The following is a 72,089-nucleotide window of genomic DNA, read 5'->3' as shown; positions in this document are numbered from 1 at the left end:
ATCATTAGCTCCACCTTCTATTTTGGAAAATGCTACTGTCTTGTTTACGGAAGCCAGTTCAATTTTTCCTTTGGCTCAAGAAACAGCTGGTTTGCTAAAATTGTTCTTTCTGTGTGCGTAGTGCCAACTTGGAATTTTGCTGAATAAATGAGTAAATAAGATGCAGGGTGGGTAGGAGAGAGGCTGAAAGAAATCTTTGGCATGAACTCACTTTCTCCAAGTAGTTAGTCAAGCAAATTAATAAATATTAATAAATCTATGGTAGAATGAAATATAAGTTTATGTATAGTTTATACAGTAAAATTGCTCATTTTTTCGATGGGCAAACTATTTATAAATCAGTGGCATAATACAGCCTTTTCTGTTTCGTTTTATACAGTTGTACATCATTAGTTTTCTTTCACTTTCTCACTACAAGTAAGATGATACCGGATCATATAATTCCTCTGTTCTGGAACAGAAAACTCACCTGACTTCAATGATTTTGTTTAAAAACTGATGGCATGATAAAGTCAGTCTATTTAACATCCAATATTATAAGATAAGAATATTAAGAGCAGCTTTATTGTACAAAATGAAAGCAGATAAATTATCTCTGCTTTATCAAAGCTTTACACATTCTAGAAACAGATGCCTTTTCAAACCAAACTAAAATTCCTAGATATTAACTTTTCAAACAATAACAGCTGTCAGAAATCAATCCCTTTTGATCAACTGCTCTTGGAATAGGCCAGATTTGTTTTAAAATTAAACACTATCACAGAATGAGTTTCTAAAATCAGTGTATCGTTTTCATGCTTAGTCCAAGGAAATTCAAGTTAATTCAGAATTCATTATATATTTCATCCCATATTTCATAATATGGGAAATCTTTTGTACCCTAAGTTACAATGTTACTTTTGTCTTTGCTCAAGGTTTAATGAACATGTAATGCAGCTTTTCTATTTCTTTTTTTCTGGTTGTTTTAATCTAGTCACAAGAGTGACAAATGACTTGGAGCTGATATGGATTCAGTCCGTTGTGTTGCTTGCCGGGATAAATTGTTTTGGCACCTTCTTGGAGAGATGAGTCAGTTTGGGAGTTCGACCTAGTCTCTTTTTAATTGCAAACAGATAAACATGTAAATTAAATATTTGGAGATAAATTTGTAGGAGAGTGCCTGATGTCATAGAGCTGGATTCCTGCTAGATCCCCTGCCACATGCCTGTGTACACATGCAATTCCCTGCCCAACTGCACCTGTTCAAGCTTTTTGCTATTCTGAGAATACATTTGTGTGTGCAGCAACTAGACTGCTTTTTAAATGGAGATACATTTCTAGTGCCTTCTGGGCAACAGTAACCAGTGTATTCAGAGACTCAGATAGCATGGAGCTTTTCCAGTCATGATTAAATTAAAAAAAAAAAAACAAACAAACCAAAACAAACCAAAACCAAACAACCCTTGCATCCCCCCCCGCAACAGCCAAAACCAAAAACAAACAAAAAAAACCCAGTCAATCATTCTTTCTTTTGCTGCTATTACTGCAATTTTAGACTAAAAGGCTTTGGGAATTCAAATCTTCTAATCTATAAATTGATGATACAGTTTAGTGAGAAGCACTAGAGATAAGGAGCAAATGATTTCTCATTCATAACCCTCATTTTAGACATTAATTTTTATTAACCAAAAGCAGCTTTCTATATTTTAGGTGATTAAAAGCAAGATGCAGGTTTACTTGAAAAAAGTGTGATCTGTGATTTATTGTCCATCTTTGGAAGGATCGCAGTTCTAACTTTCAACTTTCTAACACTCAACTCAGAAGCAGCAATAACTGCATGATTGCTAATTGTCACAGCCAAAGATACTATCATTTGCAGGAATGTAAATCTTTGCTGATTAACTTTATCACAATGCTTTTTCTTTACTTTGACACTGAAGACAAGTACAATCAATATTTTATTTAACACCTAATGCTGTTTTCAAGCATGAGACACTAATATAGATATAGAAGTACAAGTTATCTTTGCTCAAATGTTGATGTCTGTATTAAAAAATTAATTACATATGAACTTAAGTGGCAGACCCTCAAAATAATATGAATAAATTTGTAGTGTTCAACTCGGATGCATCCTAAGGGTGCATATTTTTAATAAACACTTCCTCTGATGGTGATCATCTAAAAGCACTCAGATTGCTCTATTAGGGGCAATAATTAATTAATGAAGGATTAGGAATTATAAGCTATCTTCTGGTATTCAAGCAGACAGGGACAAAAAAAAAAAGCAGGCTTTCTATTTCTGTGAAAGACAAAATGATATATAAGACCAAATTTTCCAGACTTATATAAACACTTTCAGGAAAGAAACAGTTTTAGGTAGTTTTAGGTATTTACACTGACAAAGAAAAATAGACCTCACAAAGATCTGAGTTCCACCTACAGCACCAGTTCTTTTCTGCTTCCATCTTTGAAAATCAGGGAACGTATTAAAGTGCTACCAGGTCCTCATCACCTGGTAGTTGTTCATTCAAAATTACCGTAATAATTAGAACCAGAATCTTAGCTCCTTCCTCTTTCTAAGCCTCAAATAGCATCAGAGAATAGAAAGGCCTTGGAGTGTTTCATCATTTATTGAAAAAATGGAAGAAAGCTGAATTCCTAAAGCCTCTTGGAAGTTGCTCTTTCAATTAAAAGTATCTTGAAATCTGAATGGCAGTAATGGAGAACAGAATTTCTGTACCTGTTTTTTGGGGTGGTTTTTTTTGCATACATGCATGCATATTTGAATGACCAAGATACCAATAACCATTTTTCAAGACTCATGTATAAAAAAGTTTGCCACCATGTGAAAAATGCATCAGCCTTTTTTTGCTGATACTGTTCCTGCTGTTAGTCACAGGGTTACATGCAGTATTTAACCAGAAAGAGAGAAAGAAACAATATACGTATTTTCTACTCCTCTTATTTTTCTATCACGCCAAAAATAGGCAAAATACTTTATATAGATTGTTTGGTGGCCAATAAAAAAAAGAGAGCAAATTTATTTTCATTGTGGACTGAGTCCACTTCTGTGCCCTAAAATCTGCTGCTCTAGCAACTCGCTAGCTGAAAATAAAGAGAGATTTTTCTCTTTCAGCATGCAAATACTGCTCAGAAATGTTCTGGAAGCATTCATCCACCATGTAATCTCTCTGACAGTGCATATACTACTAGTGGAATTTCCTAGATATGCGTGCAACAGTCATTTGCCTCATCTCATAAAAGGCAGGGTGGGGGGAATGGGACCCATCAAAATTGTATCATACTTTTTTGACTAGGTAATTATAAATAAAGCCTCACTTTCAGTTGTTAATAATTCTTCATTTCTTACTTTCATTTGCGGGTATTTCATGGCATGCTACAATAACTAATGACAGTCTAGATATTTTGGTTTTTAAATCAAAATAATCAAAAACATTTTTTAAGAGTTAAATGCTTTCATTTAAGCTGGAAAAAACCCAGCAGAGTAAAAGCTTATATAGTACAATTTGTGCATGATACTAGAGCAGGCTCAGAGTTCATTTTAAGTTTCTGCATGCTAAGCGTCTACTGAAATCAATGGCAGCTGCACATGAAGAGATATTGCAGAACCCATTCACAGCTTCATGATTAGTAAATAGTAAATATGAGATAATCTGACTCTACTTCATTTTAACTGAGAAAATTTGGATTCAGAGTTTGGGATAAAATTGTACCTAGACTTCCATATTAGTTTAGAAGGTGTCAATTTACTTCTGAATATGTCCTGTATAACCTGATTAGGTACTTATCTTGAGCAGTTTGTTCATGTGGCTTTTCCTCTACACACCTTCAATTTATAAGTCTATTTCTAAATCAGCTCTTTGTAGATACGAGATATTTTCAACAAATTCCTCTGGATATTTAATGTAGCAAATGTGATATTGTTTCCAGCTGTTTCTACCCAGAACTGATATTAAATACTGGAAGATAACACAACCAGATCACTTTCTCTATCAGACTTTGACACTAGGTCATGGGAATTAATAATGTTCAAAATGTATCTCAGATTGAAGCTGGAAAAGCCAAGTCAGAGATCTCAACCAGCAGCAGATGTTAAAGCCAAACTCTGATCCAATTATTACCTTGCACTGCAAAAGAGGAAAAATATTCTGGAGGCCAGTCATGATGTTTGGTCTTTCTGGGTGGCCTGCTTGTCTTCTCTTCAACTGATCTATTCTGAATACTACTCAAGACGCTTTCAGGTCATTCAGCTAGCAACACAACATTTCATTCCTTCCCACCGCACATTAAGATATTGGTGAGATAAGATGTGGGTAAGATATCGAGAAAGACAGTATCTGAGCTAATTCAAACAGATTGTTTTAAGTTCTTATTGTTACTGCCATATTTTGTTAGGGCATAATATAGCTGTTTGGCAAGTTTCCATGCTATTTCCTAATTGTGTATGGGAGATAACACTAAAGGTGATATAAAAGTAATAATATTGAAAGCACATGAACTCCCAATTGCTTGTTCACCAGAAGCAGCTGATTCAAAGTACTGGATGCTAACTACAAACTTTATATGCACTTCTAGTTATTTCTGATATTTCTGGTGTGATGAAAGGATCAACAGCCACTAATATGTGGCTAGACATTAATTAATGAGGTAAGGGGTATACATTGCTCATGTGATTATAATTTGCTCATATGCAGCTTATAATTTGCAGTGGTCTCTGAAGACTTTAGACTTACAGATCCTGTTCCTGAAACCACTCTCCACTTGGGAGCAGTGCAGTAGCTGTGCCGCTATGATGTGGCGTATCTACAATAACCTAGTGTGAAAAATTTCCCATGCTTGCTGGGAGGCAGAATTTTTTTCAAGGATCAAGGTGATCACTTAACTCCAAGTGTTTTTTATGAATTCATTGTCTTGTAAAACTTGGCTTCTAAGAAACAAAGTAATCAAGGGGTAAAAAAAAAAGGAAAAAGGGAATAAATGCTTCCACTGATAGCAACAATATTGGTTCTGTAGAAGCAGAAGTCTGGGCAGCAGTGCTAGCAGCAAGAAGATATATTGTGGTAGTTGGCTTGCACCAGAACATTCTAATGTTATTTGGTTACTACTTGATTGATCCTACCTGCATGCCAGGTGACACATTGATCATGTCTGTACACCTTGGGCAACAGACTAGTTTGTCACTCCATTAAGTGGCCTTTGTTTTCAGGATGATGCATTTCTGTATAATTTATTCTCTAGTTTTCCTAGACAGAACTGTGAATGTCCAATGTTTGGTTGAAAGAACGTCTGCACAGAGCTAACAACCCCAATAAAGGAATAGTTCTGCTAGGAACAGGTCTAGGTGAATCCTGAAAAATGGTTGTGGATCAGAGCTGCTCTGCTATTCTGATCCAGTTTATTTGCTCTTTCTGCCTCTTTTCCTCCCAGTAGGGCTACTAAGAAGAGTAGAATTTAAATTGCTATATACTGACAGTGCCTCAGAGTGAATCACTACTGAGAAAAGCTGTTTACTTTAATCTCTAAGCTATTTGTTTTGCTTAAGGACTGAGTTAAGTGAGGTGTGATTGCTTTATTTAAGGACTGAGATAAGTGAGATGCACTTTAATAATTGTGCATCTTGGTATCTTGGTCTGCAGACAAGCTCATTTTTACAGTGATTTATAAAAAGGTAGGGAGAACAGCTGCTCTTCATCTGACTAAATAGTGTTGTAAAATCATCTCTCAGAACAATATAGTCTAGCATTAAAATATTTGACAAAACTGCTATTAAAAGGTTTGGTTATACTATAAGAACTTGAAAATGTTGAATCCAGAAAATAGAAATTCTTACCCAGCAGTTTGGGCATATTAAATTAGCAGAATCAGGAGAAGGAACCTGAGTTTCTTCTGCCAGAGGACATTTTGGGAGAAGAGCTTTCTGTCTGCAAGATGTCTTAATATACAAAAGCCTTCAGCTGTCTGTTGCAAGTTTTTATATGCTACGAGAAGTTCTCTGATTATTTCCTAATTTTAAAGCAAATGAGACTAGCAGAATATTGGATTAAACTAAAATAAAATAGAAATGGCTCTTCATACAATATTGTTAAGCACCAAAGGACACTGTAGATACTAAATTTTTAAAAGTTTCAAAGGTTACTGAACTAGTTAGAAAAAACTCGTACAGAGCTATTAAATAGAGTGACTACCTCTGGTTCCCAAGCCACAAAATGCTTGTGGCCAAGAGAGATTTCTGTGGAAATATCACTATGTGCTTGCCACGTTCTTAGTCTTCCTTAGGCATCTGATGTTGGTAAGAGCTGGAAATTGGATACTGCGCTCTATGTACCTTTGGTCTGACCAAGTACAGCTATTCTTGTATTCTTCTGTTATAACAAGAAACAATCCAGATATGTCTGGTTTTTTTCTACGGAGAAAAGTCAGATTTTCAAGTATAGTAAAGCAGATGCAGCATTTAGCTCTCTGGGGACTTTTAGTCATATAAGCTCTCAATATGTTCATTTTGATTTTTAAACTTTTGTCATCCCACCGGATGAGTAGAAAACCTAATCTATAGATTCTATATTTAAATGAGAAGGAACCGACAGCAAATCTTCTTGATTTTTAAATTATCTAATTCCACTCCTACTGCATACCTTAGCTCCACAGGCTTGCTTAGAAAGCCGCCATCTTCTCATTATTTTCCTCAAGATTTTGAGAAGACTCAGAGGATTTAAGTGGTATCTGATCCCTGCTCACAATGGAACAACAGTAATAACAAAGAGTCAGTAAATAAGATTACAATGCCTGTTCTCCATCTGTACAGTAATTTTATTTTAGATTATTGTCGAAGTTGTTCTTTTGCATTGGTGTTAGAATAATGTGTTGGTCACAGTTTGGAATATCCTTCTATCATTGACCTCTTCTTGAACATACAATTTTGAATGTCCAGCCTCTGTCTGACATCCTGTTTTGTGGTTTACTTATTCTGCACTTAGTCCCTTCAGTACTGAATGTCTTTCCCTTTAATCTTCCTTGGATCACCAATACTTACTTCTTTTAACAAATCCATTTTTCTCCAAGGCTCATAGGACTAGTAATGTAGATACTTTCAAATTGGAGAAGCAGGTGACGTGATGTTTGCACCGTGTCTAATTTTGAGTCCCTTACACAGCGAGGAAAGAGGATAAGCTGCTCATCTCTTTTTGATGACAAAATAAAAGCTTGTGGATCTTAATGTGGTAAAACAGATTCTCCTCCATAGAAACCTTACCTCATGTCTCTGGACCAGGATGGCAAAGATCTCCTGTAAAGATCTCCTTTTTCTTTCTTTTTAAATTGGGGACATATTTTGAAAAGCATTTTCATAATTCTTGTATATCTGGAAAACTTAAAAAGTTAGAAGTTACAGCAGTTCATACAGCAATGCTGTTCTCTGTTCAGATAATCAGAGGCAGTGTTTCTCATTTTAATGACAGAGGTTGGTCTAGTTTTTCCCATGTTGCCATGGCTGTAAAGAACTCACACAGATTTGAGACACTAAATCAGATTTCTTCTAGTGGTTACCAGCATAATTATTTTTAATTATATATTTTTAACTTTTAGTTGTAGTTACATGATACTAGCCCACTAATGCTACTGTTTTCAAAATATTTATTTTTATATTTGGAAAGCAAGGAGTAAAAAAAGGTACATCTCCAAGCCTAGACTGAAGTAGACTGTGGCCAGTCATGATGCAGAAAAACAGATTACAACTGAGTTTGCAAACCTGTCCTGCAAAATAAACCAGTTGCTTTTGAACACCAGAAGGATGCAGATACTTCATATAACAAGAATAGTTTAAAATCTCCAAAGCTACTTTTAAAGATTTCTTTGAGAAATGGTCTTGTGAGAAGTAGTGGCTGGTCTCTTTGCTTATCTTGAGTCTATAGGGTAACGGGCTAGGTGTATTTGGTATCTGTTTGAGGCAGATTGTTGCAGCACACTTTAAAGCTGACCTGCTGTAATTTTTTGCTTTCTTTTCAGAATGGCTTTTGTCATCCTAAAGAGAATTTAATAATGTATTTCACTAAGCAAACCAACTTTTCCTTCTCCTTTCACTCCACTTCTTTCTCCTTGTTAGGAACTGAGTCCTGTTGAAGAGAAGGCACTAATTCCTTAGCAGTAAGAGAGAAATCAGATAAAATGAAAGCCTATGAGGCTCTTCTCTGTAGGATGACATGTTGTAAAAATACAACTGTATTCTGAAAAGTGACTGTAGAGATGGCATCTTGGGACTGAGTGGGGGAAGGTTATGTTTATTATCTGTTAATGACTTCCAGATCAAGTTTGCTCAGTTTGCAAGTAAAAAAACCAACCCTTTTTTAACTGCCTTCTCTGCAGACTCAATTTGGGATTTAAAAATCATGCTGTGCTAATTTTAATCCAAGTATTACTGTCAGCAATAAAAAGGTTCTTCAGGGTATATTGTGCCTTTAGTTAAACTGTCCATCGGTGGACTGTAAATGAATGTTAATTCTGTTGATGAGAAGCTTGTCAAAATCGGCATTTGTCTAGTCCTGGTTATTCTTGATTAAGACTTCCTTAATTAAGTCTTATTAACTGTTTTTAAACACTTATGTCTGTTTAAATGGTTTCTGGACTTACCTACTGTGGAGGAATGTAAAAGGAAGAGGAATAAACCTCAGAGCTATTATTTTTGCATTGCTCATAAGGATTGATGGGTGAGGTCATAGGACTTATAAAAGAAGCCCTGTTGACATACTGACCATCTTGTTAAGTTTAAATTTCTCAAGGATTTGAGTATCTAGTGTTCATGTGTAACACAAATGAGAAAAGTTTGTGGGAAGAAACAGTACTTTAATTAAACCGAATGATGTAATTTGGAAAATGTCAGCTTTCAGACATGCAGGTCCTTCTTTAGATCCAGTTGTAATCATAATGTTATCAGAGACAGAGCCAGCAATTCAGGAAATGTTGAGATGCATTTAAGTGTGGCCTCTGAAGGTTCTTTTATGGCAGTGCCACTGAGCTTGGTGGTTACAGTAAAGGGAAAAGGGGTATCGGTGGTAATCCTGCACTCCTTCCTCTTCCTGACAGATACTCAGTGATTCAAATTGTACTCAAATCTTGTCAACAAAGACCTCGTTACTGACTTGTCAGGCTGCAGGACTGAGCCGTGTTCTGAGATGTGGCTCTTCCATTGCTGTTCTCACTAGGCTGGCAAACTGGGCTGGATAATGCCTCTCCTTGTCTCGCTTAGCCTGGGACATTGGGATCCTTTGGGGATCAAGGTAGGAGGAGGAAATGTTCGTGTTCTTTGGCATCCTTTTCTCCTTTTTTTCCTCTCTGATCATTTGACACCGTCTTTGATGACAGTAGCTTTTCTTTAGCCTCATCTTCTTGGTTACCAATCCTGTTCCACTCTGTCCACTTTCTTCTTTCCAGGGAGAACACTACTGCACAGCAGGAGAGCACCGCAAGGATTTGAGATCACTCCTGGTTTTAATAAGCAATATAAATTCTGCTCTCAGTACCTATCAGAGGAGCTCTCCATCTTCTCTATTCCTGGTGTGAGGGTGTTTCCTCCTCAGAGGTACCCTGCACCAGTGACATCTAAATTTGTTACTTCTATGGATCAGCCTTTCAGGTCCTTGTCCGCCTGCTTGCTGCTGCACTTTCCATGGAAGTATTTTTTTTGTGCCTGTCACTTCCGCATGCAGTGGGAGATTTTCCTGCAGCACACAGATGTTATTCCCAGATAGCATGTGTCTGAACACCACATTGTGAACCAGGTTAGTCAGGACATTACTTCATCCATTTTCTTTCCTAAATTCACATCTTATGGCTAAAGTGTTTCTGCGCTTGTTGGTTTCAGAAAGTCCTGAGCTATGTCAGAAAAACGAGCCTTTTCAATGATGTCTTCATTTGGCTTTATTGCTGAGACACGTCACTACACAAATCTCTGCAGAGGGAATGACCTCTTAAGTGATGGGCCATGGAAAGAATTGCTATGAGGCAATCAAAATTATTTTCTTCATTGGTGATTAGACCTGCTCCAGGAAGAGTTACAGCAACAAGGATGTGGCCAAAGAATTGTTCCACCTCACATCTCTGCAGTGCAGCTACCTGGAGCTGCATTCATGCTTTTTTTGAAGTTCTGTGCTTGAATACAATGCCTCATTTGCACTCCTTGAGTCATTGCTTTGCTAAGAGAATTCTCGGACACACTTTGAATTTATTATTGAGCTTCTGGAGGGGAGTTCTGTCTCCTCAGTTATAGTGTAAAAAATAGACAAGTAAAAAAAGGGAAGAGTACTTTCCAATAATTACAGATTTTATATTTGTTGCCCAAATATATGTTCACTGTCACAGATCTTTCTCTTTTAAATGCTTCTGAAACTGAAGAACTGAGTATCCCTATGACTGTGCACATAGCAGGGCTTGAAAAAGGTGGATGACTCCACGTAATCTGTGTGTACTGCTAAGGCAAAAAGAAAAGTCATGAGATGCAGGCTCCTGGAGTAAATGCCCATGAAGCAGCATATCTTAGTATGAAGTAACCTTTCTTCCCATTTGTATTCTAACATCTTTCTAAGAATTCAGATTAACTAACCTGGAAGGGCTTGGTACCTCCTTCCCTCTTTTGCTAATTTTCAGTAGTCTGGAACATTATTCTCACACGTATTCTTCTTGTGAGTGTATAAATTGTTTTGAAGCCCTATGGGATAATTGTCATTGCTGGAAAACTTTTTTTGAATGGTGTTTGTCTGCCAGCATCAGAACTTGAGGAGGTTATTTCATCCTGGCTTTCATTTCAGTTCTATTTTAGCAGTTCTTTGTCTTCAACTCCATCATCTTCTCTGTGCAGTGAGCTGCTGTGTTCAAAGACATTTTTTTGAAATAAAATTCTTCACTTTGTGGTTCTTATTCGATGAGGTTATTTCTCATTTTAGGAGCTTTTGTGTTTCTTTAAGGCAAATGAGGCATGTTAGTGGTTATTTGTAATTCTTTTTTGTTCAGTGGATTTCCTGTTATGCAAAAATGTAAAGCTTTTCTCGCTGTTCTTCCAAACTTTTTTTTCCTGTCTTGATAGTTTTGTACATCTGTGTCTGCTTTATAACCTGTGGCTAAGATGTACTTGCCCAGTTAAGATCTGGCTTTGCCTTCATGGATGCCTGACAACTCACTGTAAAACTGCAAGTTAGAACTCTCTTGCTTGTTTGTTCCAAGACCTTCAAGAAGTGAACAACTTTAACGGCTTTTCTGAATGGACATGAGGGTACCGAAGATCTAAAAAATTCAGCATGTCATGCTTACGTACTCCATTTGTCCAGTGATCATTTTACTCATTTGTTACTGTAACAAAAAATTACAGGGGGAGCTTTGTAGAACATAAGGCTTGCACTTGGACAACATGTGCGCATATGTGTGCACTGCGTGAAGTGTAATGTTTCTGTATGGCGCACGGGCAAAATCCCATCCGCCTGCTTCCTGTTCAAACTGCATGAAGTTGAATACTCACATGCCTGTGTTTTACAGCTTATTTTTCACTTCAGTAGGCAGGCGGAGTGGGGACGGGCAGGCAGAAGGATGTCAGTCTTGTGAAGACGATACTTACTCTCTACTTTCTATCTACCACCTGGGAATCTAGGATTATTAACAGTAGTCTTCTAAAAACATCTGAGATAGGCAGAGCTAAGGATCTGTGTTTTATTGTTAGTATTAGTGAGATGTTGTCTAGTTTCCAATGAATTGACAGATCAGTACGTTCCCAATAATGTAGTTAAATCCTTTAAGGTACAAAAAGTGGATTAAATAATCTTCCTAGCACCAATTTTCATTAACTGACTCATTATCTGTAGTGAAATCTCTTTGCATGGCATTTTGTTTGGAAAAAATTGTAGGAAATGTACTAAGGGGATTTGGTTTATCAACATTTCACTGAAAGTGTGATGTGTATCCTACAGTACCAAGAAAATGCTGCATGATGAAAAGGGATATCAGAAAAATAGGAAGACAGCATTTTCAGAATATAGAGCATTATGGAGAAAAAACAACAATACATGCAATTGGAGAAAATAAACTGAAAAACAAGGGCAATTTTCTCTACTGATTTGCAGTTGCAGTAGTTTTAGGTGTGATTTGTTGTAACAAAAAAAGTAGACAAAAAAGTCAGACATAGATGTAATCTTTAAGTTTGTTGTGTAAGTTATACTATAAGTGGTTTTGAATAGTGCTGCATTATGCTGGACTTTTCCTTTTATAGCCTGTATTTGTGCTGGGTTGTTTTTCAGTGTTTTATATGATTTTTTTTCAACTCTCCTTTCTACCGTATTTTAATGCTTTCAATGTTCACGAAAGGAAAACGCTTTAGCCTCAGATAAGAATGAATTAGTCAGATTAAGGTAAGAGCGTGACTGTAGTAAACTGCAGTTTAAAATGCGATTCACTATGTTCTGCGCATAAAATACTGCATTGATTTTAAAATAACTCAAGCTTACTTGCAGGTGTTTATATTCCATGCCAAGGACTTGATCTTATGCTTATTGTAGTCTGTAGTTTTCCTGGTCTAAATAGAGAACGGTCTCCCATAACATTAGATCATTGCCATCACTCTGTGTCAGAAATTCTGATCCCTTCTTATACTGGTATCACCATTATGTAGTACAGTACTTTGTTTTGGTGAAAAAAATCTTAGTTAAAAAAAAATTCTCAGCATAAATATTTTTTTTTTATGTATGTAGAAGTTCCTAGTCTGTTCTGTTATTATTTTCAGACAGTTAGTTTGATAATATCCGTTACTGACATTTCTCCCATTTTTACATTCCTCTTTTATCGGTTCAGATCCAGAATGCAAGCGTGTCCTCTTCAGGCTTTGGTGGCCAAAGCCCTTTGGTCTCCTACTGCTTTAAGACACGTGAAATAGATAATGCTGTGTCATATTCCTTGACTTGCAGGACTAATTGTACTGAAGTTTACAAACAACCATGTCCTTTTTGACTCCCAACCTGCATTGTGTTTAAAAACCTTTCTTCAAAGTTTTTTGCCAAGATGGTTTAAACCAGCTGGGGCAGGGAGGAGAAGAATGCATTACTAAAGTCTCACCCATTTATTTTGTTTCCTTTTTCTGCTATGATCCACAATAGCTGGGACAGTTTTCTCTTTTCTAGACTGAGACAGACCACAGTAATGCAGACAATCTCAGCAAGTGGTTTGCCTAAAAAAGAGAAACTTAGAAATACAGAAAAAAGATTTGATTGGTCCTTCATCTTGTTATCCTTTAACCTAACATATGATTTAAAATGTCTTAAGTGAGACTGCACTTCAGCTTGGTTTCTTTATTTTATTTCTGTTAGATTTTTGGGCAATAAGGCTGAATGAGAAACGTAAATCAAACCTCACAAAATGTAATGAAACTCCTATCATATCTGGATTCTAGCTTTATATATTGACTTGGTTCTATTATGGCCCTGAACTATACTCTTTGGATCCAAATATCTATAAATCTTGAGGAATTTTAGAGTATTTTCTGAATTTGGACCTATTTCTGTCTGGCATGTATGTTTCTGAATGTAGAGAGGATTTGTCTGTTGTGTAGTACAGATATTCAGAGCCTTTTGTGTTTGTATCTTAAATGAAGGAGTTTCAGAAGCAAAGATTTCCTAATTAATTCTGTTCTTTTCCTGAGGTATATAAAATTGTTCTAGCTAGACTGTTTTTGGAGGATTTAATGAAGACTTACTTGAGTTCCCCTGAAACATTTTCTTATGGGAATTATTAGAATCTTTATCTTCTGTATATTGAAATGTTTGCACACAACACATTAAAGAAAAACTAGTTTGCCACTGCTTTTCAATGTATTCAGCATAGGGAAGTCACAGCTTGCTTACAAAGAATACTGTCAATCTCAGCAGCTTTTGTTACAACAGGAAAACTCTTATTCAGCGTATTTAGGTGTCAGCTTCTGTGTTATAGTAGTTTAAATTAACTTCACTGGCTTCAACAAATTTCGCAACATCATATAGAAGAGAGGAGAAAACTCCCTTTTTTTTTCAGCTTTCAATGTGGTATTTTTATATTTGTCATATTGTTTTTATGAACTTTACAAGGAAAAATTGTAAAACTTGTTATTAGGCTGACTAATGGGATAAAAAGAAAATTTTAGACTTCTTGTGAAACCGATTTATGTTTTTCTCAGCAGATTTTAGGTGACTGTTCACATTATGAGCAGAATTCTGTCTAAAAATAAGTTGTGTCCACTTCTTTATGGGTTTATTGAGAACAGAAATTTCCACACCATTCTCCCTTTAATGTGACCACAATGGGCAGTCGTAATTTGTCCATTTATATAAAAAGAATAAATTAGCAAATTAGCCACCATAAACTGTTAGTATATCCACTTTTGCTGACATGTTTATTGTAATTTGCAATATGCATGATGTTGATTTTCAAAAATGTTCCATTTTCTTTTTTGAGAGTATGAATTATAAATTCATGAATCACAGAAAGCAAGACTGTAATAAAACTTAAAAGTTGGAAACACTACATAGCACTCATCCATGTCATCCTCAAAAAAACCGATGTTGAAATTTTTCATAGTTTGATTAAAAGCCTAAAACCTTCTATTCATTTTACAGCTAAAACAGCAAGACGGATGGTCTTTCATATGCATTTATGTAATGAGCAAAAGGCAGCTAATGAACACATCAGGAAACGTCTAGACAAAACCTAAAAATGGACAAATATGTAAATTTCAGTGTACCACTTGGAACATTACACAGCATAGAATCTCATAAATAAACACCTAACTTTGTCTAAAGACTTAAAGTATTTTTAATGTTTTGTTTTAATAGTATGTATTTCAAAGGAAAGGAACTTATCTCCAAAAAACACATCTAGGAATTAAAGATGGTCCCTAATGAACAGACAAAGGGAGTAAAAAAGGAGAAGCCTTTGCAGCCATAAAAGTAGAGTTCAAAATATCATCCCTCTTACAACATATTTCCTGAAAATAGGCTTGTGGAGCACAAAAGTCAATTCTGGAAACTCTAGAACTATGAAAGCAAGTCCAGTAGTCGGCACTTTCAAAAATAAATAAAACCATCAGGCAACAACTGTATGCTAATTGCATTTAAGAAATAAGAGACCACCTACATAGAAATAAAATAAATCTCATTAGTGGAGCTAAAGCAGATAGTTGAGATTCAGACTCTGTTAACCCAACCCCTCAGGCTCGCTTGAAAGAGCTTACAGAGTCACTGCCATTTTCTGAGTGATGGAACAGAAGTATAAAACGTGCACCAACACCTCAGTGCCCCTAACTCAAGTGTGCTCTAGTAGTCGATGTGCATTTCTTGGCAGAGTTTCTTGTGCCCTCGCTTTCAGAGGATCCGACCAGATTTTTCTTGCTGAATGAGCACAGCTAAGACAGGGAGAAAGAAGGTCACCAAGAGCAGTCTGTGTGCAAGAGGCTGCTAGTTTAGTATAGTACTAAGAAATCCCACAAATCATTACATTTTCTTCTGTCAATATGATTTTATTCATTTAACCATTAAATTTGTTGTACCAAAAATCAGCTTTGTGAAGGCAAAACCCTGAAATCTCTTAATCAAGAAAGTTAAATATTTTATGAATTTCAGACAAGACAATAAATTTTTGACTTTTTCAACAACAATAGCAAGAGTCCTGTAAGTCCGTCTCTTGAAGCAGCTTACACTAGCCATCTTATTCCCTCTAGAGGAAGTATTGAAAATCATTTGCAACAGTGCCCCCGTCTCTCCCCATTGGCCATCATCAGGTTATAGATCTTCAGAAACAAAAGCTGCCCAGGCCTCCTCTCATTCTCTCAAATGGTCTTCTGAAAAGAAAAAAAAAAAAACTCAAGGCTTTTGAAAGCTCATCATCTGCTCTGCTGCTGATTGGCTTTCTACAGCAGTTGGATTTGCTGTAGAAAAAATTGCACAGTAATTTAGCTGGATGTATTCTTAGGATCAAGGCCTGACAATAACTAACTTTAAAAACAGCACAATAGGTATTTTTTTCATTGATCTTTAACCCTTTGTCCTCAAATCTTTCCGTTCATAGTTAGTATTTGGCTCCGATTAAGTTTATGATTCAACTGTGGAGCTTTAACTTAATCTGACAGAAGTTCTGTAAATCCTTGCTAGACTCTTTTGGTTCTGATTTTAGCTCCTGTTTTGTGTTAGAGTTTTTAATTCAGCTATGAAAGTTAGAGCTTTATGTTTCTAACATAAAATTAGGTTCAGACCTTCATAAAAAAATCATTATTCATGCAGCTGCTATTGCTGCTTAAAAGTGGCTCACTGAATCCTTCCTCAAGGATAGGGTCGTCTTGTCTTAATTCTTCTCTAGACAGAAACCTGGACAGGAAGGAGACAGTAACAAGAAAGCATGTTGACTGCGAGAAAGCCAGTAGAACACTCTCCGGCATTTAATCAGAACAATTTCATTCTGTTGATAATTGATCAATAGAAACACAACCAAGAAATCCCGCTTGAAGTCAGAACAGCTTAGCCAACAAAAATAAATATATATATTTGTCACATGAGGGACTGATAAGAAACCAGAAAATGGAGAACAACATGAATAAAACCCCCGATTATATGAAATTTGGCAAAAAATAATGCCTTTAATAATAATCCTGAGGAACTGCTGTAAGAGTTTCATACAAACCTGCTTTAGTGTCCCTTGAAAAACTAATTTGGATTAAAAAAAAAAAAACAAAACCCACACATCTGGCTTGATCATTGGCTAATAGAATGTATTTTTATTCCCACCCCAAATCACATACAGCTTGGCTAGAAAGACGACAGCTGCTTGGGCAGTAGTGTGTTTCAGTTTGAAGTACATCTAATCTTTATTGAGTTATTTGAGCCTCGTGTGCCAAGTGCAGAAAAGCATGCTTTTGTGGGGAGAGGATTTTTTTTTTTTTTCCTTTTAATATTAATGTGTAATTTTGGCCAACAAAGTAGTGCTTAGGAGACAATAGCAATTCTCAAAATGCATTAGACTTAAAATCCAATAAATATACCAAATGCTTTTGTATAAATCCTCATCCAGTTTGTTGCTTCTGCAGGAACCACTGCTATTGGAAATCAATCATCTCAAACATTTTATTGGTCAATTAATTCTGAAAGCTCCTTAGTGTCTTCTCATCTGATTAGCTTCAACAATTTGTACTCCTCTGCAGATTTTCCACTTACAAGTCTTACGCATATAATGAATTTGGCATGAGTGCCTTAATTACATGTGAGATTTTGGGCATGTCAGTTTTATGTGCAAACTCTCACTACATGTTGTCCTACTGAGTGAAATGTTTGCTAGGGAATATAAACTGGGGTAAATCCATGTTCTGCTGAACTCAGTGACCAAATCTGCAGAGACTTCAGGGGCTTCAGAAAATGTTCATCTACAGGCTTTACTGGTAAAACAATGACCTGAGGAAAAAAAATCTGCCCAGAAAACAGCAGTTCCCAATGTATCAATTACAGCTTGGTCCTACTACCTGAGTTAGACTGGGTACTGAGTCCCACTGAAGTGTGAGAGATTGCAGAGGAGGTTGAGGACTATCTACCATCATCAGTGGCAGACTCTGCCTCCTAGTAAACACGGTGGTGTTATCGGAGGCTGTGATATGGTATCCTGCAGAATCTCGTAGTTACTTACTTTCGATGAAAGTCCAAAAGCAGAGGGCAGAGTATGAGAGATAAGATCAAGAACAGAATTAATCTTTTGTCTCTATTTTATGAGATACTGAATCTCAGAAGAGTGTTCAATGAAAAAACAGCTGAGGTAGGACAGATGTGACAGCAATATTGCTTGGCAGCGCTTTCTCTGCCAATCCTGTGTACGCTGGGAAGATCTGTCAAGGGTGCCTATATCACAGGGAGCAATTTTCAGTTAGTTTTACGTTCCCCATTGTACTCCTTTCTGCACTGTGAACCAGTCTCTTATCAATACCTAGCCTTCCATCTCAAAATTAGCATTTAAAATATAATTTAACATGCTGCATGATTCACAGGTTTTCTTGACATTAAGCCTTGCCAGTCTGGTTTTCATGCTATTGTTATTTTGCAGTATAAGTCCTTTTATAGACTTCATTTTTCTTGATGAAGCATATAATGACAAGAATCAGAAAGCACTACTTCAATCCTGCCCCTAACAGCTATGATGTGCAAAGTATCTTTTTTTAGAACAAGATCGCTCTTGTGAATGTTGTTCTGGGTTTATCTATATCTGATTTATCTATCTTTGTTTATCTATATCTGATTGGTATTTAGCACACAAATAAACTTCATAGTTAGCTGAAAATACAAATCTTTCATTTGACTGAAACTGTAGCACAGCAGTTGCTCCAATGTATCAAGATGTTATTAAAGAGACACATGGACTCGGAGAGGAATTTCAGAAGGATTATACTGAGTAAGTACACAGCAGTTACTAAAATAAAAGTTGGCAATCAGATCATATTAACTGTATTAACCAATATTCCCAAAGATGTTATGTAAGTAATTACTATATATTAGGTTGTCGTATATACGTGTCTGTGTGTGTATGTGTGCTGTGTCCAAGAGAGCAAATGTCAAATATACAGTCACGATCCCTTCCCATCAAGTGAATGGTAAACTTACTCTCGTTCTATTTCGGAGCATGACCATTTTCCTACATACAAGATACGCAGTCAGCAAGTACAGTGATGAAGATGTACATCTCAATGGGATTAAGATAATACAGAGTATTAATATGGCACCAGGCAATATTGCCGCACTTAAGTGTCTAACCGTGTCTCCATTCCAAATCCTTTTTGGAAAGGTTTAGAACCCATTTACTGCATAGTAAGATTAAACTCACGATTGAATGAATTACAGTCAGACATTATAGTACGATAAAATCATACTCCACTGATAATCACAGCTCGTGCTAACAGGATGCATCACTTCTGCATATATTCTGACATTTAATTTTGTTAGTTTTCCAAATGTGTGTGTGTGTGTATGTATATACAGATTAGCATTATGTTAGCTACAGAAAAGATTTTGAAAACAGTCAGAAAAGCTATGAAAAATACAGATCTGGAAAGACTTGCTTAGGAGTTGGTTCTTTATACACAGAAATTTTCATCCAACCCCAAATCTTCTCGCTTTATTGTTAGAAATACTACTAATATCCTTGCTGCTTACCTTACACATTGTTGGTATATCATTCTCATGCTCTGATTATCGGGGGTTTTTATCATTATGTAGAAAAATGTCTTCAAAGGTTTAAAAGGCAAAAAACCCAAACCACAGATTCATTCAATATTTTTTGTTTGTTTGTTTAAAAAGAAACATGTACTTCCTATTGGTAGTCAGTAAATAAAAATGCCTGAGTGCCATTTTTATGTATATAGTTTGAATACTTTAAGTCTTTCAATGAAAGTTATGTCCCAATTTAATTTGCAGATTTCAGCAAAAGTATGGGAAAGACACTGAAGCAATAAAAAAGGAAAGGAAAGAAATTAATCAGAAGCTTAGAACGATCGGTTTTATTCTCTTATACTGTGCCAGGCTTCTATTTTCTTTGTTTATGAGAATATAATTTATAAGATTCATTGACAGAAAAATTCTGAAATGTATTGCAGCCTGCATGTTTTTGGGGAGATTCCATGACTTTGTGTGTCATGCTCAACTTAAGAAGAAAAAAAAAAACCCCTAATATATCTTTATTCTGCTCACACGCTGATTAGTGCTTCCATGCATCCAGCTGAACTAAAGTTCAATGCAAATATATTAATGAAATACATTGTACTCCATTTTTATGACAGGATAATAAACAGGAACTTGCTGAATTAAACTGAGGATTATATTTAATAACACAGTTAGTAACAAAGCCATGGCATTATTTTCTTTAAAATCTCTAAGGTTATCTTGGACATTCTTGAAGATATTTACTTACTGTTGTTTGATTTTTGCAGTCCTATGTTTACAGGTTTAGTTGAATGTACAGCATATTTGCTCTACATTACAAATAGGTTACAAGATATTCAATTTCTATAGATAGTAAAAGTGAATGTTTTGAGATTAAACCTTTCTATAATTTTGCCTCTGATTCTTAACTGTCTCCCTTATCCCTTGCTTTCCCCTTCTCAAATGCATCCTTTTAACTGTCCTCCCTCCAAACCCTGTCTCTTCATCTCCCCATCATGCCCAGACCCCATCCTTTTCCTCTCTTGAGTACTTGATTTGCCTGATCTACAGCACTCTCTGTTCCACTTTTCCTGGTAGTCAGAAAACAGAAATCTTCTCTAGTGATAATATTACCATTGTATGTCCCCTCTGAGGTTCCTGAAAAGATCTGGCAGTTTGCATTGGCTGTTGTTCATCTGCTGTGTTCAAATTTGGCAGAGTCCTCTCACAGAATTAGTAGCCTTTAAGAATTTGGTTTTGGCCTGAATTAGCACAGGTAATGTACAGAGGATCTCTTCTTAGAGATCTCTAATTTGATGCAGACTTCGGATGTTAGCTTGTGTTTGGCATCACAAAAATGTACACAGGGACAAATCTTGCTACGTCTTTTATGGCTGCAAGGGTTATGACACTAGCAAAGCTTCTCTTGAGTTTTCATTGTAGATATGAGAGAAGTGGGAGTTTGTGTGCTGTGAGGGAGAGGGCACAGGAACTGAACTTTCCACGTGGAGGCAGGGTCAGGACATCTTTGGGGTATCTTGATGTACAGTCACCTTCTGCAATCACAATCATTTCTCCTACTGAGGAAATGGGTTATGAATTGTGGACGCTGTACTTCCAAATGCAGTTACAACCCTGAGATCGTCAGGAGTGTACAGTGGGAGCGAGACAGGAGTTTGTCAACAACAGGTCAATGACATTTATTCTTGGTCTCATCTATTTACTTTTGCTTAGTACAATTGAGTGAATTATCTCCTTAATTATTCCTTCTAGATTTTAATTGCTTTTTTACATGGTCAATGGATTATATTTAATGCTTTGTAATAGATTTGCATAAAAATGCAAATGCTCTACCTTGTAGAAGCACAGCTAGGATACAACAATTATAATATGGTGTTTGGATAACTCAAAGCCAAACTTTGCTTCATTATTTATTCATTCACTTAGGGGAGTATGTTGTCATATTGTACAGCTTGCAGACAGCATTCATTTTTGTTGAAACTTTCACAAGTCACCCTTGCACAAGGATACATAAGAAACATAGCTAGTAGGAAAGTTTTCCTGCTTAAGATAATGTATTCCTAATGTTTTACTTGGCCTGCACGTGCTCCTCCAATATTATCATTAATTACAACAGTAATAATCCTGTTTGAGGAGAATATAAAACTTCTAATGTTTAGCAAGTTCCTTCCAATTTTTTGAATGCTTCAGTTTAATCTTCCATTTCTACAGGACACACTAAACGAATGAATATCCAGCACCCAAAGAGAATAAGCACTGAACAGCCCTGCAGACATTGTGAGGCTCCGGCCCTACAATGGAATAGCTCATTGCTCCACTTGGTCTTACTTTTCTGACAGTAAATGGAAAAGAAGAGAGATCCACTGTAACAAAGCATCATCTTTATTTCAATTTCAGTTTTCCTTGTCAATAGGTTTTGTAAATCAAAGTTTACACTGAAAGATATTTTTAGTATGAAAAAAAAGATTTTTATAATCAAAGAGTTCTCTTTTAATCGCTTCTTCAGAAATATATTTTGATAATAGCAACCGCTCATTACAATAAAAAACAGAAAAGGCATTCATTTACTGCGGCATGGGAAGTACTGCCAGTTCTAAATGCCCTACATAGTTTCTTTAAAATTTTCACGTTCTTTAGGCCTCAACAAAAACCAAAGCTCCTCTTCCAGGTTTGGTAGCAAACAGACTATTATTCTCCAGTGCTAACCTTTGGACATTGGTTTGGTAATAAGCTTTTTTTACATTTTTTAGGAAAGTATTCAGTTTGTCAGTAGGCACCATTGACACAGTGCAGCCACCCCATCCAGCTCCAGTCAGACGTGACCCGATAGCCCCAAATTGCCTAAAACAAAATAACAGAAAAAAAAAAATGTAAAATAAACCAAAAAGGGGTAATTTGTCATATATAAAATTCCTACAGAAAACTAGTGAATACTTCACTCAAAACACATCTACATCATCTGATTTTTCTGAAGTTCACTTGGTTGTATGTGACGTTACAGCAATTTGCAGTTACCATTTTGGACCAAAAAAAATGCTGACGCTTTAAACTGCAATATAGTAATTTCTGTCAATTCCAAAAGCCACCCTCTTTTATAATGCTTCAGCATCAGCTGTTTTAAGGATCACAGCACAGCTGAGATGAAGAAAGCAGGGGAAGAAAGGAATTGTGTTAGCAACATTCATAAGACATCAGAAGTGAAAACAGAAATACATGACAAAAATAACAAAAGAGGGTTCATAAACTAATTGCACAGGATGTAGGCATGCAAGCCATTTTCTAATGTGGCAAAGACAAATAGCTCTATTCTTCCAGGACAGATCTAAAATATGCTGAAGATTCACAGGCTTCTGCAGGACTGCTGAGCATGCCAGTCAAAAAAGGGGAGTTCAGAAACTCTTAAAAAGTCATACAGAGTCATTGCACTCAAACATCCATTCATGCTGAATGGACAGAGTTAGGTATCTCCCGTTAGAGGAACCTCATGAACTTAACAGATCTACAGCAGTAGAGGTAAAGTAAGAATTTAATCCCAAAAGAAAAAAATGCTCTTAATAAGGAGAGTGAATAGAAAGAACAATGACAAATAAATGACATCCAAAATACAAACCATTCCCAGCCTCAAGATACTGGCCTGCTAGAAATGTCCTACAGCAAATCCCATGCCATTACTCTGCAAGACTCAGACGCCATCTCATTAGAATTTAGTAGAATTATTTTGATTAGTTTGCTTACCTGTGTTCCTGATCTTTACTTAGATTCAGAAAAAGTAGGAAAAGATGATGTAATAAATTTCTTTGGGGCTCTTCTAACCTAGTCAGCACAGGATGATTTAGAAAACTCATTTGAAATCTTATTCTCATGAGAGATCTAATCTGATTTGCAAACAAACACTTTTGATATGTTTCCAATACCCATGCATGGAGAGATATACCAGTCCTAGAATGTGTCTGAGGGAGAGATGGCATCACATGAATAACATATTGGAAAATGACAGCTCATTCCGAGTAGGCTGTGGTAATTTTTCATATGTGCATTTTATGTTAAATGAATCTGGTATACTGCTGGGTTAGTAGAGGTTTAGGTCATATTTCAAGCAAGTACTTACATATGTGTTTGATTCTAAACATGCTTACATCTCTTCTTGAACAGAAACACTTTCTTCAGTGTGTCTGTGTGGTGCCACCCTTCATATTGACTCGATTTTATGTTCATTCTTTATTTCCTGTTGGTGTTTTTTTTATTATTACTATTATTATTATTATTATTCCTGTAAGCCACTCATTCTCTGATGCAATTTTTGTCATTTCTGGTCCATGGAGCAACCTCCTAAAAAGAGCAGGATCCAATCCAGTCTCAACTGCTATCAATAGGGAAATTCCCATCGACTTCATAAGGCCCAATCCACTTTTCAAAGTCTGCTAAATCAGCTGTCTGTACTCATTTGGTCTGTTACCTCAGTCAGAACTTAGTATTTCAGATGGTGTCTGGCTTTTATTTTGGTAGGCAACTGAAATCCCTTCAGAATTGTTCTGAACCTTTTATTGATTTCATAATTCTCTGTGGTCATGCTCATGCCTCATTTTTACTGAGTCATTTTAAAATACTTAGTTGAAATAAAGCATAATGTAGACAGAAAATATGCCTGTTTCAGTGCTGAAGTCACTGTGTTTCAAAATACTGTGGCTAACAGTTTCAAATGCGGTGATATGATTAGACACTTTGGGCTTAATGCTGAGGAACTTGGCATTTTGATGGACAGTGCTGTAACACCTGAAAACTAGGTACCTGATATTACAGGAATTCAGAAGTGAGCACCTAATTCTGCTGGAGATCGGTGCATGGGAGGTATCTAGGTCAAACACAAGAAAGTTAGCTTTGAAACAGATCTGAAACTGTCTTTGTCGAGTCTTAATCGGTTCAGTCCTAAGCTAGACTCCTCTGGTAAAGTGGGATTCATAGCCAGACACTCTCTTCTTGTGCACTGGCATCTAAATCACGCGTTTACAAAGAGGAGTATGAGCAGACAATAATCTTGTGGATGGAGTGCTCACCTACACAGTGGGTGACGTGGATTTAACGTGTGGGAAAGTACCCTACACACCGCCCGGGCTATGCTGCAGCCATGAGGACAAGTAATAGAGGGAGAGACGGAGCACACAAGAAAGATAATGTATCTGTAGTCCAGTGTTGGGGGCACTCAGCTCCCAGTCCCGGGTTCTGGCCTTTGCTTCTTGAAGAGTTTATAGATCTTGTTCCAGTATTCACTAGATAAAACAAGAATTTGTCTTATGAGGAAGGGTGTGTGTGTGTAAATGAGAGTAAAAACATTTTTTTTACTGCAGCAATGGAAAGAAGAATAAAAATGGAAGTGATAGGTAAGACATTGCAGTACCTCATTTTAAAAATAAGTGTGCTGTAAGAGGTGAAAAAATCAGAGCAATATTGTTAATTGCAAATACTCAAAATTATGAACCAGCTATTCAGAAAGCATGGAGTTAACATGATGAGATTTAAATATATAAATGGGGGGGTGGGTTTTATACTTATTCTCTTTTGCAGCTTAGTGTGCATTTGAATAGCATTTTTAAGCCTTTCTGGCTCTGAAAGAGCTGCAAACTTCTTTTTGTAGGTGGTTTTTTGTTTGTTTTGTTGAATTTTCAAATTGTTCCGTGACTCCAGGCTTTGCAGCTTTAAGAAAATCATCAGTGATAAGAGTCTTAATAAAATGCAGAGTTGTCTCGGCTACCATAATGCAGCTGGATGTAATGTAAAAACTGTATCTTTTAAAAGTGATCAGAGAGGATTCAGTTATCTTCAGCTGTAAGGGGCACGGCTGGCAACACAAAAATTATCAGGATTTATACCACTAAAAGATGGAGAGTAAGGGAATGAAAGTAAGTTATTTGCAACACTCAAGGATTCTGAGAGATTTTCAAAAGTACCTAAGGAATTCAGGAGCTCAGATCCAATTTTTTATTCATTAATTGTTTAGTAAATCTTCTGTGTTACTTACTTTAAAAGACCAACAGGTAGAACAGCTATTAACATAATGAGATAGGTTGGAGAAAGTACAAGTCTTCTGTCTTTGCAAAAAGAAAAAAAAACAACTGACCAACTAGTGGTTACAGTTTTCAGCACTACAAACCACAGCAAGTATGGATCCCTTTCTTTCTTGGCAGAGGTTGTACAGTAAAACATAAAGATCTAGGCAAAACAGAAAACATCTGGATATGCAGATTATTCTTCACAGTTTAAACCTTGTAAGGAGAGAGCAGCAGTAGACTCAGGCAATTCTGTGGAATGTATTTTTGGAAAGGCTTTTTAAAGTTACAGGGCAGCTGTATATCATTGTAAGTAAAGAATGTAATTTATGTAGTTCCTGGCCATTTCTATAATCACATCAGCCAAGTTTTCCTAGAGTGACTAGTGATTTTATGTCCCTTAGTTTTTTTAATGTACAACTTGAGAAAAGCTAAGACATTTTTTCCAATAGTTTCCAAAAATTAGATGCTGCCTTAAGCTGCAGTCATCTAGAATAGCTATACGCTTTTAGAAATCTACTAACAGAATCAGAAAAACATCAAAGAATATCGAACTTCTGAAGAAGAAAGATCTATTTCTTAGGAAATATTCTTGATGGGACAAGACTGTAAAGAATAATGAACAAATAATTTACTTGTTTCTGTGCAATGAATGTAATAAAAAACCCCAGATTAAACAATTTTAATGTACCAATTAGAAATTGTTTCACACGAATGACACTCCACTGTGGTGCTTAGCTGTGCTCATCATATTAGCTGTGGGCTCCTCTGCTGGTAAATTAGAAATCTGATGTAACATGGGCACACACATCACTTTTTTCCTTCACTATTTATATTTTGGTCCCTGGAACTGAAATGCTCCGATTAATTTTAATTTAATTTAGTAAAACCCTAACTGCGTACTCCTTTCCTTTTGGGTTCTGTGGCTGTGTCTGTGCTACTGCCTGCAAGTCAGTGTCACGATACCCAGGCTAGCTCAGAGAGCAGCAGCTGTCTAGCTGTGAAAGCCCAGAGCTCAGCATAAATGAGAAACAGAGAATTTCCATCCCCATGCTGAGCTTCGTGCTGCAATAGACTGTTCCTAGCATCCATGCTAGCTTATTTAAATGTAGCACAGGTAACTCCATGCTGTAGTACAGATCTTATCAATTTATACCTACTTGAAACAGGATAGTTTTCTCCCAGCATTTCTAAGAACAGGCCCTATCAGTATGATTCAAGCTGGATACCCTAAGTGAAGACACTTAAAATGGCTAGTTACTTTTGCAAAGTTCAGTCATCAGATGCTATTGACTGAGGCATCAACACTGGGTAGTTACTGTACCTAAAAATATTGCTGATGTTACGTTTTAAGGCTTCTCCTCTGTCAATGGTGTGATACCTTGCACTGGATCAAGACTTTGTAGCCCAAGATTTTTGATCATTCAGTAGAGCATGGTTTTTGTCTTCAGCTGACTCTGGAGACAGTTCTCCCTTCTCACACACAGATCAGCAGTTCTCTTTGAGTAGCTGGGACAACCGTGGTGGCATTGCCTCGCTAACTGAGTGACTGTCGTAGCTTATTCTATTATGCGATCATTACGTGATACAATAAACTGAACATTGCCTGTGAGTTACGTACTGGATTGGCTCCCAAGAGAAGGAACAAAAATTGTATTGCTAAATTACTATCAGACTATCCAATGGCTATCAGGGCTTCTCTGTGTTTTATCACAAAACAGCATGTGTATCCCATATGCAAAATAATCTGTGAATGTCCAGAAGTCTCCTGTTCAGATTTTAAGTTTGTAGTTTTCTGGCTCAGAGGCCATTTGATCTTGTCTGCAAAAGAAATCAGACTAACCTAAATAATCATCTGTATCATACTCTATCAATTTACAAACCTGGTAAATGGGTATTACAACTTACAAAATCTGCATGAGTATTGAAGTAAGAAAGCATATGGCAAATTGCATCTTTGTAGAATTCATATTTTCATTATAAGCCAAACTAACTTCTTAGTTAAAAAAAAACAGAACAAAACAAAACACAGTTGCTAGTAAAGAAATATTTTTGTAACTTTCATTTTTAGCTGATAAGGTATTCATTTTGTTTAGCTTCAAATTCAAACAGTTTCTGTTTTCTTCAAGACTGAAAGATACAGAAAGAGGATGGGATACTTTATAGAGTATTTGCTTCTAAAAGACAGTGAAATAAGGTTTCTTGACCTCAGGCCTGCAAACACTTATGGCACCCTACATTCCCTTCTGGCAGGGCAGTGACACTCCGGCTTAGGGCAGAGTTTCCCAAACTAAGCACACCCTTCTCCAGGGAGAACTAGGAGCTGTAACAGATGAGCAGAAGTATGAAGGTGGCATCACCAGGAGCCATGATGAAGTGAATGAGGGAAGCAGCTGGGAGAAGGTGGCTGGTGCAGAGGCAGGGATGGAGTAGTGGTGGGAAAGCTCAGGTGGGCAGCTGTTTATTCCCCCAAGCCACTGTTAAAATGATCACCAACCACTGAATGCCTTCTATAGGCACTGAATTTAGATCAAAGCTAGCATAAGATGTCTGTCCCATGATTAAACGTACCAGAAAAATGGAAATTACGAGGGACTGAAATGTATACATCCTTTCATGCTGGTCCTGTGGTACGGATCAAATACTACGTAGAATGTGAGTACTAAGTATTCATTTTTACTTTCTGTATTAACACATGGTTACACCAGATCTCATCATCCACTGTAGCAGAGTTATGAAAAGAACAGCCTGCTACATGCCACAGCTCACTTCATGCCATTTCTCAAACTTGGTTTATTCTGGCTAGAGGATATGAAACTGGGGAGGAATAGAGGGAGAACAGAAAGGACAAAATGACACTCAGGGAATGTGTTTTGGAGTTGAGAGGGCTTGTTTTATTGCGGCCAAACTGAGTTAGGGAACCCAGCTGAAAGAATGAAGCTGGGGCAGTGATGGAGACTGAATAATGTGGGGAAAACTCACACATACAATGCAGAGAGCAGAAGCAGAGTGTTAGCCATTATAACACTTAACACACTCCTCTTTTGGAATACTTTTCACAGTATGGTGAAATACTGTCCAACCTATCTGATACCCTAGACGACACTTTTTTTTTAACTGAAAAAAATGCACTAGTATTTCACAATATACCATTATGATTTCAACGCAACCTAAGAATGTAGAACAGCTTGCTTATGCCCTGGAATTCCCACAGCGGCAGTTCTGAAATGGTTAAGAAATATACAAAAAGTATCAGAGTTCAAATAGAACAACTAAGATGATGTTTTAAGAAAACCAGTTATGACTTCTTCTACAACTTAAAAAAAGAATAGCCAACAGTCTAACGTAACACTTGTGATGATGAGTCAGTCCAAAAGCAAAGTCTGTAATAAAGCCATAAACTGCAGCTTTCATCTGAAAGTATTACACAGATGTCAGTAGGGAAACAATTGACCATGTAATGTCCCTGCAGGAGATTAATTTTGTAATAAGAGACAAGAATACTTTCATTTTAAAATTGCAATAGCCAACGATGTCATATTTTCTCATCAATTCAAACAATATTCTCAACAGGCGATTACTCTTCCTTGTGGTCAAAACTTACAGGCAGATGTCTACCAGCCGATCCAGTTCAGGACAGCTGCATTCATACATTTCCCTGCAGCTGATATAGCTTTGGTTCATTAATTCTCCCAGCAGCTGGATTGCATTGGCAGGTGCTTCGTTGCATATCTTCTTAAATTCCAGCACTCTGGCAGCTTCACTATACACATGCTTTGCACGCTGGTATAACTTAAAGGTGGGAACTAAACAAAATGAAAATATTAAGTACTACAGTTATCCATTAATATTCACTACAAAAGGAACATACAAAAACATAGCAGAATTATTTTTTTTTAGTTATTTTATATTAGAACTCTCTAGGCTAAAAGTCTTCTGGAAAAGCTCACCTACACCTTCTTTAAAAGCCCTAATAAAAATAGTATTTAGAGTTCATCAAAATACAACGTACACATTTTTTTTCATGTTGATAACTTCATGCACGTGCTCTGGTTCTTTGCTGTGTCACTGAACAGACCCAGTCTCTCCTTTTACTTTGAAGAGGCAAGCCACAAGTTTAAGACTTAGCAGTGACATGCATTAGGGCAATAATCTAAAGCTTTTGGGTCTTCAAATACCAGCAAAACTGAGAACACCAGAAAGGTACCCAGTGCCCTGCAGGTGGCCGTCGGCCAGCACCTGCTGGCCCAGGGCATTGTGTGTGACTGCTCCAGGCCAAAGCTGTATCAATTATGTAACTGTGTGGATGGACCTTGAAAAATACAACCACCAAACCACCAAAAAACTTTTTCTTTTTTTTTTTTTTTTTTTTAAAATTGAGATTAACAAAAATGCTATTATCAATATTTCCTGGTGCATAGGTAAGGAAGCCCTCTCAAATATTTTCTCAATGATGCAGGATCACCCTGCCTGTAAATAATAGTAGATTAAAGGTACAATGAAAAGCACAGGTGCTTTCAGTTTGGTTTTCAGGGTTTATTTTTGGTGTGCGTTACCAGCCAGAGTGTCAGTGCTGCCTATGTGGATGTGAAGAGATGTCAAGCCCAGAAAGGTACTGCTTAGTATTGACCTACTAAGATTAAAAGCTAGTGTAAGGATTTTGGCTAAAAATTTTTCTATAAAAAAAGCAGTTCCTCTGGGAAGGGTTTGGGGGGTGCCCAAACCTGCGTGGCCATTGGGGTAGAGACCTCCACCAAGCCTGAACAGTGGGGCATAAAAAGGAAAGGGATGGCTGTGGTTAAAGACTCCTCAAGCTACTCCTATGTACAGGAGGGTTTGGTTTGCAACTAATATCCAAGAATTGATCTGCCTTTCCCAACCTTGTGTTGTAGTTCATTGTTTTTCTCTCCCAATATACTCCTGTTTGCTTTAATACCATGGCTGATATTGAGGAAGTATTGTTCTCCAGAAGCATGCATGACATAATTTATGATTAACTGGTTTACTTGAGCTGTTTGGGTGGTAAATATTAGGTAAGTGGACTTCATTCCCTATGTGGAGCACCTACTGCAGTAAGTTTCCTTATTTCATCACAACTCAAGCACACTCTTGTTAGAGCACCTCAGAACATTCCTCTTTCTCTTTCTACACGTAAATTCGCCTTTAGAGCAAGGTCTCTCTCCTCATCTCAGCTTCTGGTCTCTCTTGCTTTCTAAAATGGCTGATGAAACACTCAAATAGAGGTAAAAGGAGAAGAGAGACAAGCCCTGTATTCAAAACAGAACTCACTATCTGACCCAGACCCATGGAGTACCCACTTGGCTGTTCCATGAAGACAGCCAAGTTCTGGAACCACTTCTGATGATTTCAGCAATCTACATTTGCAAGTATATGTAGAAATCTTCCTTGAAAGACTGGAAATAAAATTGTGTCCAGTATTAAGTCTCTCGTATGTATACTCCAGATTGCAACCCTTACAGACTAAAACTTCATCAGCATCTGTAGAATCCTTTTTTATTTCTCCACAGTAAGTGTAAATCACAACTGTAAATGCTGCAAATACGGTGCTAAGAGTGACACAAGTAGTCTAAAATGACAGAGAAACATTGAACATAGCAGTGTTCTGCTACTGGTGATATTGCTTCTGGTGATATTTATTTTGTAATTCAATACAGTGTGCTACTGAGAAATGCTGTGTTGCTGTCTTTTGAACAGGCCTTCTGAATGCATTTCAAACTAGGACAGAAATGAGAAAATTGAGTGGGCCCCCCCCCCCACCAAACATCATCTTGAGAGTATCAAACGGGAAGAACATATTTTGGTTTCCCATTTAGAGGTGTGTTTTACCCCACTGGATTGTTGTTGCTGCTGGAGTTACTTGCACTGTGTTTTGCAGAGCGATGCTTCAGTATTTTTGAATGTTGAAGAAAGACAGCTCGGCCTATTTTTAAGGATGGTTTCTCTTTAAATATTCTTTTCTTATAAGCCATTGTTTTAGAGCAAGGAGATTTCTAAATGTGCATTCGTTTAGGGAATATCTAAAGTTGCGTGAGAGATTGCCATAGCTCACACTCTCTTGTAAATCACCATTGAACAGTAGTAACCCAAAGAATGAACTGAAAACATGTCTGGTTTCAATTGTAAGGCAACAGACTTGCCAAAGGCTGTGATTGATTCGGAGACCACCCTTTGGTAGAGCAATGCTCTACTGGCCAGATTACCTTAAAAATCTCTGGGGTTGTGTTGTGCTCGTCATGTTATGAATTGGCAACCAGAATGGGCGCTCCGGCTACTGGCTGCCAGCCAAAAGATCTGAGCTGTGTCCTTGACAGCATTCGCTCCCAGGAGAGTCACTCAGTGTAGGGGAGAATTTGCTACCTTGACACTGGCTTTCTCTCGATGTGAAAGCAATCCTTAAGAGCGGCTGTACGTTATTTTGTGGATATGTACCGAATTAGTATCGGTTAAAGGCTGGTATCATCATATTAGCTATTGGTTGGTTATGGGCAGCATTTTATTTCAGAAAATTACATTTGTGTTTAAATTTTTTTTTTGTAGTTTGCCTTTCCTCTCTGGCAGTGTACTGTGCAGGTAAAACTATCTTCAGGACAGCAAACACCTCTGTACTCTAAGTCCTATTCTAAAATAATGAAATGATTCACATATTTTCGTCTTTCAACACCAAATGCCTCTAGTAATAGAGAAACCCTCTTGTATCTCTTTTTGGATGGGTAGTCCAGCTAACCATGTAATAAAAGATAGCAGAGCACACATGATATTTCCAAAAATTACATCTATATTGGAATCTCCTTGCTAAATCACAGCCTGTATATTAGCTCCACATAAATAAAATCTGAATTAATAGGACATGCCAAAGAGCTATGGAGGCTGTGATTTTAGAATAGTGCAGGAACTGATCAGAATCTGCGTGCTACGTGCAGCCACATTTTTTACAATTAAAAAGGACTGATTTCCTAAGCCATACTGTGTCATGGTTAAAAGAAACAAAACCAAAGTGTGCGCACAACTGATTAGTTTATATCTGAGCTAGGGCTGGAGTACTCTGAAAGAGGAAAAACTGAAGCTCTCAAAGTAAACCTTCCAGTGTTGGACTGGGTTATATGGTCTCACCCTCTGTGGTGCTCAAAGGAGAGCAAAAAAAGCAGAGTTTAGGGAGCTAATGCCAGATTCTTAAAAGCATGTGAATCCTTAAATCTATTATAGTGTATGGAAATTAGGTACTTAATCTGACTGAAATGTAAATATACTTTCCTAATCCAGTAAACTATAAAGGCCTGGTTTCTCCCGCTTAAATTTATTGCCAAATTACGGGTACAGGTACCCTCAGCCCCACCTTCTGTCAGTGAAAAGGGCAGGTTAGGGAACTGTTTAACCCACCCAAGACCCGGATTGCGCTGTGGTACCCTTTTCTCTGGTGACTGGAGAGGAACCTAAAACCTTTGGTGCAATGTAACTAGCTGGCTGCCATGCTGACGTAAGAGCAATTGCCTAGGGCATGTCTAAAGTAATGTTTCTTCCATAAGGGGATCTGTGCAATATCCAGTTCAAGTGCTCTGCTTGTTTAAAACGCTGTAGCGCCATTCGGACTGATGGAGATTTGTATCAGCCGAGGATCTAGTCTCTGACCAGAACCATGCTCTCAAAAACTGTTCTTTGAAAATCACTACACACTTCCTCTCTGCCATGTTCTGCGTAGCTCACTGCCATGGAGGAGTGAACTGTTTGCTTTTAGACTTAGACACACTCGCATCATCAGAATCTCAGTGTCTCTTTTGTCCCTTTCTGCAAAGACAGTATGGAGATTGTGATTTATTTTGTATGGTATCAGCTGCACACAGAAAAAGTTTCTTGTGGACTCAAGCGCGGGTGAGCGATACCTTTTTATGGATTGAAACAGATACAGATCAGAAGAAATGAAAGTAAACCTGTAAAGTCAAAATGAGACCAAAGCAAACTTTAAGGAGGACAAGGAATCCTATACCCGGGTCTGCTCTTAGTGACATTGTGTCACTATTCAGCCTGCTACTGGAGCAGCTAATCCACCTTCCAGGCCATAGCCTCACTAACTGTGTTTCTGAAGTTTCAAAGAGGACACACTGAATCTTCTACAAGGAATTTCCTCCACTGTTAACTGCTTTGTATTACCAGTCCTTATGTATTTTTCAGAGAATGTCAGCAACTCTTGCTGACTCTTTGTGGATTCTTTGCACCCTAGTTTTGCTCCTCTGCAGAGGATTTCTGTAATGTCATCCATGTCATTCACTTACAAACCACCAAATGCCCTTGAAAGAAATGGTGACATTTTCCAGTGCACTAACAGCTCGCACTGCAGCAAGAACCTTCCAAGTTTTTAAGACACAGCAGACTAATATTAATGAAAGTTTGTCCAAAATCCATATAAAAACTCTTAAAAACAAACAAAAATCATGGGGTTGGAGTCCCAAACAACTGTGGGTTAATTAAATATAGCTAAGCAGTTTACTGTGGGTTTTCAACTGTATGGTCATATTTTTAATTTTAGCTTTATAAAAATTGTGCAAACCTGTCCACTCCATTTACAGGGATTTTTTTTCCTTTATAATTAAACACTCTGGCTTTTCAACAACTCATATTATTTGTTACAACTTCAAGTTCAGCAGATTCCTTTCTTTAGAGGCTTCCTGTACAATTCTATCTGACCTTTAGCTAATGACCAACCTCTTTAGGCTATATATTTTTTTTCTGGTTGCTTTGGCAGCTTCTTAAAATATGTTTCACTGTAGATTAATGAGCTACACATGGCTGATGGGACTGTTAGAAATTTACAACAGGAAAAACTCACCGACGCAAAATCATGTAGGGGACAGTTTCTACCACCATTACTCATGTAGAATAGTACCCTTCTCTGTTAGGCATCCTGCTGATTGAACATGATGAGGGTGAAGGTTTCTGGCTCATAATGTATATAAGAAAATGCTGCCAGATGGCTTTAATTTGAGCCAGATTGCAAACCCCCTACTCCAAGTGGGGAACAGTTACTCTACTGAGACTGCTCAAGTAACTGTTTGCAATCTGGCTTTCTGAAAACAAACCAGGGGACGAGTCATTGCTGGATTCAGTGACCATTTAGCAGACACCTGCTTCGAGATTATGATAACCACTGGTTTAAAGTGATTTCTCCTCCAGAGGAATGCAAGCTTTAACAAGGCTTTTGCAACTAACCTAGACCATTCAGTGCCTGTGCCTAACCTGTGGCACACTCCAAAGGCCTGCACCCTCCAGGTAGCTGTAGGGGATCTGCCTGGAGCAGCCACCTCTCTGGGGTGCCATCCCAAGTAAACCATGTTTTTGTGGAAGCGGATGGTATGTTCCCAAATTTCTCCATGACATGGATCAGGCTGAGGCTGGAGTAGGCAACTGGACCCTCAAGCTAGGAAGAGCTCTTAGGTCTACCAGTTTGGAGGTAACTTCTGTTCTTGCAAGACAAGGGCACTCTACTAATGCACACGACAAAGCTTTATATATCCCAGAGCAGCCTGATAGAACATCTGAGAGTCCACCTTCACGTAGGCCTGTCTGTGCAAATAAAGTTGAAACTGTTCTTGCACTGAGATCAGCGTTAATACAAATTACTTGGCAGTGGGAATGAAAGGCTATTCAAGCACCACTCACTGAAGCTACAGCACAGGTTTAGAATTCTCTTTCCAGGGGACAAAGAGGAGGGCAGTTAAACAGCCAAATCCACACAGCAAAGGGATGCCTGCTCCTCCCATGGCAATTTTATTCCCACGTTTAAATGTGAAAATTAGATTACAATTTTATACATGAAAAGGAAAAATGGGGTTAAAAATACCTCATTTAAGAAGGAAAAAAACATTTCATGGTTAAAGGAATACACTGTTTTACAGGAGAATATCCTTTTGTGGTGAAGCTTATAAATACTTAATGTCCCACAATCACCACACACTAAATGTTCTGTGAAGCACTCAAGTCCAAGCCAAAATTATGGCATAGTGCACCTTAGAAAGTAATAAATATTATTTTTTCTAGAGATGTTCAGAAGCCACAAGTGCAATCCATGTGTAAACATTTGCAAGGGGGATTTAAACTCAGGATTTTGAGTTGGCCAAGGCACAACTGCAAGAAGTTTAGAGAGGCTTTATGCACCATCCATACTTCTCCAAACCTGGGGAACAAGTGGGCTCTGTACAGTGGGGAACTGCAGAATACCTGCCTATAAAAGGGATGCAAAGTTGCTGTGTGCTTCCAGACCTGGCCTGGGACTTGCCCAATGCCTGTCCGTACCGTTTTTCTTGCGGATGTGGAGTTTTTATCTGATCAGCCTTATATACTTACAAAATTTTATGTAAGTATACAGTACCATCACTGGAGGAGTAAAGGAGGGGAAGCTACACTTAAGACTAAAATAACATTTACATAGCACTTTCAGATCCTTAAACACGAGATACAATGCCAGTACAAAACATTATTTGTAACTATCACTGGCCTTTGAATAATAAAAAAATTAAAACTACTGACAATTTATATTCAGCCACAGAGAAAACTCAGAATCCAGTAAATGATCTAAATAGTAATTCTCATGCAAATAATTTACTCTTAACATTATTTCATCAGAAAAATTGATAAAATGTGTACAAAGGAAGAAAGATACCCTAAATGTTATGGTTCCTTCTTCATGTTAAACAGAAAAGTTCAACAACATTCTGAAACTCTCTGCAGAGATTACTTATTTGTTGGTATGTTTTCTCTCACACGAAGAAGCCAGGCATTGTCATTTAAAATATAGTGGGAAAGTAGAGGGGAAAAAAGAAAAATATTTTTGTCAAACAGCCTCTGGTTTTCCAAAGCCAACATAAAATGTAAGTTGTTTAGTGTGTAACAAAAACAAACAGTGGATTTAGATTCCTTCTTTCTGTGTCTGTCCTGTTTCTTCTTTGCATATAGTTTTACAGAAAACTGTTATTTAATTTTATATTGTACATGCAAAGAGGCTTTCAGCATAAGCCATTTTAATTGGCCTTATCAAATGAAATCATGGTCATGCAAGTTTAAGAGATTCTGTTCAGCAAACATCTGCAAATGCTATTCAGAGCCACAGTATAAAATTTCCTTTGAGTTTCTTCTACAGCTTTCATGTTTAAATTTTTTATCCAGACTTTGGTTTTTGAAAAAAAAAAAAATCAAAATAACCTGTATAAACAATTCAATTCTACAGAACTGTAGAATTTCGTTTTATAAACCAGGTATAAGGAGTATAAACATCTGTAAGTTAATAGTCTTGTATTTCTTCGTGAAGGCGAGAGTAAAGGGGACAAAGTAAAAGATTTACAACCTTGTAGTTTTCCATGAAAATGTTGCAGAGTGCAGGTACATGGTACAGTATATTTCTCATTTACATGCAGCACAGAGTTATCATAACTCTTTCTACGGAGATAAAGATTGAGGTATCATATTCCATGCTGGTACCCTCTGGCAGTGTAATTAGACAATAAGATTGTTTCATACTCTCTGATAGCACTGGGGTGCAAAACAGGTTCTAGATTCAGGACCTGGTCCTTGGTCAATATATAAAGCTTACAATCATTCCAGATATACAGATTATTTAAATATAAGCATCAGTGTATACATAGATATGTTACTGATTTATATACATCAAATATGTATGTCCCTGAAAGCAGTCTGGGGAAGGACTGGCAAGGATAAAACTCACCTACAAAACAGTAGAAGTATTAAGGCCATAGAACGGAAACAAGGAAGTAAGGATTATTTTAGGTTTTTAAAAAAAGATTTTGATCTCAATTGGAAACCCGTTATGAATGCAAATTATTTCATAAATGCTCTATTATTCAGTAATATTAGCAACTACTATATGCATCCAGGATCCATTCCATGTGTGCCAATGCTCATGACTACATGGCATAATCACAAGCAATAATACATAGGCAATACTTTAAATAGTATATTGTTCACCTCCACTATCATTTTCCTAAAAGAAAAGAAAAATACTGATAGTGACAGAAACTTCTTCCTCAGGAGAGACTTAGATGACTTGCTGCCCAGGGCATGTTTTATGAAGTGATCGTGTATTTATCAATTCAAAAACAGAAACACAAGCTCCATCTATGCTGGTCTTTAACACTAGTTAAGGGAGAGCAAACAGGATTCATTTTAATGATGCTGTAACCATCCAAAATGCTTAGGTTTGTAAGAGCTATTGCCTAAAAAGGAAGCCTAGTTTAGACTTTTCCCTAGAACAAAAGCTGGGTTATTTAGACATGACTCTAAAACAGCACAGGTTAATCTAAAATACTAAGTGGTCTGCTACTTCTACCACGTTAGAAACAGTTCAATCAAAATCCAAGTTTTGTTCTATTTTAAGTTAAAAGTTAGAATGAAAATCGTGATATCAGTTCTCTCACTTGCCCCCCAAGATTCTGGGGAAGTATTCTGGCAAGACTTCCACCTGCGCTACTTATTAATACACAAACTTTTATATAATACAAACATTGTACACTAAAAAACACCATTTCATATATGCTTACCATCTTGCGTGTTTTGACTAAGGATCTGAGAGCGGAGCTCCTCCAGGCTAATTCCCAGGCATTTACAAATTTCCTCTGTGCTGTAAGGCTCAGGATGTAATACCTCCTCGACAATGGTCAGCATTTCCTCTAGGCTAACTCCTAGCTTGGTTTGCACATCATGGAGTCTCAACATTTTTTTCCAGTCCAAGCCTTTTGACTTTGAGAGAAGCTAAAATTAAAAAAAAAAAAGCCTTCCTGTTTAAAACTATTTAATTGTCCATAAGCACCTTTAAGACCCATTTGCTCCTTTCACTTCTTAATTGGGAACCATCAGAATCTACTTTCTATCAGTGCACAGCACATAATCATTATATTTATCTATGAAAGGCCTGTGAATGACAGATATTCTTCCCCCAGATCAGATATTGTCTGTAAAAGCCCTACTGGCATTATTTGTTTGGTATCAAATCAGTGATTTATCCTTTTCCATGGATGTTGTTACTTCAAGCACTTATTAACCTTTTACAACCACATTCAGACAATTGCTTATACAAATGCTATGATACTGTAACACTGTAAGTCCCTAAGAAGTCTGTTTCTGTACTGTTAAAATTTCCTCTAACATTTAAAACTGACCTTTCCAATATGCTCCTGGAGTTCTCTGACGAACATTTGAGGTTGTTATTAAAACCCTTTCTCGTAACAGCCTTAAAAATATGAAAGTAGGCATAGGATTTGTGCTGGAGAATTAACCGTAACCTTTCTCAATCTCTAATGTTTAAAGTAAATTTTAAGTACGTTCTTTTAACATCCAATTTAAAGGAAGTTTTGAGCCTTACGGGAAGGTTACGATGTGTTAGTCAGAATCTGCTCCATTCCTACATGATTGCTATGATGTTAATTACTTACAGATATATCTGTTTTTCCCACTCCAGACAATGATATCATGCTTTGTGTATCTTTGTGATATTCTGGCACTTGACAATAGTTACTTCAACGACCAGAATCCTAAAAGGAAATATGTCAAAGAGGCTTTTCTCTGGAAGGTTGCTACATGTGTTGATGCTCTCGTGTGCCTAATGAAAATGTTGAGTAAAGCAGCTTTCCTCATAAGGTGGAATATTTTTAATGTTACTAATTATAGAAGAATATTAAGTGATCATTGTGGGATCCTACTGACATACCACCTTTAATTTCAACAGATTACTATAGAGTAAGACACAGATTAGCAGGTACATGCCAATGTCATTCTACTGTATTCATAAGCATGACATAACTTAAATGGTGCAGAATTGGAGGTGAGATTAAAGCTTCCAAGTATGCCAGATCAGGCTGTACGTTTGCAGAGAGTTTAAACCAATGCAGCAAGACCAGGGAACGAAATCCTTTTCCTATTCCTATCAGCATTAAAACTTCTCATCAACAGGGCCAAGATTTCACCCAGTATGTTTTGTTATTCTTTTCAATAAACACTGGTTTTGAGTGAGATTGGTTTGAAATCATTTATGTCTCAATTCAGCAAAGCCATTTAACTTCCTGGCTTAAAAAAATCATGGGATTTACATACACGTCTGTGAAAAGTATTTGCTTTGCTTTGTGCAAAGTTACAGCATGAAATTTAAGCAGAAGATCTGCTGCCCAGCTATCTGCTACAGATTCTCACCTTCCTGCTCTCCTACAACAGTGCTTTTGCAGGGGCTTTTCCAGTTTTGCTTTATTACCGTATATAAAAATTAACTACTTTTGGTGCCATCTAGTGACTTGCTAAGATTTATGTGAGGCTTAGTAGAGCAGAACAAACAAAATCCAATCAAAATCCAGATCATATGACTCTGTCGCCATCTAAAACACAGTTTTGTTCAGTGGTAAAGAAAGAAGCAGCACTGTCTAGTGGCTAATGCAGAAATTGGGGTGAGAAAATTTTCTTGTAAAAGACTGATTAAGTCACTTCTGGCCTGCTTTTCAAAGGCTTTGAGTACCTAGAACTCCACAGACCATATGTGATTGTATTTTAGCTTACTTATTGATAAGTTACAATAACAATTAGTGCTTTGTTTGTTTTACTTAAATACTCAATATCTCTTATGTTGGTGCATGTTTGTGACATGTTCTTAAATCTGCTTCACGGTGCTAAATGAATGGAAACTTTTTTCCTCATACTTTAATCCTAACGTTCAGCATCCCCTAGACTTTATTACAAGAAGTTTAACAGAACTAAGAATTTACAAAAACTAATGTTCTATAAGGCCACAAAATTTTTTCTACTTCCTTTTTTAATAAATAATCCCCTGTAGAAATACATCGTGTATTGTCACATCTGTTCCCATTTCTATACTTCAAGGGAGATGCCGTCTTTTAAATGACCTAACTACGCTGGGGTTTTACAGGTCAAATGTTCCACATGGAAACTGACCCCGACAGGCCAGTGGGCAGGGCTTTGTTGGAAAGGTCTATGCTGCTTATAACGAAGTTTCAATTCTAACAGCACTGGGAAAAATGTTATGGGCAAACAGAAACGGTTTTTGAAAATAATCTAGCTGCAGCAGCTCAAATTGTAATGGACACAGAATAGAAATGGGAAAAAATCCCATCTATTAAATGTACAAAAGTAATCCCAATACTGATCCCACAGTTGGGTATTTTCTTGATGATCTCTGACTAGATAGATTAAAGATGTGGACATCATCCAGCTGGCTCTTAACTGCCAGGATATAGCATCTGCAGCCTTTACTGTCCGTTATTATTCAACACAGGCACACTGGAGAACTGTAAGTAACTGGGAGGAAAACATACTTAGTAAATGATGGGACAAATATAAATAAAAGAAAGTCTGACTAGGAGTAAGTACAGGAATACTTAGCCCTAATATAGCAACATCACTTTCTTACACTTTACATTTCTATAATGTCATCTGAGCATTTTTCCACATTTAACACACATTAGTTGATTAACTATATGGCATTCCAGTTGCACGCATTCTTGGCACCTATAGCTGGCAGTGAAGTGAACCACACACGGTGAAGCAGGGGAGAGCACAGCATTCACTAATGCTCATATTCATCCTGCAGCACCTACTGTGCGACTTTTCTGAAGTATAAAGTACAAGTTAATTTCCTTTGGAATTGCAAGTGTTCTGCAGAACATAAGCGTCTTTAAACATACTGTTTAATGGAGTACAGGAAAGCACTCAGAGACTACAAGAAGAATAGCAAAAGAAAAAAAAAAAAAACAAGCAAAAGAATGACTGTCCAGGAGGGGAGGGAAAGGAACAGAACCTGAGAAAAATAATTTTTGTGAGGATGATCAAGAGCTTGCTTGCTGTAGGACAGACTGACATCAAAATGTTCTACACTAATGCCAGCAGGGATATGTTATGTTGGCATCTTTACTTACATGGAGGTTTCTCCAAACAGTATGAAATTCTAGAATGACCTAAAGCAGAAAGGGGGTAAAAAAAGCCTATCCTAAGGCACTTACCAATGAGAATTTCTTCCAAAGCATTTTTGCGAGGCCCAGCATGTTATTTCATAGTTCCATTAGCTTAATGGTGCTTAAAAGACTTCCCTGCTTCCACTTACATACCTGCCCTCCTTCACCCTACTGTGACCTGTTCCTAAAGACAGTCTTTTCCTGGCTCAACGTATTTTTATAGTGTGTGCAACTTTCCATCTGGGTAGCATATGTTTAAAAATAGACAGGTGTATGTTGTTAGTCTCCTTAAAATCAAGCATCTGCTAAAGGTACCTTTTTAGAGATTGCATCATAGCTAACCGGAATGTAAAAAAAATAATCTTTCCTTACCACCTTTTCAGTTTACTGCACAGGACCAATAATTTAAAGCAATTTAGAAAACTGTGATTCAATTCACAAAATCTGGTATATGGAACAATACTTCAAAAGGTCTTACAACTTAATGCACTTGTAGTTTGCCTTTCAGAATAGATCATCTGTGAAGGCTCTCTTTTTCTTATGCAAAAAAAATTTCCAAAAGCAGCTCTTCCTAAAATACATACTTAGTCAACTAACTATCCTAAATTAGAGGTTTATCAGTTATACCAGAACCAACACACAGAGAGGTCCTTACCTTGATTTTCTTAATGGCGTAAGAATCTTTTTATTAACTTCAGTGACAATAGCTTTAACTATGGTCACTGGTGCTCTTATTTTTACCATATCTTATATACACTTAAAATGCAGTTATGTTCTTTATACTTGAGTTTAAAGCCCATTTAAAAAGTCATCTGAAGTTTAGCTTCCCTCCTTGAAAAATATCTCAACACAGTATTTTATATTACATTTTGTCAGTATCTGATCATCTCTTCAACTCTCTTCTTTTTTTTTTTTTTAGCATTAACTATGGTAATATTTCATAGAATTATGATGCCAACAGGTGCTCAACGTACTTTTGAGTATTGCTCAGATTTTGGCCAAATATTTTGTGGCAAGGAGTTCCACACCGCAGTTCTTAAAACTTTCATCTAGACTTTGTGACCCAAATTCTGTTCTTTCACACAGCACACTATGTTGGGTATAACTGCAGTGAATCTTTATGCTTACTCCTCACTTAATCTAATCAAAGAAAAATCCACTGTATTCCTATAACAAACTCAAATCAAGCCCTACATCGACATATTCCTAAACACGTGGTCTACAAAATCCAGAATTAAATTGGAACTTGGGTGTTTTCATGTTCAAATTCCATACATTTTAGAGATAATTGCAAGCTGTAAACTGGCAGCGCAACCTAAATGTTGGGTTTTGATTCAAGCCTGTTTTTAAACTTCACACTGACATACATGCTGCTATTCAGCATTTCCAGTATTACTTCCAGGCCTCCAACTAGTAGCTTTGATGTTCTCTAAATCCTAGAAAATACACATCTATTGCCATATATACATATAAACATGTGACCACACTGGTTGCTTTCCATTATTTGTCATTATTCAGCTTTAACTAGAAACAGTATATCTTATTAACTGAGAATATTTTTTGCTGAAAAATAGATTTATTTCCTCCATTGAAATATAATACAAAATAAACTGAATAGAACTAAATCACATAATCTTCTATATAAGGGCACAGTCCTTGCACTTCCATTAAACTCAGCAGGAGTTCTGTTTCTGCAGAGATGGAGGTGTCTGGTTCTGGAAAGAAAAATGCTACTTAAAGTAGCACCTAGCCAGGTGTTAAAGACACGATTGGTCAGAAGTGGAAAAAAGCACATATTTAGATGAAGGTTTCATTAGAGTTTGACATAAGCCATACGTTACCTTTGTAGCCAGACGACACTCCATTACCCTAATATTGTAATGAGAAGTTGCTGCTTTATTCATTTCAACACAACTGTTAGCAATAACAAACGCTGCTCCACTTGGAAGTCTAACATCAGTTGCCCTCAGAGGACTGAACTCTATCAACTTGGCCTATTGAAAGAAAAATGAATGGTTAGTTTTAATTTACTACTAGCTAACAGTGCACTTAGTTCTATAAATCAAATGCAAATTTGCATGTTTTTTCTCTTGAAAATTCCAGGGACAGTTAAGGAAAGAAAACTGACAAGAAACAGTGAGAAAAGAGGTTTAACCTCATTGGCCAAGTTACACATACATTTCAAACTTTTCCCTTGTAGCTGGATTTTAAAATGTTTCCATTAAGTCTTTGGGTTTTTTCAGCATTTCACAGAACCCCACCCAACCTATTTTTCTTGCCTGTTTAAGACAACAGTTTTTCTTTGATCTACAGAAAAGTACCAGGCCTGGCTGAAGCTAATGTGCGTGCCACTAGAAACAAGGGGCTTCACATTCCCTTCCCCTTCACCGATGTCCATCTCCCCCTTAGTTTTCTGATTTTCCACTAAACCAAGATTAGTTCACTGAGGTACAGAATAGTACCAAAACCTTAGGACTGACTGGAGACAGTGATCATGTTACATACGGACAATCAAAGAGAGAAATGAAATAAAACTATATATAAAAATGTAATTATTGTCTCCTTCCTTCTGACATAAGAGACTGTCTTGCCTCACAGATGCCTTATACAGACTGCATAAGATGTTCCCAACATTTTGTGACCTTTTCATGGAATAAGCTAGGCATCCATTAATTAAATAATTCAGGATGTAATGTAATCAAGAGATTAAATTCACATCTGGTTTTTCATTGGGATAAGTTGTAAATCATGTGCCCTGCTTTGGCTTCCTAGAATAGACTGTAACTCTGCAAGCAGGGATGTCATACTGGTTTTGGCATCGTTCACCCCCAGAGAGTTCCTTGAGCAGCTAGAGTGCTAAATAAACAATGACAAATCTGCTTGTACATTATGTACAGCATGTGTGTTACTCCCTGCCATTGAGATTCTGGACCACGTCACAAAATTACTATCAAGACAGACAAGCTTGCTTACATTTAAATATACCCTTTAAGAACGGCTACATTAGATCAGAATGTACCACTAAGCTGGTCCAGTGTCCTGTTTCTGACAGTAGCCATAAATGGATATTTAGAGGGAATATAAAAATAGGACATATACAAAGCAATCTTTTTTGCGGGTATCTTTTTCCAGCTTCCCATAAGTAAAGATTACAGTGGTTATACTTACACTGGGAGACACAACAGACTATTATGTTTAATAGCTACAAATAGGCTAATAATCTATCAGTGTCTCCAAGAAGGTTTTTTTTAAACCCTTTTTAAACTTTTGCCTTCCACAATGTACGGTATTTCTCAATTTAACAATGAATGTTTTGGAAAAAAACAAACCCCAAACTTCCTTGTTTGTTTTTAACAAGCTGCTTGCTAATGTCATTGTGTTTCTATTAGTTCTTCGGTTATGAAAAACATTGAATTCTCAATTTACCTTCTCTTACTCATTCAGGGGTTTTACAGAGCTTCAAAATATCACCCTCAAAGATTCTTGTTTTCCAAGGTATAAAAGTTTTAAATTATTCAGTCAATGCTCATATAAAAAAATAGCTTTGATCAACCTCAGTATCCTTTACTGTAATTTCTCGTTCTAGTGTATTTTTTTTGAGATGAGCGGCCAGAACTGCATTCAGCTGCAAGTACACTGAAGCAAGGATATTTTCTGGTTTGTTCACAATTTCTTTTCTAGTCTTTTCTAACATTTTCTTTGCCTTTTTGATCACCATCTCTATATGTCAGAAAAGCCTCCACTTATATGATAATCTGTGTGTATGCCAGGAAAATATGCTGCTTTCTTCAGCATTCATGTAGCTGTGTGTTTACTACTAACAGTATAAGTGTGAAGGAAAAGTGTAGAGTAGGTACAGGTGATGTGAAATTGAAAATACATGTGTCTCATGATGGAATTAAATGTTTTGTGTAATTCTAGGAAATAGCTTATTTTCTGTATAAGCTTATCCAAGATACGGCATTAAGGAACAAAAGCTGTAGAGATAGAGTATCACAGTTATAAGCAAAGTAAAGGTGGTCATGAAACACTACATTAATTTAAATAAAAGTATTTTGACGGGTTTTAGGTTTGAACATTCGCAGTCCTGTGCACCTTCTGGGACAGTAGATGAACTCCACTGTAAATTCCACTGCAAGCACTCATGCATAACTCGGCAGGTCCTGTATATCATTGCTAGTCCACCTTCTGTCACCACGTTTAAGACAGCTAAATGCCTTCTACATCAGAATCCAGCCACAGAATTGTCTGGAATTAGCAAAACTGGGAAAAAAAATCCCCATTGTCTTTGTAACTGGACCTGGCAAAACTTCCTAGAACTGTTTGGTTATAAGAAGTTTCAAGAAAGCATTTTTGTAATAATTATCCCATTTGCACTGAATACAAGGCATACCGACCATTCAGATTTCATTATATGTTCCATGATGAATTAGCCAAATAGTGTGGAACCTGGTGCTCTTCTAGAGTACATCTTTCCCCACATCTTTTCTTTCCTCTTTCTTGCCATTTTCATCACCTTATTCCTTCAAACTTGTCATACTCGATTGTACACAATTTTATACATATAATTCCTGTTTCATTTGCATACCACTAGTGCTTATACTGCTTACTAAGGTATTCCAGTTTCTTGTCTTACTGCTAGATACATATGAAGATTTTTTTTGTTTACATAAATTAATATTACATTGTTAGTTTTGATTACAAAGATCCACATACAGTTCCTTCTTCTGCCAGAAAAGAGATCGACTGGTCCATTCCTCCACCTTCTGTGCCAATATAACGTTCACTCTTTGTGCAAATCTCTGCAAGTTCCACCTGAAAAAAACATTAACATGTGAACCGTCAGCCAAGGTTAAAGATGACATTCAGACTAGATATAAGGAAGAAATTTTTTATGATGAGGGTGATGACACACTGGCACAGGTTGCCCAGAGAGGTTATAGATGCCCCATCCTTGGAAATATTCAAAGTCAGGTTGGACGGGGCCCTGAGCAACCTGATTTAGTTGAAGATGTCCCTGCCCATGGCAGGGGGGTTGGCCTAGATGACCTTTAAAGGTCCCTTCAACCCAAACTATTCTATGATTCTGTGATGCTTTTATACTGCTTACATATGAACTACTGAGAAAACAAAGGAGATAATGATAGAGCTCTGAAACCATTGTCTCTCACACACCAAGTAGTGTAAGCTGGTATCAACCAGGATGCCACATGGCCCCATTTCCCTTTTGTTCTGAAGCAAAATAAAATCAATTATTCAGCCTCCACTGGACCCACCATAGCCAGATGCTTTTCAGGGTATCCTTGTTTAGACGCTTAACTCTTGTAGCTGTCCTCCTACCACCTTCCTCATTCACTTCACACTCCTCCATCCCAATAGCCAATATTTTGTTGATTTATTAGTTGAATCCACCTATATATGCATCTTGGAAGCTTACAGAAAAATGGCAAGTTATTACTTCATACTATTTTAATGCATAATCAGAAATTATGCATTGAACCAAACTCAGAAACCCCTTCTCACTGTAAAGACTCTAATCAGTGGTGCTTGTCATTTCTCCTTGAGATACTGCGCTCTGCTTACATTGTTTATCTGAACTAATTTGTAACTATATGTGATTTGCATTCTTTGGTGACGTTTTAATCATATCTTTATGCATTCTGATACCTGCAGGTCAGAGGATACTATGGGAGGGTGAAATATCACTATCATAACTGTCAAAAATACTAATTTACAATAAAGCTTTCAGCCATCAGGCCAAGTCAAAACAAAACATGAGAGAAGCCCTGACGAATGGTCAAAGGGCATACACTAGTCAAAAGGAAGTAGGTCGAAAGGAAAGCATCCGTGTCCCCATATTACGACCCCTACCAGTTTGTTTTTCTAAGCACAAGGTAACCGCAGGGAAGATGGGAAAAGAACTTTAGAAAAGCTGCAGTCCATTTTTCAGTCTGGCAGCAAAGTCAGATGCAGATTCCACACTAAGGATGTAGCATCACAGGACTGAAACAAGCTCACCAGCAAGGCAGGGACATTAGCCAGCACACAGCTGTAAAAGGCAGCAGATAGAGGCGGTAAATCACCATCCTAAGAGAGAGGTATGTGCAGGGTGCCTGCCTGCTTGCTCACTCAATTTCTGTAATGGCACCACAGACAAAGTTGTAAAATTGGTGCTTAGATCAATGTAATCAGGCTGAATTGTTTGCAAATGCACTAACCACCAATTTATTCAGCTGACAATGCAGTTATGGCCAATAAGCCTTAGGCTGATAAGCAGAAGTTATCAAAAGAACATTAACAAAGATACTCTAAACCTATGCAGACTGGATCTCTTTGAATCAAACATGGTAAATGACCACTTACAAGAAAAAGACCAATAATGAGAGGACATAGAAAGTACAATCAGCAAAACTACTCTCCTTTTCTGCACTGCCTTTCCTTTGTGTATTTTAAAGATGAGCTGAAATAGAGATAATGCTTCTTTTATTTCTCTTGAGAAAGTATAGGAACATCACACATTTTGGTGTTCTTTCTTTTTAACAAAAGCCATCTCCCATGCCTGACTTCTGCTGAAGATCAGGTTCATCAAAATTCATTTTTCCTCCCTTGTCCCATGTCCACTCCAAGCAGTCCCATTTCCAGTTTGAACCTTAGACCTCGTCGTCCCATCAATGAAAGGTTAACATCCAGTCACCATGTGTCCCTGCTCCACTACAGGTTGGAAATAATTCTGAATGAAATGCTAATGAATGTAATGATGCTTTTTTTCCCCATTAAATGCTAAAATACTCAGCAACAGCTCCACAGAAAAGAAAGAACAAACCTCCACACACAGGAGTCTCTAGGTGCTCACTCCCTTCTACATGTGAAGGCACGCCTATTTACAAACATCTGTTGCTGGGATGTGGAAATGCTGGCATGTTTCAGCCAGTTCTGCTGACCCTGCCTTTTGCCCCTCTGAGAACAGAGCCGTACTACGTGCCTGATTTTTGTAGCCACTGGCAGGAGACATCAGACTGGAGTTCATGGATATTACTCACTGGCAGCAACAGAAACTTCTCCACACTGGCTGAAAAGACTACACCAGCACACTGATCATGTACACTTAAATAGGAGGTGTGGCTGTGCAAACCTGGCCTGAAATACAGCTCCTGAGGTACTTGCAATGTTATATTCCACTCTTGGGCACAGCCGCCTGAGGTATTATTTCATCTGCAATTGCCAGATAAAGCTTTGCAAAGTCAGAAATTAAGCATTTCACCCTTCACTTAGTCTGGCTGCATGTCATCTCCATATACACATCAGCTACCACTTGATTGCTTAAATCGTTTAGACTTTATGAGCCTGGGCTTATTAAATAAATATCAGGAGAAGTCTTGCAGAGGAGGAATGTTAACAATTAGGACAGTGCCACTCCCCTGTCCCTTTACATGGTCTGGTGAATTGTGCCTGGTTAAGCATTGGGCCTTGCTTCGTCCCAGCTCACCAGCTGTCCAGCTGCGTATGCTGGGCTAACAGCACTGTTTGAGCTTGAGCAACTTTTGTTTTGAAACTCAGCGAGGATTGGCAGGACCACCAAGTAGTAACTGGCAAGGGTTGAGAAGAACCCTCTCCACAAGACAGCCCAAGGCATCCCTGAAACATTATTTGGTTTCTAATTTAAACAGGCCCTTGCTGACACAGGCTGGCCTTCTAATACTAGGATGAGAAGCATGTGAATGGAGAGGAAATCGTCATCTGTATAGAAAGCAGTTTCTACTTACTATTAAGACAAATGGGCAAATGTTTGCCTTTTTGCTAAAACGAGTTAAAGGGCAAAGTTCAGAGGAACTGAATTGTAGCATTGGAAACTAATGTGAAGACTAAACTGGAGAGCCTTGTGTACATATTTGATACTTGGAAAAGGATGGTCATATGACTGAAACAGTGAACTGAACGTCAGGAGGTCTGGGCTCAATTTCTAGCTCCACATTTAGTTTCTTGTGATTCAGAGAAAGTCCCTTTAATGCATCGTGGCTCCATTTCCTCAATAAAATGAGGAGTATCTTCCCCCTCTTTGTAATTAGTAATTGCTACTTGGGATTCTTAGATGATAATGCTGTAAATGTGTGACTTCATTACTAGAAACGGAAAAAACCACATTTTGCTACTAAAGTTCCCTGACTTTAGTCCTCCACAGAAAATACCTCTAAGGAAAAAATTGCTAGATCCATGTAATAAAAGGAAATAACTTTTGCCTATCTCAGAGCAATGCCTTGTTTCCATTCGACTTGCAACACTCAAAAGTTCTTTAGGGCAGGGAGTGTTTGAATCATGTGTTATTTATATCTCTCTGTAGTGTATGTCTCACCTGTAAAAATACAGAGCTTCTCAGATCCCAGATTTCACTGCACAATTTGGCAACATCTCAAATGTATGTCTGAACAACACCTAGGCATGCATCACCTTTTTCCTCCTGGCTGCACTGCAGTTTCTGCAGAGAAGTAACTCAGAGCATTCTCATAGCTGCATTTAGGGGGACCGCACCCCAGGCTACACCACAGCATCACCTGCCAGGCAGGTAGGTTAGAGGGGGCCAGCCACTCCTTGGTAGGGCTCAAAGTACAACTCTTATGCATATAAAATAAACAATGTTGCCCCTATTGAGTTCCGCAGGAGTCCTAAACAGGCATTCTTGCAGAGGTAGGTGAAAGCAGACATTTGCTCTTCATGAAGCACCATGACAAATAGGCAGGAAGAATCAACCCCATCTGCACATAGACTACACTTCTATCCCATGTATTCTGATCCATACGAGAGATCACTTGGAGCTAACCACAAAACATAACTAGTTCTACGCACCCAAGACTCATTAACATGGTTTTTCCATTCCTAAAGCAGTATTTCATAAACACTAATAAATCATAATTTAAGTCTTCATAGAATTTTACATACTTTACTTTAAAAGCATTCCTATAAGGCTGCTGTTATCTTCAATTTAGAGACAGCACAGATATTTACATGATTTGTTCAAAGTCATGTGAATCAGTCACAAAGCTGAAATGAGAATTCAAAAACCTCCCTATTTCCAGTATTGTGGCTTATTTCTCTAAAGAATATGGTCTCAGGGAAACCTTTGCAGGGTGGGTTTAAAATCTTTTTAAGATGATGGTAATGAAAAGTGGAACAAAAAAATACTAAAATCAAAGTAAAATTGGGTCTGAACAGTAGAATTATGACTCTAGAAAAAAATGACTTAGATGAATCAAAAATTTCCTTATCCCAACTGTTCTGTGATCCACACATGCTACTGCCCTTTGAATTTCTGTATTATTGTTCCAGGAATTTGTTCCAACAGGACTGGCTAGACAAGGTCATCATTTGTGAATAACAACTATCATGCGGACAGTAAGTCCTAAGCTGTCATCTACACTATTAAACAAGCAAAATGATATATTTAATGTAGTAATTAAAAAGGTAAAGCTCAAACATCAGGAGATGTTTCCTTTGATCTCACCCCCATCTTCCCCTCCCCCCCAAAAAAAAAACCCTAGCCAAGAAGGGAAGTGCATGTAATGCCCATGAGTAAGCCAGGGGTTGTCAGCTAGCTAAAATTAAAAGACTTGGGTCGGAATAAAAATATAGAATATATTAACATAAAAGCAGCCTTTGTGGGTCAAACGAATGCCACTTCTAGTTCTGTATCTTGTACTTGAAAGTGGGCTCTTAGTATGGATCAAAGGCCAAGTATAGATGGTATTTCCCTAGAAAGTTATTTTTTGATAAAGAGCTTCCTAAGCTGAATGTGAATTCTGCACACTGAAGTTACCAACAATGGATTTCTTATATATGAACTTGTCCAGACTCCCTTTTAATTCATTCAAAATTTTAACATGTAGAACATCCAGTTAACAAGGACTTCAACCTGTCAGGAGAAGAACCATCTCCTTTTGTTGATTATTAACATGTACCTGACTAGCTTCATTTAATACCTTCTGGCTCTTACAATGTGAGTGGCAATGAACAATTGATTCCTATCCACTCCATCAATTACATTCATCACTTTATGGACCTCTATCACTTCCTCCTTCAAATGCCTTTTTCCAAAGAGTCCTAGCTTACTTTTATGGAGGTCATTCTGTACCTTTGATCATCCATGTGGTTTTTCCCTGAATCCTTTCCAGTTTATCTTATTTGTTAAGAAAGGAGAGAGGCAGACTTAAATCTTTTCTTAAGACTACCTTAGAGAAAAAGTCACTGTATCTTTTACTATTTTTATTTGGCAAATGAGCCACATAAAATGTGTGTCAATTAGTGTTGATATAGACATATGGTAATGTAACCTCAACCAGTTCAGCACTACTATTCCACCTCTTTCACTGAGATTACTGTCCTGACACCATAGTCAACAGGAGAGATAATGTGACCACGTCAGCCAGTCCTGTGCAAAGACCCTTTGTTTAAACCTGCTTTGGAGTGGCATGGCTGAAGCAAACTGTCCCCTTTTGCTGACTGTAGTGAGGTCTGTAAAGATAAGCGATAGTAAGCAGGGAAGCTGGAATGGAAACTTAAATATCTAAGGTTAGTCTAGCAATACCCTGAGCTATTTTGTACAATTGGTCTGTTCAGCCTCTGAACATGGGAGAGGGATGAGCAAAACATGACAGTAGTAGTAGCTGGTAGGTGAGTTAAACCTTGAAGTCTTCCTGGTGATCTGTCAAGAAACACTAAATATTGCAGCTTTTGAATGCCAGACCCAATATGATACATACAAACGCAAACAGTGCTTTTATATCTGTTGGCAAGTACACATGCCAGGTTGGCTGTGCTTCCATGGGAGATGTTTAGTATCAGTGAGTTACGTGATATATTAAGTTTAACATTTTTGTTGTTTATTCAACAAAAGAAGATACAGCATATTAAAGGAGAATATCCATAATTAAAACAATACAAAGTAACATCATTAGGAGTAGAATCTCAGCGCATACAATTCACTCACTTGCCTAATAAGCAATTAAGCATTAAGAAATTTACGTGAAGTAATAATCTGTTTAAGGAAGCTGCTGTCTCTCAAGGATTTCAAAACTGAACTCAGGTTTTAGACAACTTTAGTCAGAACATTTGGAAAAATATAAAACTAACAATGTATAAAATGTATTTTTTTCAGGTTGTTCCTTTTTCAGAAGCTTAATTCTAAAGTCTGCTCAGAATGTATCCTATTGCAGGAGGCAGTGCTTACCAGTTCGTCTGCCAGGCAACTGGCCCCCATGTGCAGACCTAGGCTAGCCTTTGATCTAAGAGCTATATTAACTACCTCTGCTTTTTGTTTGAAACAATTTAAGGTTCTCCCTGATAAGGAGCAAGTCAATCTTGGGTTACAAAGAAAGAAATTACTACCACTTAAAACTGTTTTATCTTTGAGCTACAAGATTTCCTATCCAGCATGCAGAAAGTCTAATCTGGGAAATCATATTAGTGGAGATATAATTTAGTCTGACAAAGATGGGTTGTGATTTTTTATTATTAGTTGCCTTATGTGTAGTTACTCTAGATGGAGAGATTTCTTGTAATAAGAACTCATCAATAGCTCTGCATCATGTTACCTTGTTTTGGATTTTTAATGAAAAAAGTGGGTTTTCAGTAAAATGATACTTTTCACTAGTATGTATTTTTCTCTGCTTGTTTACTTTTCAATATGAAACGCCTAAAATTCAGGTTTTGATTTTCAACTGAGTATTTTTGGTCTTTCAAAAATGTTGAAGAACTGATAAAAGAATATTTTTCTGACTGTTTCCAGGCACAATCCAACATTGTATTCAATTTGGCCATATATACCCTGATACTTCAGCAGCATGATAAATTGTGTACCACCCAATAACACCTCATTTGATTCTCTGTTGCCCCATCATCTATTTTAATTTCTCTCAGTTTGATGTTATTGATAATGAACATGAAGGCCTAAATGTACAAAGGTATTTAGGCATCTGAGGAATAATGAAAGTGAACAGATGATCACTTGCTTATAAAAAATTTCCTAAAAATAGAAACCTAAAGAATTATCTGAGTGAGAACAGATAAGGGAGTTTCACCTTTAATAGTCCCCTTGCTTACAAAGAGGCCAAGGGCCAACTGCTCTGATTTTCACTCACGCAATGGGTCTGGACAGTATGTAAACTGTGACAGAATTTGTCCCTATATAACTGTCATTGTCAATATGTTCCATAGCAGTGATCAATCCCTTTCAATCTCACATACCTTTAAAGTAAACTTGTGTAAGATTAAACCCCTTAAAAGAGTAAGACAATTAACGAGTAGGAGACAGGCAAATATTTGTTAGTAAAACAGAATTAGTGTTGCTTAGTATTTTTTTGGAACAACTCACCCTACATTACCCAGAAACTTGATATATACAAATCCAGAATGACAGCAGCCAAAATAAAGCAACCTTCTCTATAAAATGATAGTATTAAATTACATCTGCCTCAATGGCTTTATGTAAGTTCATTTTGGCCAAAGTTAAACATGCTAAATTTTCTATATATAACAATGCAGGAGTAGTGATAGCTAATCTTTAAAATCAAAAAACAGTTTTCTTCCTGTTTTAAATTTTATTGTTCATGAAGGGAAGCTCCATGAAGAAAATACATTTGTTAATATGAGTTATTTTTAGACTGCCACTTTCAGTGCTCCAAAAGTCTCTTCAGCGTGCAAATTTAAGTAACTGGAGTATTTAAATATCTATTGAGCCAAAAGTCCTGTGTGTACATTTACTCTCTCTACGGCAATACAGTAATGGTTCCCCAATGCACATTCATTAACATTTTGGCCAGTTTAATCTGAAAAGTCAGACTCAGTCTGCTGCTTCCCTTCACAACAAATAACGTTGGTCATTCTATGGCAAATCTAGTGTAGATTTTCTGTGAAATTCTACAGGGTTTGGTTCACAGCACACAGGACTGAAAACAGAGAAGAAACATTTATAGATAAACATGAATATTTTACAGTAAGAAAACATTTTCCATCATTTAAGGCATATTTAAGTCTAGTTAGATGTTGATTTTTTTTCAATCTGTGCATGTTTTATACATATGTATATATATGTACGAAAATAACTTCTGAAATACAAGGCACTATGTTTCATTCGTTAAGGTATAAAATGATGCCCAAATTTTGAGGTTATTTTTACCACCTTATTTTTAATATCCGGTCTCGACTAGGAATAGATTGCTGAAAGTTACCATCTGCTTCCAGTTTGCATACAAAATCCCAATTAGCTAAACTTCATATATGTTTTGCAAGGTAATTATGCTTACTTTTTTCCAAAATGGGAAAATATTTGTCAGATAGTATCTGGATGTCCTCATAAGCACAGCAATCTTAGCTTGACTTCGTCTGCCCTCTAACATGCTCAAATAGAAGGTTATCAATTTGGTTGATGAGAGATTACGGCCTTTGATTACCACTGCCCCAAAGTACTCTGTTTCCCCTTGATTACAAACACACATAGTCAAACTTAACAAGTTAAAGAACCCTGGTTTTTAATTCCACAGGGAGAAAGGAACTTTAACGTCTCTCAATATTAACAGTACTTTAAAATACAATATCTATGTACCATTTTTTGTGTAAGCAATTTGAGTTTCTCATATAAATAACCTGAGCGTGCATCTACCAAACATTTTTGATGCAACAATATTATAAAATAATCCTAACCAGTATTATAAGCACACATTATTAATTTCAAAGTCACACTATCAGTATGAATATTCACAGATTTTCTTGCCAAATAGCTAGATATTAAAACCCTACTGCACATCAGAAAAATTATTGGGAAGTGGTAAAGCATTCAGTTAAAGCCATTATTATATACAGGCTTCAGAAACGAAGTAGAAAGGATTTCAGTTGGCCTATCTGTTCTCCCACTGAAATCAATGACATTACCAGGTATTGTAACTGTTTAAATACAGGACAATGTTGAACGTTTTGAAAATCCCACACTCAAATTCACCTGAGCCATAGTTTGAGAAAATTGAAGCCAATGGACACTGTGCCATTACAGATTGAATTTAGGTCCTCTATTTATCATCCTGTCTGATTTAGATTTTTCTCAGTCTACATAGAGCCAAATATAATTGAACTTCCTATGCTCAACATTTCACATTAAATGAAATAAACCATATTCACTTTTGATCTATTTTTCCCAATAAGTATGTGTGCACAGCTGCCCAGCCTTGAGCAACAGAAAAAATGTTAGGGTGCCTGAACAGAACTTAGTACCACAAGATTTAACATTTGGACAGCAACACTATCATCACATCTTTCAAGTAAATCTAGTTATTCAAAAGTACTAAATGATTTTCTGTACTCATTAATTCCTACCATGAAACACAAAGCTGGGACAATTTAGAGCATTATTCTATTTCCTTTACAAAAAGTATCTTCTCCTGATGAAAAGTTGTACAAAAGATTGATTTTGTAACAGTAAAATAAAAATCACTTCAAAATCAAAAGCTAATACTGAGCACTGCTGTTCTTTGAGTGATGCCAACACAGTCTTAGACTGGTATCCTGTTTGGAGGAGAAAAATGGATTCTTTTTAAAGATTGCATTCTAAATTTTCCATCTTGTTATTTGAATGCTATTGCACTGCTGCAACTGGTTAGCACTGCACATCTGGCTGAATTGTCTCGGACTGGTATTTTCCCTAAACTATTGTGTATGTGTGTGATGGGTTTTTAAAAAAAAAATTGTATGCACACTGAAACAATGTCCTATTGCAGACTGCTACACACAATAATTAGTGAGAGCATATTTTTTTTCGTCAAAAAAGTGCTATTTTTAAAGTAAGCCACCATGAAATTCTAGCCATGCTTTTACAGTATTTTTCATTTTGGTTTTTTTTGGCTTTTAATCTCATAGGCCCAAAATTCACACTGGAAGTGTTATCTCATAAAAGCTCCAAATTTCAACGACTTTTACTCTACAGCTACTATTTTAAACTTACATTTATCAGGAAAAAGAGCATATAATTCAAATATTCTCATAAAAATAGTTTCACAGAAACAAAACAGATAAATGTTCCGTTCAGTAAAAGGTCAATTTTTCATAACTTTGGCTACAGAAGCCCTACAATTCAGCCAAATTTGATTCCAAAGCCGAAAGCTTCTATGTCCTGCTGCTACAGACCATCATATTAAGATTTTGCAAAGTCCATCAGACTAATGAGGGGCAAAAAGTCAATCTTTTCTCGTAAAATTACCACCATGACCAAATATTGTTACCATTTACAACTTTCTCAACTCTTAAGCATCTGAAAAAGAAAAGATGGAGGGGAGCGGTAAAGCGCTATTTCTTCCTTAAAAATAAACAAACACATAAATATCCAGAACCCTAAAAATGCAAGGTCCTGGTTTGCTTTCTAGTAGAAAGGATCTGGAAAGCCCCTATTTCTGGTCAGCTAAGAATTCCCCTGCCATGGGGGAGCTCCCAGCTGATACACAGCCAGCATTACTGGATCCTGCACAGATACCATCTGACACCAGCACAGGATGCATTAGGAGCTGGAAAGAAGTGGCCAGAGCACGTTTTATACTTCTGAGGGCTCACATGCCTAGATTGCTCTAATTTATATTCAGACTAGCTCTGTCTTATACAAGGCAGTTCTGCGCGGCTAAGCATAAATTCAGTGCAACAGAGAATCTGGATTTAGCGAGATATAAGAGGTCTCTAATGCTAAATCATAAATTAGCCAAGAACACTGAGCTTGTTTTTACTGTCCTGTAGGATTTGGGGAAACTTAGAGCCTCGACAAAAGTAATCAGTCTTCAGAGCTGTCATCCTCTGTCTTAACCACCACAACCAGGTGTCTTGGTCTATGCAAGCACACAAAACCTTGGATATGTTCTTAACTGTGCTCCAATGTTGGCTATTGAGAATTCTCATCTGTACATTAATTGCTCATTTTTCATCACAAGTGCAAAATATTTGGCTGCAGACAGCAGGATTTCCTGACAAAAATGTGCAATTGTGTCTCCTGTGTTCGTCCAACTATATTTGAGACACAAGATTAACTTTCAGCACATTTTCCAACCAGCAAGCAGAAGAGATTTTGGGTTGATTGAACAGGACGCATGAAGAGAAGCAAAGACATTCAGTGGAGTCTCTGTCTTCCTTCTGTTCCTCCACAAGTTTCTATGAAAATGCCAAAAGGCGTTTTGCACCTTTCTTTAGAACAGGTCTGGCATAATGCCGGCCGGTACTCCCAAGCCATGTGTAAATTCAACTCAAGCTACATGCTGTATCATTTATTCTCCGAAGAAAGCTGTGCAGCATTTCTTGGAGTAATGAAAACCTGGCTTCTGGTTTTCCAGATACAGATTTCTACTACCTAGTAAAATTTGGGCTTTCTGACCTCTGTCAGTTTTATGGATTTTGCAGATACCAATTTCTGAACACATGCACTCCAGTGATTTTGATCAATAGTTCCCAAGCTTAGCTCGTTTGGTTACCACCATCAGAGATGGTGCTGACCTGTGATAAGACCATCTATGCAAAACCAGAAGCTTCTTGCCAGGCCAGGTACACAGTATAAAAACGCACGTCTGTCACCTCCAGCTCACTTACTGCAAAGTCTCATTCATCAAAGTGGGATCCTCAATTCCGTGTTTTCATCTACCATCGCACTACATGTCTCACCTCACAAACTACAGCCTCTGTTAAGTGTTCAATCCCTTACTTACCTTTTGACCACACATCGCACCAACACAAAGCAGGGTGACAGTGACTGTAGCCACATCCTCCTACATAAAAAAGCTACCCTGCCTCATCAATCCTGCTTCTTGCTGCCTTAACCCTGCTTGATACCTTCCTGAAGCAAGCACTGTGAGCTGTGCAATGTGGGATGGAGCACTTGCTGCTGAGCCGATTGCTGCAGCTGCAGCTACATAGAGAAGCAAGTCACAAATGATCAGCAAAAACCTCCTGTGTGGATCTGTTTACCTCATGGCTCAGATAAGTGCTTGTATACAAGCACAGTTAACAGCTGCCATCATCATGTACCACTTTAAGTTGGCTTTGTACCACAATTTGGGAATGTCTGCCTTAGACAATAGACACAAATATTCATAGCAGTCACATTTAGATCTGTTCTTTTCTGTTCCTGACAATGTTCTAATTTAAGATCCTAGTTTCACTTCACCAGACATTTTTACTGGAGAGAACTTCATTCCCATATGGCACCTTCAAGGACCATGAGTCCTCCAGAAATTTGTATTACATGAGCCAAATTCTACTAACAGTTGTACTGCTAACAGGTCACATACTTGGGGTTTGGTTTTAGACTAATGTTTGTTTAAAAAAGTGAGGAACACATTTTGGATTGTAAATATGTTCATTCCAAAAAAACTGTGAAGAGAATAAGGAAAGTCAGATGGAAGAATTTTACCTCTACTTTGTGCTGATTATATAATTTATCAAGAAATTGTTCCACAGCCCTCCAACAGATGCTCTGCTGTTAAAGCCATGAAAAGTCATTCAGGGAGAGGGTAAAGGCCTCGGGGGTGTGGTCCACATGCTTTAGCAGATACATCCTCAGTCCTGGCCTGCAGATAGCACATCTGGTCCAGGCATGGACCTGATGGTTGGCCAAAATACAGGCTTACAATAATGCTCCTTTTTTCAGCTTTAATGTAAGCCTGTTTTCTTGCCAAATTCAAATCCTGCCAAAATTTGGCCAAAGATGTTTGCTCAGTTGTGCAATATCTTAAGTTTATATCCAACAACTCTTTGCAAAAACAATTGTATCGTGTTTTTAATGTTTACAGGCATTAACAATATTTAATTTTAAGTAGAATTTTACTGCTGACACTCTTGTGTTTTACAGTAAATTACCTTAGAGAGGGTTTTTCCATTAGCTCTTAGTGTCACGAGTCCTGCACAGCACACCAAAGCACTGGAGCTAGAGAGACCAGAACTTGGAGGGATGGTTCCATCTAGCAGACAATTCATTCCAGTTGGGTTATTAAGACCAAAATGTTCCTAACAATGAAAAAATAAACAATCTCAGTTTCAAGTACAGACAGGCTCAGGCTTGCAATTATCTGATACTTAGAAAGAGAATCTTTCTGCTGAGTTGCTGGAACCAAGGACCTGCTTCTGGTATCTCCAAAATAAAGCAAAATTTTCATTCTATTCCTTAAGAGCAAAGCCAATGGTAGGGCTTCAGCCAAAGGTATGTCTGCAATTCCTGTACACAAACATATATGAGCTGACAGAACTGTACCCCAAGCAGAATTCAGTATGGGCTAAACGCCCAAGAATTTACCAAGCTTCGTGGGTGGGTTTTGCAGCAACTGGCTCTGCTCTGAGCTGCCGTGGTGACAGTACCAGAGGTTACCAATAATTTTATACCCTACTTCTGTCCTTTTCTCCACAGCTCCTCACTTAAGGCATCCTGAAGAGCTTAAGGTCCACTTTATGCTTCACTTCTAATGCTGGCATGTGGTATTAGGGAGGCACATCACGCTGATGGGGAACTAGTAGCCATGTATTCAAAGCCAGATACTCCTATCTCCTGAAGCACCCACAGGACTGACACTGAGAAAACCACAACGGTACTTGAAGGACACTATGCTTTAGGAGGCACAAAGATATACCCACTAGCGGTGATAGTCTCTGTCATGCTATTTCTAGAATAAAGTTTAAAATACTTTTACATATATGACAGATATCACAGATAATACATTTAATCCAGAAGTCATAAATCCGTACATATTCTTTTAATTATATTCTTCAGTTGCTTTGTCTTTTTATTTATAATCACTTTAATATAAATTTCTTTCTGTTGTTAGTTTGAAATAAACATGCAGTACTTATTAAAAAATCATTGAATGTATATGGGGTATATGACTAGCTACATTTTGATACAGATTTATGTGTCAATAAACTATGTTACGGTGTCAATAATCAGAAAAAATTGCAGTGTTTCCATAAAGAAATGCCCACCTTCAAAAGATTTCTACTACTTTCCCTGAAACAACTTCAACCAAATACCAATGGTAGATATCAGCAAACACCAAAAGCCTCCTTTAATGTCTTCTACCATCACTTCAAATTATTTTAAATTTCCCTTTCTACAAATGTAAGGGAATTCATACCTGAAATACTATTGCTGCCCATGCCCCTTCATGAAGAACACTAGACAGGCTTGTTCAAAAACAGAAAATATTTGAGTAACCGGAAACCGATCCACAGTTTCTGGATTGTCTTGAATGTGAATCAGGCTTGCAAACTTATCACGCAATGTTTAAATAGAAAACGTACTTCAGTTTCAAAAATGAAAATGGACTTTGCCAAGTTCTGCAATAGTTCTGTCCCAAAAGGATAGCATGTTCAACTTAATATAAACAGATTATCCCGCTGGACCCTCTGAGTACTTGTATTTCAGAGTTTCTCAAGTCTGTAACATTTATGCTTATTTTCTGCCAGTGCTAGAGTCTGCAAACCTGCTTTGCAAATTAACCTTCAAGTATGAAAGCCTGTCCTCAGGAAACAAATCTCAGTAGCAGACTGCAAAATAAATAATATCATGCTAGCCTTAATATAAGAAAGGATATATTGTAAAGAAACCTAATCCATATCTCTACAGTCAATGCAATTTAAATGCCTGTGTTACTGAGCAATACAAAATTGAAAATACTCATGTTACTGCAAACATAAGTAATTTATTGGGGTCTAAACATAGGGGTGGGGATCTGATTAGGAACTGTGGATTGTAATAAAGCAATTTGTGGCACTGATTGTTCCAAATATTGTACTTTGAAGACTCCAGTGGCAGGTTTGAGGCAGGCTTTGTTGGCTGTCTGCAGTCCTTATCTATTGGATCGTCCTATGGGGTGACCTAGGTGGCCTATCCTGAGGCAAGCTTCATGTGCTTTAAAAAGCTCATTTACCCATAATTTGGGCTGGCTGTGGTGACCTGTTCCTGACCTAGCCATCACTGTTTATCCCATCTGCCCTTCCAGAAATATCAGTGCATTGACATCGAGCTGAGAAGTCACCATGGTTCTTCCTCAAAGGGCCATGAATCACCTGCAAACAGCAGATGAGATTTATAGGAAGCCTCAGTTGTGAATTCAGGCTGCCTCCCAGGACAATACTGACGATCAGCACTTGGTTTCACAAGCAGTTCAGGCTTCAAGTCAGTCTGGAGACAGGCTAGCTCACAAAGGAGAAGATAAAGCTCAAATGAGCAGACAGGAAAATGTCTGTCTGTTCAGTGTTCCTGCCTTTACCGTAAGTGTGCCGTTTCCTGCATAGCTGCACTCTTAACTCAGGAAATTTTGAAAATCCCATTCAAATTCCACATGCTGAAAATCTGCATAAGTAATGGTTCTTACTGGAATATTTATTCTGTATGCTGTTTACTTACTTTTTACGTTTTCTTTTGCCTACTGCATGAATCAGCTTCACTCAGTTGTTGTGCACAAGTTGTAGGTTTCCAACGTTAATGGAAATTAATGTTTTTTAAAATCTTTCCTTAGGAAAAAAAGGACTAAAATATGATCTTTGGCTCCTGACAGACAAGCCTCCCAACCTTTTTAAAAGCAAATTTTAATTAGATAATTCCATTGGAAAGCACTCTTTTTTAACTTCAAAATACAGAAATGTCATCTTGATAATGAGTTTGATCATGACTTTACCAAATAAGTAATTATTTGCTATTGTAATTTATGTAATAAAAAGGAAAACAGTGCTCTGCAAATATTTTTAAAAAAACCCACTCGTATCTCCTCTTCAAATTTTAACATAAAGATACTTAACTGTATGTCAAGAAAAGCTATAGAATGCAGGGAAGTATTTTGAAGGTGAATAGATACGCTTGTCGTATTTTACTTCTACATTAATTTCATAAATTAAATGGAATTGGCTTACCTGAATACCCTTCAGTCCACACAGGAAGTAGTTATGCCACTGAGGTTTGGTTTTGTTAATCTGAATGTTATTAACACTAGTACTGAAATCCCTGCAAAAACAGAAAAACCTTGAGGCTTTAACTTGTTAGTAAATTTAGTTTGAAAAAACATGGCTTGTTACTGCCATCTGCTGATGAACAAAAACATTTCGATGTTGATTTTTTTCAGTGCAATGTTTTTCGGGGTTTTTTGTACACATCTTCTTTATTAATCAACTCTGTAAGGATATTTTAGATGGAAGCATAAGAATTCTTGCTTAAGTTATAGAGTTTATTAAGTAATTTCAGAAATTAAACTGCCTTTGGCATCCTTAATTAAGGCAGCATGCCTTCCATTACATTTGTGTATGTTCTCTTGATCTCTTAGAGAAGTGAAAATCTAAATAATCCTATCTGTCAAACCTAGAATAGAGATAAATACACTTCAGGCTCTCTGGTAATCCCTGCTCAGGAATTCATCTTCATTACCTTTGCTCTGAATGGCACTTCACTAAAACAGGCCTAATGCTGCAAAATTGTGTTATGTATGTTACAAGATAAAATTAAAATAATTTAGTTTAAAATAGTTTATCTCTTTCCTCCAGCATAATTCTGATAATGGTTTTCCTACTCCATCTTCATTTCAAAATAATAAAAATGGTAAGCCTGAATGTTCCTAAAGAAACTAATGCTACAGATAGGTGCTGTCAAAATGGGCATGGAGCGATGTGCAGAGGCCTCAGAGGAGCATGCATTAGTCACCAAGAAGTGCAGATTGTTTAGAAGTCTATACTGTTGAACACCCAATAACTGTATCTACCTGATGTCATTACAGCAGATGCCCAACACGGAAAGAGGAAAGGCACTGAGAATGTCAAGAAAAGCTAACAAAACATATTCAAAAGTTGCAGGCTAAGCTGTGCTTTACAAGGCAAGGTCTGCCAAACAATGTGAACAGAGGCAGCTGAATTCCCTGAAATATTTGTTTAATGGGCATAAAAACACTTTCAAGAAATTATACAGCAGAGTGTACTGCAACTCCTAAGAGGATGGAATTTTTCATTCTCACACTAGTCCCAGTCTGTATCTGTAAACTGTGTAGGTTAGTGATGTGCTGTTTTTATTTTTATCCAAAATAATACTGCTAGCTAATACCTGTAATGAATACCAGCGTGAAGATGTTTTTATCGGTGAAGTATTCTGTTTCCTATGGAGAAACAGTTATACTAATATAAAGCATCTTTACAATGATATAATTGTCTTCAAATGAAAGCTGAAAACTTCACTTTATTCTATTAATTCTTCAATTAAAGGCTGCAATTTTTGTGTTATGCAACCCCCAAACCTGACAACCAGCGTAAAAATGGACCCACAATCCTGCCTCCTCTTCATATGGTCTAATGCTAGCTACACTGTAGTGAGCTAATCCGCTTGTATTACCAGTCTACAACCTATTCCTAGCTCAATGTTACATGACAGATCTTAAACTTTAAGTATCAACTTAGAATTACCATTTTGTCAGTTACACATTCAATTTCAACATTCAATGCAGTGCAGAAATATCAGACATTGGTGTTTAGTTTAACATGTAAGTTGCTGTCTTTTAATCTGAACTGTTTAAAATAGTGCCACTTACAGGACTTCATCAACAATGCAGCATCAAAGAATTGTACAAAGTTAGTGTCAGAAATTATTGGGGTTTGTAGAGTAACACAAAAGATCTGAAAGGGAGTATTGAGAATACAATACAAGGAAAGTTTGAGAATAGCTGTAAATTCTTCCAATTTGACATTCATGTATATTTAGAACAATCTCCCAGAGAATAAAACAACATCATTTTGCTCATGGTTTTTGAATATAATAAAAAAATCAGAAGTACTCGTAAAATAGAAAATACTTGTCAAAAGTCATGAAGATTAAAAAAATCCTGTGTTTGCTTATGCTTGTTTTCTACTATAATCCTAAATTATTATTGTAAAAAAGCAAGGTTGATGGAAATCAATGCGTAGAAGTGATTAACAGAAAGCAAATTTGAATTCCCTCAAAAAAGAGTTCTAAAATTCTTTTTATACAATCAGACAAAGTAAAACTTTATTGAACAAGAAGACATATCCTATGATTGTATTTGGTGGTTCTCAAGCTAAATTAAAATAATGACTTCTTAAAATGCATGTTGCTCATTTCTGCAGTCTTCTCACATAGAAAATGAAAGAAAAATTGGCTTTGATTTTGGCAGGTTTCATATGGACATAATTCATACAAACACAAAATGTGGGACTGTTGAGATCCCCAGAATCCTTAAGTCTACTTTTTGTTATCACATTCAATTTGTTATAAAACCCAATTCCTAAATGCCCAAGTTTTATCTTAAATCAGTAAATCTTCAGTCTTGCCTTCAGTCCTCCTACTGGAAGGTAGGCAGTTTGATATAAGAACTTTATAATAAAATAAAATAAAGAATTGGGAAAAGCATACCCATAAAGTAAAAAATACTCTGATATTGTCTGCTCCAGCCTTTCTGTTTTAAAGGATTCTTGGGAAAGCTTGCCCCTTCTCCAAAGCTAGACATAAGCATTCCAATTCTTCTGTATAATTAGAAGACGTGAGTTTTTTGAGTACTGTGAAAAAAACCACGTGGCTGAGGTGTTTTTTACTGCTTTAATCCTTATTTTTGGGAGACCAATTTGGCTCTTTCTCACAGAACCTCATTGTCTTGTCAATCTGTTAGTTTATCTGTTTGAGTCCTCTGTAAAAAAAAACCTGTTTTTTTAAAAAAAAGATTTTCAGGTTTTGCCACGAGATGGAAACCAATGGATAATTATCATCCTCTGGTATTTCTGAAGGCATTTTGAGAAGTATCCTGTCAGATATTCTCTGTACACATACTTCTCAATTACAAAGATGTTATGTGAAGGGGAGGTATCGGGAACTCCAAAAGACTAACTTTTGAATCTCGTTTTAGCCCAAATAACATAAAGGGCATCTGATCAGTTGGCATGATTTATGATGAAAAACACATAGCTGTTTTTTCTCGCAACCTGTTCTCTGTACTGTTTCTCCTAAAAGTTAACATGAACTATCAGGGTGGAAGAGGGCTACAGAACTGTTACACATTTTACCAGTTCACAAAACAAGAATGAAATAGGAAACAGTGATTCTACAGAGGCTTATGGTTAGTCCTTGTTCGCCAAAGGCCTATATATATGCATTCACCACAGGCATAAATCTACCAGTGTAACAGGCTGAGAAAAAAAGATATACTGTCAACAGTTTTGTTATGTGGTGTAACATTCAAAGTGTTGAAAAATACTTCTTTGTTATGAAATTATGGGCCTGTTTTAGTTTTGTTTTTAAGCAACAGTGTCTCAACAAAACAGAGATGCTTAATGCTGTATTCTGAGACCTCTTCTTGGTTTATGGTTTAAAACATTTGATTTCAACGGAAATCAGGGCAGATATAAAAATATAGTGACTGTGTATGCAATTTGAATTCAAAGGCTGTAATTCTACATTTGGTAGGAACTGTATGTACCTTAGGAGAAGGCCATTTCAATTGCGATGTAATGTGACAAAGCTTAAAGACAAGTAAAAATGTTTACCTTTTGGTTACTGCTTTATTTAGTATCCATTATAAGAACTTTTCCTAATCAAAGCTATTATAATTCTGGAACTATCGCCTTTTGCAGAATGGTTTTGCAATACAGCTTAAGCCCTGTTGTAGGCTGCTATTAAAGAAAGGGAAAGGTCCCACTCACATCTTTCATTTCCTTTCCCCCTGCTCACCACTACATGTTCCCACTGTTTATCCCACGTCAGCTTTAGTGCTAAGTGCACGGCAATTCAATTCACTAAAATGACAGAAAATTAACCAGGCAAAAAATGGGTGAATAGTGCACTTTACCTTAAGATCAGACAAGTTCTACACCTGGTAAAATGCAGAGGATGGATCAATGTTAGAAGCAGGGACAGGGAGACTAGGGGTAAAAGAAGCAAGCTATCGCCTTTTGGCAGTTGCAAACACTTAATTCAGCCCAGCTACAATGGGAAAACATACTCCAAAAAGTGAGTGAAAAATATTTGAGTATTTATACTTACCATGGAAGTAAAAATTCCTTTCAACTACCTTAGTTGCAGGCAGCAGCTCAGAACATGTTTTTATAACAAACTGAGCTTTAAGCAGGAATATGTACTTAAATAGTTCCCACTTTTGGCAATATGTTCCTGTCCCTGTGCTGCCATACACCGTGCTGTCAGGGAGTAATTTACCATTGCCTTAAACCAATGGCTTAGTAAAATGGCTTAAACTAAGCTTGTGCTGATTCTGATTTTTGCAAAATGCCCACAAAAGCTCATGTGGATGAGTGACCTGATCCGAACTGCCATGCAACCACACAAATATCAGTCTGTTACAAGGAAGGAGGCAGAAAAATGTGGCTGAAGCTGTAAAGAATGGCAGGATTATTTCCCTATGTTTGGCACTTGTGAGACCATAGCTGGAATACTGCGTCCAGTTTTGGGGTTTCCCAATGCAAGAAAGAATTGGCAAACTGCAGGGAGTCCAGCAGAAGGCCATCAAGATGGTTACAAGGGATCTCCAAAAGTCCCTTCCAACCTAAATCAGTCTGTGATTCTGTGAACAAGCAGCTGTGGAGGAAGTGGAAAAGAGGGAATACAGATTCTTTGAGCCAGAATTGTTGCTAAAGCTGTTGTGTTGTGAAAATACAGCCCCAGGTTCTCCAGAGTAGGGGAGTGTTAGCTTACATATGCAGTAATTGATTACAAAACATTTCACTCCTTCTCCAGGAGAAACTGAACTGCTGCCAATTATGGGGATTACATCAAGAAAAGACGAGCTAAAAGAAGGGAAGACAGGATTGCACTTTTAGAAAGATTGAAAAATCAGAGGCCTCACAAGAGAAGTCTGAACAAACAGGTGGGAGACAGAAGCAGCGAACCTACTGCTCTAAACTAACATGCACATAGAATCAGTGGGATTCCATCTGCTTATATCATTCATCTTACACAATTAAACTCTATATTGCAATGGAAGTTTGTCAGATCTCTGAAAAGTTAACCCGTATTGCAATTGCATAAAGAGGTTCATAAAAATTAGTGAATAAACAAAGTAATTACTTACAAGTACAAAGAATTGGTATTTGCCAGTTGCACAACTTGAGTTTTTACAGGTTCTACTGCAATCAGTATATCTTGTTCTATAGCCATAGGGAGCACAGCATAACCACAGTAGTCTATATGTTCTCCTACCAAAGAAACAGACAATTAAAATATTTTTGAATAATTTTCTAAAACAGCAGTAACAGGGCTTCTACAGGGATTCAGTGTTGTTTACCGTACGAGGCAATTTCTGAGTATAGTCTCAACTCTTATTATTTAAAGTTTGGGGTGCATTTCCTCCATTTCGTATTACTGCACAAAAATTTTGTTCTTTCTGTAGTGATTTTATCTATTACATCTGTTTATAAATCTTCATTTTAACATGGCCATGTTAAAATGGCCATGGCCATGGCCATTTATAAGCCATGTTTTAACATTGGCTTATAAAAATTTAAAAAACACTATGTAGATTATTGTCCAGCAATAAGAATGGCCACATTATTTGTACACTGTTGTGACAGTACAAAAAATCAAATCAAATCAATCACATCTAACTTATGACTGGAAGAGATAAAGGCACCACATGACTGCCCATTATGTGATTTCCTCTGCTCATGTGGGTGATTCATTAGCCACTAGATAAGGCTTGTGGTGCAAATGTTGTTTTGTTTTTTTTTTTCATAAAATTTCTGGACCTTTTTCCAAGAAAATAATAATTGTATTTAAATCATTAATATAGTTATATACAACACATAAAGTAACATTCAAATAGAAAAAGTATGTAGTAAACATCCTCTCTCTTGGGAATAATTCCCAGTTAGCATATGCTGTCTATTTAATCTATATGATATGTTCACACAACACCGAGATAAAAATTATCATTAATTGCACAATGGACTAATTAATTTTTAAAGCTTTGTTTTGCAGGATCCTTTTACTTACAATGTCTTCAAATGCGTAGGATTACTTTATGAATATACAAGAAATTGAGCTCTAGGGAGAGCACAATCCTAACATGGATAGAGAAATCTCAAAAATAAGGCTGCCACAGAAATACAAGTAAGTCCTAAATACAAAATAATGTGTCTCTTCAGTCTGCCAGTGAATCACAACCAACTGTTCTAAGTTCTGTGAACACATCTCTATGGAAGAGTAAAGAAAGAGGAGATGATGGTAAAATCATTGCATGCTTTATCACATGTATTGCTGTCTGGCTAGTTATATTTGGTAACTTAAATTATATTGGAAGAGGAAAAAATATACTAATTTAATTTGTGGATGCACTGTTCATCAACTACTTTAGATTAGATTTTCAAAGCCTTTCAAAAAAATGGTATCCAACCATAAGCTGGCAAGTTATTTCAATTTTCAAAACCATCACTTCTGTCTATAAATGTTTCTTCCAAAACTGATATTTGAGTGTGCAGTTGTTTATAACGAGATGTAGTAAAAGGTAGTAAAGTGTTATATTCTCTTTTCCATTTATCACAAGCAACTTCTCTGAAAAAAATAAAATTAAGACCAACATTCTTTTGATTCTTGTTTTAAACTACTAGGCTTCCATGATGGCAGATAAAATAAAATAACAGACGATTATCTTTTCTCTTTTACCTATTAAGTTGACTCGCCCTGGTGCACGAACATAAAACTTGGGAACTGATCCAAATTTTGATATAAACATCTCCTTCAGCTTCTGCAATCTGAAAGGCAGGTTCGAAACATTTAGAAGGACTATATTTGCATTAAAGACAGGAATTTTCAATGTTTCTTGAAGTAAATTTGATTCAGCTTTTTGAAGTACATGGAATTTTCTCTGTTACATCAGGAGCGACATTAAGCTGCTTATTTTTGCTCTTCACATAACATTGATTGTGACAGAGGAGAGAAGACTCTATTTAGAATATTCTAATTAATAAGAAATGTATATGTTCACCTGAAAAGGATAGAAGGGGCCTTATTTTATTTAAGTCCCCTGTCTAGGTTGGTTCTAGACAGAAGCAGGGAAGGCAGTTGCCTGGAGTAACAAAATACCATGGCCTCCACCTACCTCTCCTATGCCACAGCTCTGTAGAACTGTTTGCCATTGAGAAAGAATCCGGCTGTGTGGACCAATGGCTCGTTTGTGGCACTGGGATTTCTCACATACACAGAGAGGCACTCCCTTCAAAGTCAGATCTGACCGCACCAGGCCTGAGCAATTCATTTTCTTCTAAGTTTTGACTTTTATCAATTTCCATATTAGACACTACCCCGTTTCTGTACAAATGCATATACAGACCACTAAAATTCCAAACCTCAGATTATCCCTGTGACTTACTTAGAGACAGTATTTACTCTACAGGTTTACAGCAACAGTTGCCAGAAAGTTATTCAGGTTTTCCATTTGGAGGTGCTAAATGTGCCACTAAAAGTTCCAACACAAAGTAAAATTTGGCATATTGCTTTATTTCCTAAGACTATAAAGGTATCTAGCTTCCGCCCTGTGTTTGCAAAGTTGGGATGCTTTAGCATGTCATGCAGGAACAGTGGGTAAACAAAGACTGAGGAGAGACTAAGCCATTATCTTAGTGAAGCGTAAGAAATTTGATAGTGATTCACTTCAAAACTACCTTAAAGCAATTTAGGTTGCACACAAACCCGTTAACTTTCATTAATGTAAGCAACAGACTGTGCTGGTTTTGGCTGGGATAGAGTTAATTTTCTTCATAGCAGCTAGTATGGGGCTACGTTTTGGATTTGTGCTGGAAAGTATGTTGATAACACAGGGATATTTTAGTTCCTGCTGAGCAGGGCTTACACAGAGTCAAGGCTTTTTCTGCTTCTCATCCCACCCCACCAGCAAGTGGGCTGGGAGTGCACAAGAAGTTGGGAGGGGACACGGTTGGGACAGCTGACCCCAACTGACCAAAGGGATATTCCACACCATACGACATCATGCTCAGCATATAAAGCTGGGGGAGGAAGGAGGAAAGGGGCAGGGGGACGTTCGGAGTGATGGCGTTTGTCTTCACAAGTAACCATTAGGTGTGATGGAGCCCTGCTTTCCTGGAGATGGCTGAACACCTGCCTGCTGACGGGAATCAGTGAATGAATTCCTTGTTTTGCTTTGCTTGCTTGTGCGGCTTTTGCTTTAACTATTAAACTGTCTTTATCTCAACCCACGAGTTTTCTCACTTTTACTCTTCTGATTCTCTCCCCCATCCCATCGGGGGGAGTGAGTGAGCGGCTGTGTGGTGCTTAGTTGCCGGCTGGGGTTAAACCACGACACAGACTAAAACGATGAAAGAATACAAGAAAATAATCTTTAAAATGGGACTTACAATATTTCACTGGCATACCCTGTTGGCTTTAAAGCATGTAGCCAATTAAATTTTTTTTTTTTGGTTTTTAGTCTACTAACAAAAATCCAGTAACAGTAACCCGGCTAAGGTTTCTACATTTAGTCTAAAACTAAAACTGGAAGCCTAGTTAATGCAAAGCGTAAGTAAAGAAGACAGCAATGAGAAACAGATGTTACAAAATTTCACAGTCAATTATTTAGTTTGTACTTCTTTGTAAAAGCTGTGTTACTGTCCAACTACATATATTCAAATGTTTTGCAAGATTTCTTTAGATGGAAAGCTACAAACTATTATTTGTTGTGACTTTTTTAACAGATCTTTCAGTACTTTTCCATCTTGGTGCCCAATAGCAAAGCTATATTAGGTCCCTCTATATAATTTCCCCTTCTTATAATCTCCACTAGTCTTGAGTAGTTTATCACTCTTCCAATTAGCAGAAGCAATTTCTGCCATTTCATCGTACAATCCCTTTTCTAGATCACATTAATAATATTATAGTCCATGGGGGAATCTGTTGGCAGAATTCTAGGTGTTAACTTTATTCTTTTCTGTGTCAGTGTTTAGAATGCTTCTTTGTTTCACAGATATTTTTACAGTGGTGTTGGTACCAAGAGACTAAGAACAAACAGAGCAGTCATGGGGGCATGTTTATCTAAGTGCTGATTGATCTCTTTTTTTAATGTGGGTTTTACAAGCAGGCCTGATGAAAGGCTATTTACAGGCTTTGGCCTTGATGTTGCAACACGCATGCTGCATTTTAAGCACCTACATCAAAGATGATTGTCAGAAGTGTTAAGCAAAGGCATCCCTCACAACTTCACACGTCCAAGTCTGGAAATGCTGGACTCGTCCTTTCCACGTGACTTACACTGAAACACAGTGCAGTCATACGCAAGTAACAAAAGTTTAAAAAAATGACCCTTCTCCAGTGCTAACACAGGTAAAAAGGTTCGTTTGAACCGTTTGTGCATTCTACTTCCACACACCAAGTGCAACTCCATGGGAAAGGAGCATGCGTTGGCACGTGCCACAGGCATAGCAACACAGAGCCAAGCCTATGCTGTTCCAGGGAATCGCACTGGCATTTCTTTTATAGCCAAAAGGACGAGAGGATAATCAGTATACCCAAAATTCTGAAAAAAAAAAAAGGAGGAAAGATGAATGAGTCATTCCCCCTCCCGTCACAATGGGACTGTAGGAGAAGCAGCAGGGACGTCTGTCCTGCAGGGAGTTGTTTAGTGGGGAAGGGGCAGGAGGGGCCCTGCGCCAGCGGGATGAGGAGGCCGCAGGCCCCTCTGTGAGCCCAGGCCCGCTCGCCGGCGGGGAAATCGAAGTATGCCCAGGCCAATGTGGCTGCGGCAAGGGTGCTCCCGGGGCCACACAAAATGCAAGTGTGACGCTATTTGTGTTGAGACGACTCAAAACGTCACAAGTCAAAACCCTCTCACACCTCAGGCTGAGGGGATGGAGACAGACCGTCCCCCTTGTCCTCCCACCTCCCCTGA

General features: G+C 37.3%; 1 protein-coding gene across 2 annotated transcripts; it reads right to left on the bottom strand.

Annotated features, from left to right (window-relative positions):
• Positions 1-21,550: 21,550 nt before the first annotated feature.
• Positions 21,551-70,579, bottom strand: GALK2 (galactokinase 2). 2 transcript variants are annotated; one of them, XM_009584734.1, is made up of 10 exons: positions 70,560-70,579; positions 68,855-68,943; positions 67,266-67,389; positions 62,110-62,200; positions 59,068-59,214; positions 45,919-46,017; positions 43,044-43,196; positions 37,792-38,002; positions 28,833-29,034; positions 21,551-22,025 (listed from the first exon to the last, which is right to left on the bottom strand). In XM_009584734.1, exons 1-10 carry the CDS (start codon positions 70,577-70,579, stop codon positions 21,818-21,820), a joined length of 1,344 nt encoding a protein of 447 aa, XP_009583029.1. In that variant the 3' UTR covers positions 21,551-21,817. The 2 variants fall into 2 exon arrangements, with proteins under 2 accessions (XP_009583029.1, XP_009583030.1); XM_009584735.1 differs by lacking the exon at positions 70,560-70,579 and having other exon boundaries at positions 68,855-68,950.
• Positions 70,580-72,089: the final 1,510 nt, after the last annotated feature.

The sequence above is a fragment of the Fulmarus glacialis genome, unplaced genomic scaffold, assembly GCF_000690835.1.
Source record: "Fulmarus glacialis isolate BGI_N327 unplaced genomic scaffold, ASM69083v1 scaffold23979, whole genome shotgun sequence".
NCBI classification, from domain to species: domain Eukaryota; kingdom Metazoa; phylum Chordata; class Aves; order Procellariiformes; family Procellariidae; genus Fulmarus; species Fulmarus glacialis.
Note: the sequence above shows the minus strand (reverse complement) of the source record. Positions and strands in the feature narration are given on the sequence as shown.

Excerpts from the sequence above, each read along its gene's own strand:
- GALK2 (XM_009584734.1), bottom strand. The coding sequence starts at position 70,579 with ATGCCAGTGAAATATTGTAA. Across the intron at positions 67,390-68,854 it reads AGGGCGAGTCAACTTAATAG|GAGAACATATAGACTACTGT; the intron begins GTAAAAGAGAAA and ends TTTCTTTGGTAG. Across the intron at positions 29,035-37,791 it reads TAGTCAAAACACGCAAGATG|TTCCCACCTTTAAGTTATAC; the intron begins GTAAGCATATAT and ends CATTTTGTTTAG.